Source organism: Urocitellus parryii, chromosome X (assembly GCF_045843805.1).
Source record: "Urocitellus parryii isolate mUroPar1 chromosome X, mUroPar1.hap1, whole genome shotgun sequence".
NCBI classification, from domain to species: Eukaryota; Metazoa; Chordata; class Mammalia; order Rodentia; family Sciuridae; genus Urocitellus; species Urocitellus parryii.
The window spans coordinates 44,828,730-44,900,818 of record NC_135547.1 but is presented as its reverse complement, the minus strand read 5'-3'; the positions used below and the strand labels follow the sequence as shown (position 1 = coordinate 44,900,818).

Sequence of the window (72,089 nt, the reverse complement as noted above, 5' to 3'; positions counted from 1 at the left end):
AAGCACCGGTAATTCATTTGTTAATCTATTCAGTTAGTCATCTAATACTGCATATCTGCTTCCAGGCAAATACTATAAGTGCGAGGGATTCAAATATCTAAAGTGACAATTATAAAATAAGACTAATACAATGATAGTTATAGGCATGGAATTTTTTTTCGAGCACAAGAGGCATATGATATCACTTTTGTTGCCTACTTGCTGGAGGTAAAAAATGGGTGAGGGAAGAGCCAGTGATGACAGGTGGAGGACAGGTGATGAGGTCATTAGTATTTTCACCAAGTGAGACGCTATATATAGATGGAAAGTGACTTCAGGGGAAAGAAGTTTAGTGTTAGACTTATTGCATGTGAACTGTGCAGTTAAGCATGTGACTTTAAAACTCCAGTTCAGAGCCAGAAATGGAAGTTTAATAGTGATTGTTATTTAGCTGGTAGTGGACACTGAAAGTAAGTGAAATCTTTCAGGATTAAGAGAGGCAGAATTTCACATATGGAATACTGGAAAACCTAGGGAAGAAAGATACTTAAGGGGTGAGAGACAACTAATGAAACAAAAATGTTGAGTAGCCACAGAATCAGGAGAATGTTATTTTGGAAGCCAAAGAAATGGAGAATTCCAAGGGAAAGACATCTAAACTGAAAAATTGCAGGAGGGAGAACTAATAAGATAAGGATGGAAACAGTCTCCTACTGTTCGTATGGTGTGACAGATGAAACAATTCCTTTGACTTACACAATCTTCCTTCTTTCCCTTCCAAGAACTCCTAGTGATTTCCCAGATGGAATCTTACAGATCTTCTGGGATGGTCTGGAAGGATGAAGTGGGAGACACAGCCTAGAAAGGAAACAGGTATCTGCAATTAAGATAAACTTTTGTGAAGTCATCTAAGAGAAATACCTTTTATAAACATGGTATTCAATAGAGGTGAAAGAAAATACAAGAGTCAGTTTGTCAGACGGATATTTATTCCAATTAGGTTCCAACACCGAGTTGTGAGACCTTGGACAAGGTAAGTATGCTATCAGCTTCTTCTCATTTATGCCTATAACAAATTATTCCTAGCCTTCACAAGCTTTTAAAAAAATTACATGAATGTGATGTGGCTGAACTGCTTGCACAGTATCTTATAGGGATACCTGCACATGCAAATGTAGATACAAAGATGTCTGCTGTAGTGGGGTTTGTAACATGGAGGAACTGGAAACCTACATATTCTTCAGCTTGTTAAAGTCAGGGAGATTCTGAAAAAGGGATGAAGACTGACCAGCCTTCAGCTAGGTATCTCCAGTAACAAGTTTCATCCAGAGAGGGTCACCAGCCAATCAATAACCCTTAAGACTCCTGTGGGCAGTTAAAGGGTAGGCCCAAGGGGGAAACCAGATATGCTTGAAAATGAGAGCCCTGGATTAGGAAAACTTTAGTATCACTAAGCAAACAGTACCTTCTAACTGCAAGGACACAAAGCTTTGGGCAGGCAGTGAAGGGCAAAACCAACCTTCTAAGTAACAAAATCTGTGAATATGACTTGCCCTGTGGGAATCAGAAACCTGGTTGAGGAGGATAGACACAGCGTGTGAAGATTCAGATAGTGGTGATAGTGGTGTGTGTCATGATGTTATCCCTTTCAAAATGTTTCTTTTTAATAAAAAAATGAATTCGCTATGAAAAGATAAATGGTCATTAGCAATTCCTTACTGAGAAACTTGATAGCTGAACCTACTACATACACTTGCATACACTGCTTCAGGGATCCATGACAGACACTCTGTGTCTGTCTTCACTAAAATGCTGCCATGATTTATCACCTTTTTTAAACTGAGTGAGTTTCATACTGTTAATATAGCTTACTCAGCATACCTACTCATTGTCCACCAGACTTTATCTAAATACCAAGAAAAGTCCCACCTCCTCTCTAAATCTTTCCTATCCTAGACCATTTCCCCAACCTCCAAAACTATATGAAACTGTATTATTCATTTCAATTTGCCACAGGGCTTGTACTATACCTATCCTACTTCTTGCACAGCAGCACTTAAGTCCCTGAATATATACCAAATCAAAGAGCAGGTATGATCCAACATGGAGAAAATGGAGATATAAACTAGGGGTAACAATCACTTACTTTCCCATCTGCTTCAGAAATTGAGAAAACATGTTTATATTTGCTATAGTTTTGCTTTAATTTCATAAGTTTATTTGGTCTCTACATTTGAAGAAATTAACGCATACAATTAAACTAAAGATTTCATTTAAAAAACTATGGTAATGAATCATTTTCCCATGTTAAGGTTGTAACACGTATGCTTTCTGAGCTGTTCTGAATGGCATACCTTAACCACTCATTTTCTGGAAATAGTCTGTGTTCTACCAGCTATTCATCCTTTAACAAATTATTTAAACATTGTATAAACACTTTTGGATAATTTCCTTTTGTTCCTATAAGACTACAAGAAGCAGATTTAGGGCTAGGTTGTGGCTCAGTGGTAGAGTGCTTGCCTAACATGTGTGAGGCACTGGGTTTGAGTCTCAGCACCACATATAAATAAATAAAGTCCATCAATAACTAATAGAGAGAAAACACTTTTAAAGCTCTTAATGTTGCCAAAATTTCTTCTTCCTCTATATTGTATCAATTTATAATCCTAAAAATAGCAGGTAAAAATGTCAATCACAGTTTGGTGCACACATCCCCAGCAACTCTGGAGGCTGAGGCAGGACCACCTGTTCAAGGTCAGCCTGGGCAGTTCTGTAAGATCCTGTCTTAAAAATGTCCACTGTCCATTTGTTTTTGTCCTTGAGTTCACCGGAGGGTCCCAGAGATTGAACCCAAAGGCGCTTAACCACTGAGCCACATTCCTGGCTCCCCTCCCCTTTTCTTTAAATTCTAAAGGTCTCACTAAATCGCTCAGAACCTTGCTAAATTGCTGAGGCTCACCTTGAATTTGTGATCCTCCTGTCTCTGCCTCCTGAACAGCTGGGATTACAGGCATGAACCACCATGTATGGCTTCAACACTTGTAGAATTTATTTTGGGGGTGCGGTGGGTGTGTACTGTGATTGATCTCAGGGGTACCTGACCACTGAGCCACATCCCCAGCCTTTATTTTTTTTTTTTTAAGAGACAGGATTCTAACTGAGTTGCTTAGCACCTTGCTTTTGCTGGGGCTGGCTTTGAACTTGTGATCTTCCTGCCTCAGCCTCCGGAGCCACTGGAATTACAGGCATGCACCACTGTGCCTGGCCAGAATTTCTTTTGGCAAATATTTCCTTCCCCCTTGGGTATTCTTTTAGTCTGATTTTAGGATTTTTAAAGTTCTATATTATCAGATGGGTAGTTTTTCCATCTAAGCTTAAAAATTAAGAACAAAAAATGACATTTTATAATTTTAAATATATTCACCTTAAAAATAACTATTTTAATTTTTATTCATAACAGAAATATGTAAGTTCATTTTTCCATATCTTTAGCAACACTAAATGTTTTTTCCTTTCTTTTGTTTATGGTGCCGAGGAACAAATCCAGGGCCCCGTGCATGCTAGGAAAGCTCTCCAGCACTTAACTGCACCCCAATCTAACACTTAGTAAGGTACTTTCATTTGAATTTGTGAGGTATTGAATATCTCTTTTGGGCCATTTTATCTTTTTCTTATATGAGTATTTTCATTACCTTTTCTATGAGGTCTTTTGCTGCTTTTTATTGATTTATAATAATTATGGGTTTTTGTATGTTCAAAATATTTCAAGTGCTTAATGATATCATACTATGAGACTGTGTGAATATGCATTATTTCATTATCACAGACAAAATTGGTCAATATTTTCCTTTGTGACCTTTGGCTTTATGTCATGTTTAAGAAAAGGCTCCAAAACCAATATTGTGAAAGTGATTTCTTATGCCTTCTTATAGTTTCCCTCAAATTTATAACAATCTTTTCCTAATATTCATTACTGAAGAGTCCATCTTTTCTCCAATGATTTGAAATACTATTTCACAACATTTCAAATTCCCAAAGTAATGTGAGTCTTTTAAGGTACCTTCTTCCCAATGATTTTTGATTATTTAATTTAAAGGTATCACTGTGTTGAGTCCATCCACGTCAGTGCTATATTTTAATGTTCTCACACCAATATCATGATGGTTTAATTATCAGCTCAAGACACAAATACTGCCCTAGAATAACACTTGTAAATGGGCACCAAGGATGTTGATGCAGTATTATTTGAAATAGCAGAACACTGGACTAAATCTACAAGGATATCAATAGTGAATTGACAAAATAATGTGTTACAATTATAATATTGAATATCATGCTAGTTAAGGGAATGTCACTACAATTGAAATCACAACTCTTATGAATAGACATGAAGACATTCAAGATAGTACACAAGTCTGGAAGGAAACAAGAGCAAAATGATAAAAATGATCAATTCTAGGGAGAGTAAAAGGTGGTGAGAAAAGTAAAATTGAGTTTACTCTATAATTTGTAGGCATATCATTTGGATTGAATTCCTACCTTCCTTCTAGATTCTGCCTATCCTTAGAGATCCAAGTCAAGGTCTTCCTCTTTGAAGCTTGCTCTTTCAAATCACTTTGGCCCTTGCTTTCTCTGAGCTCCTATTGACCTAGTGGTCCACCCTCCCCCATCAGCTTTTAATCATTTCCTAAATGGCCTCATGGAAAGGGGTTCTGAGCCTACCCACCTAATTTATCTTTTCTACCAAGCAGGGAAGGAACCTCCTATAAAACCTAGCTTTCAAAAGGGAGGAAAATAAAGAAGAAAAAATACTGTGGCTTCATAAGAAAACGGAGCTGTCAAGAGATGGGGAAACCTTCCCTCCCCTCTTCATGTAAGCAACCGGCCATTTGTGAATCAGACTCCAAAGGCTAAAATCTTTTGTGTATGTGTGTACCAGGATGAGTGTAATTATAAACTCCGACAGTCTGGTGGAAAAAAACCTTTAAATTCACATGTGCCATTGTTAGTTACATTTATATCAATTTTCTGTTTTGGATGCTGAACATTTCCTTTGTTTATCAGATTTTTTTTAAGTCTGAATAAAGAGGAATAACATAACAACTATTAGCAGAGTGAATAAGGTATGATTTGCTAGTTAAAATTATGGCTCTTGGAAATATAATATAGTTAAAAACCTTTAGATTGTTAGGATAAGCCAGAAGCCATAATTTCAGAATTCTAGTAGTAACTGCTTTTTCTGGAAAATTAGTGAAATCAAAGATCTTAATTTTCCTTCATTTCAAAAAAGAGGTATCCATTGTTTTATAAGTGTTTATAAGTGTCCACAGGGGAAACAGGATGTGTTACGTACTGTCTTGGTTACTTTACATGTAATCCCCTCAACCTCAACAATCATATGAAGGAACTACTATTATTATTTGTATTTTACACACAAGAAAGCTTAGGTACAAAATAAATATTATTCTCAGGATTCACAAAGTTAAATGGCAGAGCCAGAATTTAAATTTAGCAAGTCAGTTTTAATTTCAACCACAATACTATTCTACATCTGTAGCAAAGAAAAACAATAATGTAATATTTGGATATGTAAAATTACTGCAGGGGATCCTTCTTAGTATCTTTTATTAAAGGATATAAAATTATGCAGCCTTCAGATGCTTATTCACTTTTTGTACTAGAGGCAGCAATAGATTTTCCTCCATTATTCCTTTTTCAGAATTTACTTTCCAGATAGGAGGCTTATCTTCAAAATATTCTTGGACAGTTAGGAAGGTTATGTGGTATTTTCTTAATTGAGCACTGAGGCCAGGAGAAGGAAGGCACTTACCCAAGGCTCTGTAATCAGGGATGGTTCTGCAAACAGGATCAGATCTCCTGATCCTTACTGTAAGGCAAACTTAGCTTTTCTGATGGTGATCTGGAAGGTCAAACAAAGGGACAGGAAAGGACATAAAAATATATGAGATGATGATTTTCTTCTTCATGAGTCAATGCAATTTTATCACACACAAAGGACACCAAAGCTGATAAATAATGTAAAAGTGATTTTCCCCTTTCTTGTGGTTAAATTTTCAAATTTACTTTGTTGAACCTTTATCTAATTTTTGAAAAATGTTTATTCTTTATTAAGGATAATCTCAAATGAATAAAAATGTAGAGGTAACAGTATTACAAACCCACGACGAATCCATCATCTAGCTTCAGTAATTACCAACTGAAGGCCATCTTGTTTCATCTGTAACCCCACCCACTGCTCCCCCCCCCACTTTTTTAGCTCCCGGAATAGCTTATTTCTATATAATGAAAAATTCCAAAAATATACCAAGGAAAACATTAATATAAAGAAACCTATATATCCTTCACTCAGCTTAAATGATTATTAATTTAGAGCCCCATTTTTTCCCTTTATACCCCTCCTCCCCATTTCCTTCTACCGCTGAAATTTTGAAGCAAATCCTAGTCATCCAACATATTTTGAAACCAATCTCAATATATTATTTAATCCTTAAGCATTTATATAAATATATGTCCACAAAATAAAGACAATTTGAAAACATAACTACAATCCCACTGTAATGTCTAAAAAAAACTGACTCAATTCCTTAACAAACATCAAATATCGAATCCGCGTTCAAATTTTCCTGATGCGTCTTAAACGGGTTTTTACAGTTGCCTTGCTCAAATCAGGATCCAAACAAGGCCTACTTACTTATCGCGCATGGTTCATCTCTACCTCGCTCTCGTTCCCGATCTCCCCCCTCCCCCCATCTTTTAACTTTTCAATATGGGAAAATTCCAATCCCCGCGGTTTGAGGCATTTCTCAGGTAGCACATTATTTCATCAGTAAAAATTAATTTATCCCTTTTATCTTTAATTTCTTCTAGGAAAGATGATGCAGAAAAAGCACCATAATGAGAGTATTTACATCAACTATAAATTTTCTCATTCTGTTACGCGAATATTTATCTACATTAACAATAGCTAATTATCTTTAAGAGTCAGGCTTCTTATTAGGTGCCTTCTACGCACTATAATACAGTACACGTCTGAGTACACGTCTCTGATGAGGTAGATACTATTATTATCACCATTTTACAAACATGGAAACCGAGACACAGAAAGAACAGAAGCCTTGCCCAGGCTGGGCGTTGGCGAACAGGAATATGAATCTAGCTCTGCCGATCGTAAAGCCACTTGCTAATCCTGTCTATTTTACACGACAAGAAGAGTAAATCATCGACCCTTTTTCCCCACCCCCACCCCGAAACCTGAAACGAGAATCCAGTTCTTTCCAGCAGCCGACGTGTGATCACTGCCGTCCCTCCAACCGCCATAGTAAAGCCAGGTTTCTCTGGCAACTGATATCCATAGGCAGACACGTCACTCTGGAGGCGGGCCTATGCCCATCAACCAATCGCAATCGTCTTGCCTAAGTTTTAGAATGTTCCATAACCAAATGATTGGACCACGACCCCCACGTCAGCAGTGACACTCAGCCGCAGTAAAGGCGGGTGCTAGCAACCTGCTTCTTCATGGTTAAGGCCTGAAACCAACCAACCATCGTCTTCCTTTAGTGCGGGTTTTGGCCAATGACGTTCTCCCTCTTAGGTTCTTAGCCCGCCCTCCGAAGCGCGACAGCCGTTGGGTCATAAGTCTATAGGGCAGAGTGTTCACGTGGCCTATTTTCACGACCCAGAGTTCCCCTGACCAGAGGGGCTTTTTTTTTTTTTTCTCTCTCTTTTTGGCAGGGAGGCATTATGGGTTTGTGCCCCTCCCCCAGCTGGGAAAGGAAGTGTCTACGTGGCCTGCGGAAATAGGATAGGCGGAAATGAGCTAAGGTTCCCGCGAGTGGGGAAGAGCGAGGTCAAAGTAAAGCCACGCCCCGAGCCTGTTGCGCAATTCTCCGAGCAGGGGGAAAAAAAAGGCGAAATCGAAGTTTTGATGTGTGTGCGCGAATGGGGGTGGTGAGTGCCGCTGGCGTGTGGGCCTGGGTGTACAAGCGCGGGCAAGTTCGCGTGGCCTGGGGGGTTGGGGTGTGATCGCGCGCCAGCCCTCGTGGCGCCGGAGGAGGTGGGTGTGCGCAGGCGTCCGCCCTAGCTTTGGGGCGGGGGTAGAGGAGAGTGAGTGTGTGTACGTGAGCTCCTCTCTGTTGGTTTTCTATCTGTATATGTTTGAACGACAAGAAAAATAATTTAGGCAAGGTGGTCATAAAAAAAAAATAATAAAGGGCTTTTGTTCAAAGTAGCTCGGCTACCCTACCAATTTTATTTTAGATCCTGAAAGTACACTTTCCTTCCACATTTTTCTTTTTGCCAAATCCTATTCTAAACTAGTTCTCCAATAGTTCAGAATCATACCCTCCCATTCCCATATTAGCAACAACAAGGGGCGGCTTCAATTCTCTAGTATCCTCCCCTCTCCTGCTCACCCCCCACCCCGCCCACCAAGTTGCTGGCAGTTCTCTTTGCAAAAATATGTTCCAGTGATACATACAACACACTTCCCTTCCCCTCAGCTGGCGATCCCAAATTCCTGTGAGTGCCGAGTTTCTCTTACCTTTCTGTCCCTGGTCTCCAAGCACTGTGTCCTTCTTCAAATACGCACTCAGCTAATTTTCCAGAAAGTTCTCTGGGTAAGGTTTATACCTCTCAAGCCTGCCGCTAGATGCCGCCAAATCCCAGTAAAGGATTGGCTGTTTGGTCCCTGGAATTATGGGATTTGTCTTCCTCCCCGGCCCCCACCTTCCTGGTTTGCTGAACACGCCAAACAATGGGGGCCTGCAGAGGGTAGGGGGGATTGTTGCGGATATTCTTTTAAGGAAAAATAAAAAAACAGCGTCTGTAAATAACCCTGTTAGCCAGAGGTCTAGGACCCAAGATCCAAATATTTTTGCAAATTTCTTTCCTTAAAAAAATTCCCCCTCTCTTTTATGTCCCTTGTGTCCCCTGCCCCTTTGGTATTGTTGATTGATCCTCGAACCCAGGGGCACTTTACCACTGAGTACATCCCCAGACTCCTTTTGTTTATTTGTTTTTACTTTTAATTTTTTGGTACTAGTGATTGAACCAAGGGGTGCTTAACCACTGAGCCACATCCCCAGCCCTTGTCATTTTTCTATTTTGAGACAGGATCTTGCTAAGTTGCTTAAGGCCTTGTTAAGTTACTGGGGCTGGTTTTGAATTTGGCAATCCTCCTGTTTCAGCCTCCATAGTCGCTGGGATTATAGATGTGTGCCACTGCACCTGGCTTGTTTTTTATTTTGTATCAATTCAGCAGAATTATGATGGTGGGATTATTTCATATCTGTGTAGTCAACAAGTATGGGGACTAGGATTTGAACTTTACTTGCTTCTTGAGCCTAAGCCCTTAACAGTACTTCTTTTGTTCAACCATGATAGCTTATCTTGCAGCTAAGTTACCCAAGCTGTCCTCCAATTTGCAATCCTCCTGCTTCAGTGTCCCTGATTGCTGAAGTCTGGTTCCCTTGGAGTTTTTAGAGAGTTGAGGAATGACCCTAGGTGCTGATGCTGGTGTAAATCCAACTATTTTGCTCAAGTATTCCCAGATGGAAAATAAAGATGACTTTAGTTAGCCAATAAAGATAGGTAATAACTGAGAGGTCAAAGATAGACCCTGGAATTGAAAACCGATTTTTTTTAAAGTTTTTATCAGGTGTGTTTACACTCTTATTTTCAGTAGTGGTAATACTAAATTTTATCGTGTCTTTAGAGCTAGACACTTAATTGTAAATCTTCTTTCACTACTTATTAGCCATATGACCCTGGGAAAATGTGTTTACGTTGTGATCTTCAGTTTTTTTTTTTCATGCTTTCTACATTTTAGATGCTGTTTTATAACCTTCACATAGATATTCTTTTTTCTTTCCCAAATTCTCATTAGATGGGTACTACTACATCAAAATCACAACAAAAATCTTTCCCTTATTAAGCCTGTACACTTGTACACATAGCAGCCAGGGATTTTTAAAGAGCATTAGTTCTCAAAAGTATCTTCTGGACACACCAGAAGTGTCAGCATCATCTAGGGAGTTGTCAGAAATTCAGATTCTCAGGTCCCACCTCAGTCCTAACAAATCAGAAATTCTGGAGGTGGAATTTGACAATCTCTATTGCTATAAACTGCTCCAGTGATTCCAATGCACATTGAAGTTTGAGAACCACTGCTTGGTGGGACAGAAATGCAATGCTTATTTTTGTACACACCACTAGAGGGTGCCACAGAATGTAAAGCAAAAAAAAAAAAAAAATGTATATATTCTGTGACAATGCATATTATCAGTCCTGGCTTACAGATTGAGGACCAATGTGTAGTGCCAGACATACCTCATGCTATGGTAACCTTGGGTAAGTTACTCCTGCATCCTCACCTCACATCATCAATAAAAGTGAACACCCCTAGCTCTGATGCTGAAAGGAATGAGCAGAGGAAATCCCTCTTTTGGGAGCACTTACCATTATGCATTTAGTATAGCAGGCCCTTTTACATACCTTATGTCCTCTAAATCTGTACTGTTCAGAATTGTGATGGTGGGGTTATTTCATATCTGTGTAATCAACAAGCATGGGGACTAGGATTTGAACTTTACCTGCTTCTTGAGCCTAAGCCCTTAACAGTACTTCTTTTGTTCAACCATGATAGCTTATCTTACAGAACCTCAAGACATATTATAGGTATACCCTGCTTTGGCTAATGTTGGAGCGTCAAAAAGAGGGTAAGAAAGCAAATCAAGTAAATGAAATATGCTGATGATTTTTATATTCTTCCTCATTTACATTCTATGATTATCACATAAAAACTCATGAGTGTTTTTCTTCTTGCTTTTTTGTTTCTCAGCAATGTCTCTACTGTACATATATCTTTTTATGTCTTAATTTCTTAGGAGTGATAGAGGAATCAGTGTGGTGTGGAAACAGACATATTGAAAACCTATTATTGGATATACACTTTATATTGCTCTATACCCATTAATCCTAAAAATAGGCCTGTAAGTTATGTGACAATTATCATTATTTTGTAGATACCAAAAATGAGGTCTAGAATCTTTAATTATATTTCTTTGGTCATATAACTTGTAAGTGGTGGTGCTTTTATAATTTCTGGTATATCTGACCCTATGATTCTACTAAACTTTCTTCTCTGCTTTGAATCTGGTTTAGCTACTTACTATTTAAGTTCTTTTAAATAAATTTTGTAACTTTTCTAAGGTTCAGTGTCACTGTATATTAAATAGGAACAAATAACTCTGCTACAAAATCTTGGAGCCACAGTTTTGAATATAGTAGCCACTAGCATATGTGGTTATTTCAATGTAAGATAATTAAAATTAAATAAAAATTTAAAGAAGCAGTTCTTCAGTTTTACAAGCCACATTTCAAGGGTTCTATAGCTATGAATGGCTAGTGACTATCTTATTAGCACAGAAATGAAATAATCCCACCATCACAATTCTGCTGAACAGTACAGATTTAGAGGACATAAGGTATGTAAAAGGGCCTACTATACTAAATGCATAATGGTAGGTGCTCCCAAAAGAGGGATTTCCTCTGCTCATTCCTTTCAGCATCAGAGCTAGGGGTGTTCACTTTTATTGATGGTGTGAGGTGAGGATGCAGGAGTAACTTACCCAAGGTTACCATAACATGAGGTATGTCTGGCACTGGGATCCATGTCTCCTGTGTTGTTCCAACATTCTGTCTCGTAGATCCATCCTTATGCTTTACTGAGTGAGATTTCAAGGTCAAGGACATGAATTAATGTGAATTAACTTTGGAGTCATAGTGGTAGCAGAAAAAGGTCTAGAAACTGAATGCTTCCCATGTGCCAGGCAGCACTGTGGCCAGCAATTTACATCTATTATCTTAGCAAATCCTCACTGAGGCCCAGAGAAGTTAAAACACTCACCCCTAGTTACTCAGCAAGTAAATGGCAGAAAAAGGATTTAAACTTCTCTCATTCTAAAGTGTAGACTTTATCTTACTATGCAATACTACTTCCTCAATATGAATATTCCCCTTCATCTCCACTTATTAGTGGGATAAGGCTTCAGCAGATTCTTGACTCAAAGTGGGTCCTCTGAAAATGCTGGTTGTTATTCTTTAGAATTTACAGCTGAACCGTTGTCTTCACATTTTATTTCAATTGGAAGGGAAAGATAGCTTAGGTTTGTTTGGTTCTAAGGCCCAAGGCCAGACAGAAACTATTTATGTCCCAGCCTTCACAGTACACCCAGTGGCTCCAAGAACCCTGTGTTAATTTGCAAGACCACCATTAGCTCATACAATGCCTTTGTGCTAATTAGAAACGTGTCACCTGGGGGCAGACAAATTGCAGAGACATGTCCACTCAGTGGAACAATAGGAAAAATGTTCCCCCTCCCCCCCCTCGGGACTGCTGCAGCCTCTCTCAGGCAGGTGAAAAATAAATTTCAGCCTAAACTTGTGCTCTCTTAGTTGATTACTTTTGTACAAGGTACAACCTGCCCAACATTATCTGCTGGCCTTACTTGTTTTATCTTGTGGCTAAGAGCCTTCCTATGTCTGAAAGGCAGTAGTCTGTTCTGGAGGGTAGGGAGAGACACCAATGTCCTCCTGTGGATTTTGGGTAGTAGATGAAATTGGTGTATCCTAAGGTTTCGACATTAAAAAAAATTGATTCTTGCTAGCTTATTGGATATTTTTAAAAGAATGTTTATTTGATGTGAAAGTTAAAAACAAAATGTAATAATTCAAGCCTAAGCAAAATGGTATTTCTGTAATGATAATGCTTTTCCATCTATTTATACCTGCCTCATTCCATACAATTTCAGAAAACCGTCCAGAAAATTAGTCTGAATTTCTCTAGTTTATTAGCCTGTGACAAAGCAAAAATTGGAAGTAGTAACGGGAAAATTTTATTGTTTTAGTAATACATATTCTCTCCTCCTGCAGTTAACTTCCACTGCTGATTGACCCATCTGTTTGACAGAAAGAGGTTATTTTAAATGACTGAAAATACTGAGAAGCTGAACCTAATTAATAATGTCCTTGGGTGACCTTGGGATACCAGACTTGCACATTATTTTATTTTTCTCTTCCTGGGTTATTAGTTTAGCATGCAATTTTCTAATTTTTTAAATGAACATTGTGCTTCACTTACAATGATCATATAAAGTTGGCTGTGTTACACATCAACCAAAAAAAGATGAGAACTGATTTCTACCAGTGTTTGCTGATACCTATAATTTGAGCTTTGCCTCAAGAAGATGCTTTGAGCCACTCTTCGAGAGTTAAGTTTGCTTATGCTTTTAACCTCCACCTACAGCTCACTTTTCACTGGAAATGATATAAGTTATGGAATTTGAAAATATTAGCTGTCATATTATTTAAAAAGGACAGGCTACTAGTACTTAAGGTGATACATCTAAATTAATGAAGCTTAATGATGGGTACATGCAGGTTCATACTATTTTTCCTATTTTTATGTTTTTTTTTTTTTTGGTACCAGAGATTGAACCAAGGACACTTAATCCCTGAGCCACATCCCCAGATCTTTTATTTTTTATTTTGAGACAGAGTTTTGCTAAGTTGCTTAGAGTCTTCTTAAGTTGCTGAGGCTACCTTTGAACCTGTGATCCTTCTGCCTCAGCCTCCTAAGCTGCTGGGATTACAGGAGTGTGCCACCGTGCCCAGCCTTTTGTGTAATTTTGAATGTTTCCATAATCAAATGTTTTTAAAAGAGAAAAAAATTAAAAAATTCTCTTCTGGGGAAGAGAACACACATGAGTTTCTCTTTATAAGTCCCCTTATTAACTAAAATATTGGGCAAAATGGATCCTTGTTAATAGAGATGGACCATGTAAGAATTTGGGGAGGGGAGACTTAAATCTAAAGAAGCCTCTTTCCCAGAAATTCTGATAAGGTCTCCTAGGAGGAAATCTCCTCTTGCCTGCAGTTCCCCTCCACCAGATTTCATAAGAAGCATCGATGTAATGAGCCATTGTTAGTGAAAGAAGTGTCTCAGATCCCTCAGGCATTTAGGAGTGGAGGGAGGTTGAAAAGTGCAGAAAGAGGCCTCAGCTAATTGGTGAAAACCATGTCAGCTAGCAGGCAGAGAAATGCAGGCAAAGGAAATCTGGGGGCAAGAGAGAACTGGGAGTGTAATGAGCCTTCATGTTCACCCTAGATGAGTGCTACAGAGGACAAAGCTGCTAAGGAGGGAGGAGACCAGGGAATAGGATATGTGACAGGCTCTCACTCAGGATCTCATGGGTATCCTTTGGAAGGTGCCATGTCCCATCTGGTTTGTGTTTTTTTAACATTTTTTTTTTTGTTGTTGTAGATGAACACAATATCTATCTTTCTTCCTTCCTTCCTTCCTTCCTTCCTTCCTTCCTTCCTTCCTTCCTTCCTTCCTTCCTTCCTTCCTTTCTTTCTTTCTTTCTTTCTTTCTTTCATGTGGTGCTGAGGATCAAGCCCAGTGCCTCACACTTGCTAGGCAAGTGCTGTACCACTGAGCACAGCCCCAGCTCCCTGGTTTGTGGTTTATCTGGAAAGACAGATCTTGTGTTTGAGTGTGCACACATGCTCACTTTTTTTTTTTTTTTTGGCACCGGGGATTGAACCTAGGGGCACTTTACCACTAAGCTATATCTTCAGCCCTTTTTATTTTTTATTTTGAGAAAGGGTCTCACTAAGTTGCCCAAGATGGCCTTGAATTTGTGATCCTCCTGCCTCAGCCTCCTAAGTAGCTGGGATTATAGACATGAAGTACTGCATTTAGCAACACACTTTTGAAGACATGAAAACTGCTCAGCTTGGAAGGACAGGTTCTGCAACATACACATTGAAACTGGTTTCATTCTAATTTTTTGTTGTATTTTTAGCATGTAATTAAGCAAATGAAGGTGTTCACACACTGCTAGGAGTGAAAAGATATGGTTGGAGATGTGGGGTACTCTTTAGGGTATGTGGACATCAGAGAACATCTTCTTTCAAGGCCCTGAGGTTGAGATAAAGTGATTGAAATCGAGGACAGAGAAGAGAGCAAGAGCAGTTCCTAAAAGGTACAAAGCTGAGATTCACCCAGCTGCTCCCAGACCAGAGTTGTGGGTGGGATGTCAGTGGGATCCAGGCGGGTACAGCCAGCTTTCAATAGAGCTGGTCTGTGAAACTTGGCTGAGAGGACAGAGGAAGATTGATGTTTGCTCCAGTGTGGGGCTGTCAGCTGTGCTCACTGCCTCACCAGGCTCCCAGCTGTAAACAAAAGTCCCAGCCCTTCATGGCACTGCAGAGCAGTCCAGGCTGGTGTAAGTCTCTGAGGATAGCTAGACCATTTTCTCATCCTGGCTGACACCCAGGAGACAGAGGAAACAATAGAAGATCCGGGGAGATTGCAAGGGATTGAGAAGCAGTGACCACTGAGAAGGAGATGTCAATTTTAGATTTTAGGTCTTTGGATGCAAGTACTAGAAATCTTTTAGAGAAAGCAGCCCCCATTCTTGTATCAACTTCACAGATATTAGCGAATTACTAATGGAGGCCTACAGAGACTCTAGTATATCATTCATTCATTCACTCATTCAATAAGTATCTTATATGCCCATCACTGTACTAAGTATCCTGTGTGATGCCGAAGTAATAGAAGACAGTACATACATTGAAGGATCTTACAAGGAGTTTGGGAATGTGGGTGAAGTTAAGTAACAATACCAATAGTAGCTCCTTAAATGCTAAGTGAAAAACATGAAACACAAGGTTAGAAGCAACAGTAGTCCTCTCTGGTCATTATTAGAGAAGGTAGAATTTGAGAGGGTTGTAGAAAGATAGACATGATTTGACTAGGAAAAAAAGGTGCATGGCATTCCAAGATATGACCAAGTAATTAGTAAAAATAGGACAGCTTTGGCTTAAGCAGAAAATTAGTGTGCCATAGATTCTGTTCACTTCTCATTCTCTCACCCTTCTCACCATGGCTTACCAAGCTTTTAAGTAAGTTTTTCTTTAAATGTCACTTCTTCAACAATGTCTTCCCTGATATCCAGGACTAAATTATCTTGCTGAATGTTTCTGTAGCACTTACTACTTTCTTCTTCCCAAGACACCACCATTTTCACCTGATGACTTCCTCTTCTCTCCCTACAATTTCTTCTCCACACTGTAATCAGTATTTTTTTTTTTTTTGCAAAATACAAATCCTTTCCTTTACTTCTGTCTTTAAAACTCTCCTATCTCTCACTCCTTCCTTCTTCTTCCCTTCTCCTTTCTGCTCTTTTCCCTTTATCTTTCCCTTCAGATAACATCTTAAACTGTCTATCTCTTAGGGAAGCCTTCCATGACATCCTCTTCTCCAACTTCAACCACAATAATTGAAGTCCTCCTCTTATATACTTCTGTAATTCCTGCACATTTTCTCCATATTGCTGTTCTCCAACAACTTAATTCAAGTTTGTTTCTCTAGCCAGAATATAAACCCTCTGAAAGCAGGAGGTGTTTCTTTTTCACTATGTGTCCTTGGTATTTAGTACAGTGCCTGATGTATTGTGGTGGGTACTGCACAGACATTTTTGAATGAATCCAAAGGAGATGAAGCAATATTGGTAGGTGAAAGCCAGCCTAAAGGATTGATCTTATACCTATGTGCAAAGAGAAACCTTTAAAAGTTTTCAATTATGGGAGAAAGAAATCATGAGAGAACACTGACTTATTTTGTTAGCTTGCTTTTGGGGGTGCTAGGCATTAAGCCCAGGGTCTAAAACATGCTAGGTAAGTGTTTTACCACTGAGCTATACCCTAGCCTCTGAGAGAACACTAACTTCTGAAATAACAAAACCCAGAGAACTCCAACCTTAACTTAGCCCAAAACTTTGCATCCTAGTTTTCTGTGGGCCCATGTTACCTCCTTTGCCCACCCCCCATTTCCTCCCATTCCTCCTCCAGAAGCACAAGAATACTTACTCTCATTGGGGCTCCTATCCAGAGAGCTTTGACAGTATGGTCAAATACATTTATTTCTTCATGGACAGTTGTTCATTCAGCTGGCATTCATTCTACCTCTATTGTTTCAAGCATGGCACTCATAGCTGCAGATGATGGAAACTTTCTCCTTTCCTTAATCGGGCTCACAATTGAGTGAATCCCTTACAATGCTCACTCACCTGATAGGTTCAAATTTCTGGGCTTTGTCTTACCTGGGCTCAATTTGGGAGACTTTTCAGGGTACTGTAGCTGAAAAAGGACCTCAATCTTGGGTAGACTCTTTGCAAAACTGGGGACTCCATGAGATTCCAAAAACAAATGCACATGCCAATTTACATCAGACTTTCCCCCTTCCTAAATGGCAGTATAGAGAATGTCTGGAAGGATGTTCGGGCAGTAGTCATCCTTTAACCTTATTAGACTCATCTTACTAATGCAAATAGGCCACCAAGGCACATCCTTTTAAGTGAAGCTAGGTTGAGGAACTCAAGGAATGGAAAAGGAATGGGATTTCTGAATTAAAAAAAAAATAGAAAAGCTGCCCAATATCCTGAGGGGGATGAAGCAATGATATATTTCCAAGAAGATTTCCAGAGACATTTGGAGAAAAACCATCCTTACACTGGGGTAGCCATGAATGCCAGGGGATTGGCTTCTGTTCATCTCTGATTCAGGTCCCAGGTGGTTAGGAGGATAGCAAATGAAGATATCAGAGAAGCAGTGCATACACACCCCATTCACTCCCTGATTCCTGCACCAAGGAAGGTTAAAAGGAAGAAGCATACTATTTTGTAGCTGTATTCCTAATTGGATATCTCTAGGTTTAATAATAATATCAGGCATAGTTATCAGTGACACTTTGAAATTAAATTTATTAGATTTGACCCTCACTCTCTGCCTTGAATCCTTTACACTGAACATGACTCCACTATCAGGATATTATGGAAGGAGACTGTGTAAGTAACAGATAGAAATGAATGAGATTAATTCCTATGATTTCTTCTCTGTTAGGTGTCTTTAGGTGAAAAGGGTTCATAATAATACTGGAATTTGAAATCCTAATGAGATGGGACAGGATGGGTTAATTTCAAATCAGTGGAGTAAAAAAAAATCAATGGAATGCATTTCAGAGAAGGTTAATGCTATATTAATCAGAAACTACATTATCTCCTTCCTTAAAGGACCATCCTGAAGTTTAGGTCAATCAAATGATGATAACATCATATTTCTACTAAGGAAGAGCCAAAAGAAGCGTAAATCTATGAGATTCATAAATTCACAAAGAAACTCTTGAGAAGGAACCACAAGTTTCTAGAATCGTAGTTTAGCATGACCTTTCTACCCCTGTAATATTATCCTAATCATTGTCAATATTTGAGATATCCCCTTTTTATGAGGACTGTGAACATCTAATTTTTTTTTTTAAAGTCAGTGTTCTCTCATGATTTCTTCCTCCTCAAAATGAAAAGTTTTTAAGATGTGGTGGGGAGAAAGTTTGAAGGAGATCATAAATTGACTCTAGACATGTGGAGTTTGAAGTACTTGTGGGATGGAGGAAATAGTCGAGAACAACCAAGCAGTAGGCATTTGGTGAGGAGAGATGACTTTTCCACTACCACCTCATACCCACCCCCCGCCGCCTTTCTTTCTTCTTCTTTGTTCTCTCTCAGAAAGCTAAGGCTTATAGAAATTAAGCAATTTTCCATGGTAACATAATTTGTAAGCATGCTATATACCAGCAGGAAGAACACAGTGCAGGTAAAGAGACTGAAAATATAAAAGGTGATTTTAGCTTGAATTTTTTTTTGTAACTGTGGGCTCATAAAGATAATTCATAAAATGGAAATTGAATTTCCAAATAGGCAAATGTATTAGAAATTTGGCAGGTATAGAAGAGAGACTATGATGATGTAGTTTGCTCATGTAATATTAATAATTTTTGTTGAACACTTACTATGTGGCAAGTTTTTAAAATTTTTTTTTAGATGTTGATGGACCTTGTTTTATTCATTTGTTTATATGCGGTGCTGAGAATCAAACCCAGTGCCTCACCCATGCTAGGCAAGCTCTCTACCACTGAGCCACAACCCCAGCCTCTGTGTGCCAGGTTCTGAGTTAAGCACTTTATCCACATTACCTAATTTAATTCCCACATTAACCCTCTCAAATAGGTAGTATTATTACCACTGAAGCACAGAATGGTTCAATAATTTACACAAGACCACATAGTTACTGTGTGCAGAATCTTTCCAAGATTTCAAATGATCCTTTAGAGGAAGAAATTTAGACTGAAGGAGGTGAAGTAATTTTTCCAAGAACCTATATCTATTGCTGGAATTGTAATTCAAACCCAGGGTCTTTCTGGTACCAAAGCCAGCACATCATCCTAATCACCACAGTCATGAATGGAAACTGTTAAAATAGAGAATATGTGTATATTTTTTCAATTCAGCTCAGTAAGGCAAAAGTGCACCCTAAATTTTGGAGATGGTAAGAATTTGCCCTTACTCCAGGAAATTGATTATGAAAAAAGGTACACTTCCTTTGTAATGCACCACGTGGTATAATGTGACAGGATACTTGTAGAAAGACTCATGGTGAAAACAGAGGCTGCAAAAAGCTACTTATGATGGGTGGCAATAGTTGGGTTCTCATGAGACTTCTTCAGGTGGCCCTGTGATGGCAGACATTCTTTGTCATTATTCTACAGGGAGACTGCTCTGTGAGGGTGCATTGGCTCAGTTGTCCTTCTTCCTCCTAATCCTAAGATTTGCTAACAGGGTTGTTCTGATGTCATCAACCCATATCTGTAGACATTATCATAGTTGTGAATTATGATGTAGCATAGTGTGAGGCTAGGAAGAGCAACTTCGGAAATGATTGTCTCCCCAGCAAGAACAATGGGTGGAGTAGGGTGAAGGGATACAGATGCAAATGCCCAAATCCCCACTACTGTACTTGCTTGCCACCACCAGGGTCCTCTGATGATTGGTTTTTGAAATATAGCTTGATATTAGTCTTCATATATGGAGTATTATTACTATTATCATTTTTGTAGCACTGGGGATTGAACCCAGGGTGATTTATCTCTGAGCTACGTCCCCAGACCTTTTATTTTATTTTATTTTTACTTTTGAGACAGGATCTTGCTAAGGTGCTGAGGCTGACCTTGGGACTTGTGATCCTCGTGTCTCAGCCTCTTGAGTACTTGGGATTACAGGTGTGCACCCCATGGCTGGCTATATGGAGTATTATTGATGTTTAATAAGAACATTATGGGGCTGGGGTTGTGGCTCAGTGGTGATATGCTTGCCTCGCACGTGTGAGACCCTGGGTTTGATCCTCAGCACCAAATAAAAATAAATAAGTTAAATAAGGGTATTGTGTCTAACTACAACTAAAAAATAATTAAAAAAGAACATTATGGTTCTTTTTTTTTAGGTATAGGAGCTTGAACCCAGGGACACTTAACCACTGAGCCACATCTCCAACCCTTTTTAATATTTTAATTAGAGACAGGGTCTTGCTGAGTTGCTTAGGGCCTCACTAAGTTGCTGAATCTGGCTTTGGACTTGCAATCCTCCTGCCTCAGCCTCCCAAGCCACTGGGATTTCAGATATGTGCAACTGTGCCTGGCAACATTATGATTCTTAATTCATTATCATTCTTAATTCAGTAATGCAATTTATAAGGTTTTGCTGTCTTCTTAACTTTAACTTAACCAAAAATTAGCCTGTGTGCACATGCATGTGTGTGTGAACTCTATGTGATTTTATAAGATCTCTTTCAGGTCTGGTTTTCTGTGATTAATACATTCATGGAGAGGGAATGAACTGAATTATGGTATATGATAAGGAAAGTGGGAAGTCTTGCTTTTATTTTGTACGCATATGGAGTACTGCTAGATAGCAGGAGCAGAGTGGGCTAACAAGTTGTATAAGATGCAGTCTCTCTCCTCAAAGAGCATATTCTACATTTCTTCCACTGAACCAATGGTAATACTCCCTGACTTCCCAATCCCTGGGTGGTTCCCATGCTTGTTTGATTTGTCTGAATGAACAGAGAAGCCTAAAGTCATTAATACTAATATAGTGAAGTCAAATTTAAGATTTTGGTAGCCAGAAATGATGAGATAAGAGCTACAGTATTGATAATAGTAGAATGAGAGTGGAGAGAGGCAAATGAGGATACATATAAAGATTCCCAGGATGTGATATGTTCTGCACAACATTGGGATATTTGTGTAACTTAATGAAAAGAGAAAATAACTTTAAGCCAGCTTAAAATTTTAAATAGAAGAGCACCTATTCTTTGGTGATAGGTAGGGGAAAATGCTTATGGGAGAAAGTTAAAGAAATAAATTTTATCCACTATCCTTCTTCCATTTAGAAAGTTCTTTTGGCTTTGCCTGTGAATTCTGGGAGAGCAAGAAGCTCTGCTAGTGGATTAAGTGGAAAAGGGAGGACAGACTGCTGGTTTTCCAAAGAGCAGAGCATGCTCAAGGGGAGATGATAGTCTTAACAACAACTGAATAAATAAAGCCTTTTCTCTGGAAAAATATATGTATAAAATATTTAACTGACATTAAATATTAACAATGAATTAATGAAAACACCCAAAACACTTTTTTATGTAGGAAGTTTTTCCCCTTTTAAAAAATGCAATTTTAAATTTCAAAATCACTTCAGATGTGATTCAGGCAGAAAGTAGTGTGGGTCTCTGGAGGGGTGAGTACTACGTAAATGACTACATAAGTGGAAGTGACCTCCAAGTGAGTCTTTCATATCACCTCTTGCCAATGCACTCTGGCTAGAAGGGTCTAAGTTTAAGAATTCCATGATTGAATGGATTGCTAGGCATCTGATGCTCTCCGTGAGACCTAGCATTTCCCCAGCCCCTGTACATATGTGGGAAGGGTGTACCTGATTCTGACACAATGCATCACCCTTCTTCTTTTAGGGACTCCAATGGAAGGGGTAATATCTTCCACCTGATGCTGCCTCTGAGTAGCTCTGTGAGCTCCTTTGGGCTATTATGTTGGTTGGTACTTTGACTTCTTTGGCTCCCAGCACCAGCTGATGCCCTGATCTGGATCCCAGTTGGGCAGGCTCTATTGCTCAGTGCTGTAGCTGTCTCCAGGGCATTGTTCTTGAGACTTCCAACAGGGCAGATTTGTGCAGTTGGCCCATCTGGACAAGATCTACAACAAGCAGAGCTCTGTGCAATAAGCTCATCTCCATAGTCCACCCCCCTCTACCCCCGCCTTCGGGCTGCGGCAGCCTGACACCCCAGCCCCACCATGGAGAGTATCAAAGAGATACTCTCTGCTCCTTTCAAAGGGGTATTGCTTGTGGCCTCTCATTCATTGGCACTACCTGAGCAGAAATGGGAAAACAGGGGCTCTCTGCTATTCTCCATTCTATCTCTTCCTTTAAACCAGTTTTTAAATCTTGAGTCTTCTTGTCACCAGAGTGATAATATCGCAAACAAAAATAACTTCTAGAAAAGCTACCTTGGTCACCCCAGAATATTCTCTTCACGATGAAGAGACCAGAATATTCTCTTCACGAAAAGAGCATTTGTGTGAACAGGAAAGAACAGACAACCTCAACGAAGAAAGAAAGCAAGAGTTTTTTGTTTGACTATAGGATTTACTTTGATCATTGGATTTATTGACTTTCAATTGGATATCATGTGGAGTGAGTGAGTTGGGAGAGAGTGAGACATGGGGAGAGAAGATTGGACTTATATAGTTAATTATTCTAGCTCCAGAGAAAAGGTCAAGATGTCTGAGAGATTATTTGATCACTTGGTCCAGCTGTTATCCCCACCCTTTAATCTCTCATATCTTGTTTCTGTTCCTCCATAGTTAGGGTAATTCAAAGAATTTAGTGTACCAGGCCCATGCTGCCCCACATTGCAGTGGTATGTTAGGCCTGAAACATACCACACCAACCTCTCTATTCTGACATTTCTAGTAGCTTTAACTGACTGCTAAATCTTTCACTGTTCCTTACTATAGAAGGAAAAAGGGAAACAAGAGAAGCATGAACAAACAACACTTATTATGGCTCTCTAACTTCTAAAGCTACTACTCTGAGGTTGGTTGAGTCAATGTTTGTCCAGGATAGCTATCCTTTATATGCCTAGTTCCTTCCCAGGAGTTTTGAAGCTCACTCTGATCTGAACAGGATTGCATGGCACCATTACTTGCTCATTAAAAGGAAATGAAGGAGCAAGTTTTAAATGAGGGTCCTGGAAAATAAAGACTTGGGAGAAAAAAGAAGAAACAAATGAAAATCTAGTCAACAACAGACTCTCTGAGGATGGTTCCTATATTTATACTCTTCCTGGGTTCTACTACTTTTGATCTCACTTTTATTGAGTTTCCTAGCATCATACATTTCATAAAGAATTTTTTTCTTTGAGAAGATTTTCTTTTCTCTCTTTATACTATCCAGCATAAAGAACCCTGCCACCATGTTAACTATGGAATAGAATAGATATTTCTGAGATGAGGAAATTCAGGTGTATATGGAGGGGTGATCTTTCTGAGGTCCCAAGGGTTTCTTCCCCAATTCTGATAGTGTTAAATTTCTCAGAAAACTTGAACAGTCCTTTGTTGGGTCATATTCCCAATGTTCACATGCCTTCCTAGCCCTGTTCAGCCTATGACTCTTCCATTCTTTTTAAGAGGAAGAAAACCTATATCTTTGTCTTCCTCTCACTGTAAGGAAACCTGACTGGGTCACACAGGCAGCACTTGAGTATGGGAAAGACTTCCTATTTGAGGTTGTGATAGGAGGGATAGAGGGTCAAGTAAGAGCTAGGATCTGGTGGGGGGAGGTGGTAGGGAGAGGACTGGTATAGATTAAGATGACAAACATCAGAAACTAGTAGCAATGGTCTGAATATTCTCCACTGGAGTAGAGGAAAGGAGGGGGCCCAGCAAGAACAGAAAGTCATCTTGGCACCTTAGTCTCATGAGAAATGGGAGAATATAGAGAAAATATGGACTAGGGTAGATGAGCCGTCTTTATAAGTACAGCCACAATTGGCACCATGCAGTATTGGCTCACATAGCTTTGGGACAGGTAGTTGGAAATTCTGAATGGGAGATTGGGAAGGAACTGTCTTCCCCAGTGGAGTCTAATGGGGAGGGAAAGCCCACCCAGGAAGAAGCAGAAAGCCATAAGCTGTACTCTATAACCTCCACCTTATTCACAGTGCCTGGTGGATGTCTTCTGACTGTAGCACTTTATAGACAACCCAGTAGAAAATATTGAAAATGAGGAAAGTAAAAGGGAAGACAGCCCGGGAGATGGTGTCAATTCTCTTGGCCCGGTCCACATAGAGTTTCCGAGTGGTTTCTCCTTCTTTTAGAAGAGGGGCGGGAGTTTGGGGGCTATAAATACTAGAACCTTCCATTGGGCCTCCATCCCTTCCCTGCAGGCAGTGGCCCAGGCCATAGCCACGGAAATAGAAGCGACTTTCTCTTATGATGTCTTCCTCCTGGATTACAAGGAAGAAAAGGTAAAAGTTGAGGTCAAACCTGTAAAGTAGAGGGATAAAGACCAGGCCTCACATAACTATCTCACATATAGCTTAATGCAGAGAAGGTGGCTGTATACACAAGCCAAGCTTTTTTTTTAATTGATTATTTTTAATCATGCAGATGGTAGAATCCATTTTGATAAAAATTATGCAAGCATAGGTTATATCTTATTCTAATTAGGACCCCATTCTTGTGGATCCACATGATGGTGGGATTTACTGAGGTATTTTCATATATATATATATATATATATACATAGGAAAATTATATCAGATTAATTCCACTGTCTTTCCTTTTCCTATCATCCCCCTCTTCTTTTTTCCCCCTTGGTCTAATCTTCTGAATTTCTTTTCTTCCCTATTACCCCTCTTTATTGTGGTTTAGCTCCCACAAATCAGAGAAAACATTTGACCTTTTGGTATTTGGGGATTGGCTTATTTCACTTAGCATGATAGTCTCCAGATTCACCAGGCACATGCTTTTTGATGGCCACAAAACTCTTCATGAGGTAGATGAAGGCTAAGCAGCTATATATGCTACATATGATATGTTATAATTTCTGTATTTACAATTAGGCCCTGAGCTGCCTTTTAAAAATGTATAACATAATTTAAAGTCATTTAAAGTCCAGTGAAATGCCAACTGTAAGGGACATCTCAATATTAAGTCATCTTTGGTAGTAAACAAAAGAACAAAACCAGCTGCACATGGTGGCACATGCCTGTAATCCCAGTGGCTTGGGAGGCTGAGGTAGGACATTTATTACCCAATGCACATTCCATTCAAGGCCTCCTCAGCAACTTACTGAGGCCCTAAGCAACTTAGTAAGACCCTGTCTTAAAATTTAAAAATTTAAAAAAAGCTATGTTAAGATGACAAACATCAGAAACTAGTAGCAATGGTCTGAATATTCTCCACTGGAGCAGTGGAAAAGAGGGTGCCCCAGCAAGGGCAGAAAGTCATCCTGGCTCCAGAAACAAGGCCAGACCTCAGTATCATGAGAAATGGGAGAATATAGAGAAAATATGGACTAGAGTAGTTGAGCCATCTTTATAAGTACAGCCATGATTAGCACCATAAATTATTGGCTCACATAACCAATATAACTATATAGTTTATATAGTTATATATGTATATATATATATTTATATATAAATATAGTTTGTCAATTTGATATAGCTCAATTGGTAGAGTGCTTACCTCACATGCACAAGGCTCTGGGTTCAATCCCTGGCACTACAAAAAAATAAAAATATTTTTAAAAAGTCCTGGGGATGTGACTCAGTGGTTGAGTGCCCCTGGGTTTAATTTCTGGTTCCAAAAAATAAATAAAACATCAAATAGTGGAGCTGAGATATTTAGACTTGGTGAAATTGACTTTAATGAATTTCAAAAGCTTCAGAAATAGTATTTCTTGAATGTAGTATCTTTTGAAAGTTCAATTATCTTGATTCAAAGCTGAGAATTCCAAAAGTTTTAAATCACTTAATGGGTTATCCAAAGCAGAGTAAAGCTAATGACTCTGTTACAGATATGTGTATGTCTAAGCAGAGCAACAGATTTGACACAAGGGTCAATATATCCAGAGTGACAGTTATTACCCAATGCACTTTCCATTCATATATAATATGTGCATAATGATAAACTCATTAAGATTGAGGGGGTAAATTCTATATAAGCACTAAGTAATATGGCAAACTACAAAACGTCCATTGATCCAGTAGTCAGATGGGAGCCAGGAAGTAAGCACAGAAAGATAGATATAGGAAAGAGAAAAGACAAAAGCCCCTGAGTGATCAATAGAGTGTTAGTAATATAAGAGGGTGTCAGGCACCCATTTAGAACCTATTTACTTTTATTTTATATAAGACCCAAACAAGCCTGATTTTTTCTTCCTCTAAAAGGAAGTGTTGAGAAATATATCCTTGAAAGATGTTTATAATTTTAGAAAGTATTGAAGGTTTGGGGGCTAAATCTTCAGCTATCTAAAAGAAATCACCTGAAATGCCAATTGCTATCTCAGTTTGCCCCAAACTGAGGGGATTCCTGAGACTTGAGTCTTTAGTGCTAAAACTAGGGAAGACCAAGGAAAACCAGAAAGAGTTAATCACCATATAGCTACCTAAGGTAGTTAGTATAATTATAAGAACAAGATACAGGTATGTTATATGGGTATGACGTAGATATTTTTAAAATGTGGATCAAATAGATTTTAAACATTTTGTGCAGTTAGAGGGACATCATAGGATCTTCATAATGGGACCTCTGCAGCTATAGTAGCACATTGAAATGCCAATTGGACATTGGTGTGGTAAGTCCTAGTAACCCTTGATTATTGTATCACCAGAAGCTGACCTGTCACGAGGGCAAGCCTGTCAAGTAGGCATTGTGTTGGTCTTGTTCACTGCTGTATTTCCAGTGTCTACTTCTGTGCCTGAAACATATCAGGAACTCAGTAGACTTTGGTGGAGTGAACGAATGGACTGGTGAGCCACATGCTTCAGAATATAGGAAGAGAAGAGCTTTTTGTTCTTATGCAGCCAGCATCCTTTCAAGATCTCAAACCCAAAGTTTACTCAGAAGTGAAACTCCCTGGGTTATAAAATACTTTGCAGGAAAAATAATTACTCCTTGCCCACCCTGCACAATGGCCTGATGCTCTTTGACTTCCAGAAAGGGATTAGCATTTTGGCATAGGAAAGAATCTGTCTGCCCACCCTAGAGCTTTGCTGCCCTATCCTTGATTTGTCAGGGTCTTTGTGGAAAGAGTTGTATGTGGGTAGACCAGAGACAATTTGCTGTTGTGGTGTACCTTAACCCCAAGTGGTTGTAATAGGGAAGTCTTAGCTTTATGTTCAAGATAATTCCAATTGTCTTTCACCACAGGACTTGGCTCATCTCACATGAATTCTCTAATTCATTTTTACAGGGGAGGTTAGATTACAACTGCTATTTCTGTTTCTATATCCAATTATTTCTTCTTTCTCCAATCACAGTAAATCCAAAAGGAATTATTTGGAAATATTTCCCAGGCCATAAAAAAACATTTCATACAGTAGAAAAAATATGGCTTATAAATGAGTCTAGGTCTTTTTGATTTTAACAGGTATTTCTTGTAGCTGGAGGAATAAAGATGAGTAACCTGAAAGAGGGAGTCCTGGATTTGTGTCTTATCCATTTAGGCCAAATTCTGAGGTGTGTGAATGTGTGTGTATATGTGTGTGTGTGTGTGTGTGTGTGTGTGTGTGTGTTGGGGAGGGAAAATGGAGCTATAAATACCACTTTGTGACTTCTATTGCTGTTGACACAGAACTCCATTTTTCCCAGATATCTGTAAGGGAGGAGGACTGAGAAACTAGAGAGAGAAGATATTCCAAATCAAGCTGGGGAGTGAAGGCACAGTGTGGGAGGTGAAGTAATCTGTATTGACGTGTGAGAGAGGCAGGAAAAAGAGACTGGAGGTTGGGGAGGGTGCTGGATGGAGGATGGCAGAGATAAGCAGAGTTCTGGGACTAAGTTCCTGAGAGAACTTGGCAGTACTTTGGAAATTCTTTCCATTTTCAAGTTATTCTGTTGATAATGGCAAGGTTTTCTTTCTGTCCAATTTGACAGAGTACCCTTACCAAACAGCCTGCAAAAGTTGGTGGGCTGCGTTATATGGTTGCTATTTTTAAAGATTGGTGCTAGGGCCTGCAGAGGTGACAAAAAATAGAGCTTCATCCTTCCCTATAAATCTTGTAGACTAACTGGGAAGATAAAGCAGAAACACATGGGGAAAAAACCTCAAATATTTTAGTAAGTGACATGGAAGGAGATCACCATGTAGTGGAAATGGGTGGTTGAGGAGAGATTAGAAAAGAAAAGGATTAAGCCTGAAGACCCTGGGATGACTGGCTCCTATTTTCCTATCTCTTTTTTTCTTTCTTTCTTTTTTTTTTTTTTTTTTTTTTTTTGGTGGTGCAGGGGATTGAACCCAGGGCCTTTGCATGTGAGGCAAGCACTCTACCAACTGAGCTATACCATAGCCCCTCCTATCTTTTTTTTTGGCTAAGGATTTCCTTCTGCTGAAATGGTAGGACCCAGAGAGGTTCTAGTAATGGGTGAACTCTCCATCAACTTGTTCAGCCTGCCTGTTGCCTCCAGTATTCCCTTTACAGTTCTACTGGAATGACAGTAGCTTTAGGAGACTTGAAAAGGAACATGATTTGTGGCACAGATTTATTCACCTTAATAGTAAACCCCAGACCACTTCCAGGAAGGCTTCAGGGTCCTAAGCAGGCCCCAAGATGCTGTTATAACTTTGTAATAATTGAGCACTGGTTATGACAGACACCATTATGAACTCAGGGTCAACCTATATATGAGCAGGAGGGGACAGCTTGTGGCCAGTTGGGGGTTGGGTGAATGCAGAGAAAGAGGTGGGACTAGTGTCAACATGGAATAGGTCTATGGTAACTTTAGCAATATTTTGGTGCTGAGACGTAAACACACACAATGTAACTGGGAAAAGGACTCTGGACTGGTTGGTGACCTACTTTTCTTTTCCAAAGAAAACATTCAGAAGTTGTCAAGGTCAGACCCCCTGTAAGAATAAGATTTTGGTACCTGCAAGTAGGTTTGAACCAACAAAAGAAGGGGTGGAGACAGTTAGCTTAGAAGAAAGAGAATCCTCTTTCCTTTCCCTGTCAAGTCTATATTTCTGCCCTAACCCTCGGTATGGGACAGGAAAGTCTTCAAAAAAGTCCTACCCAAGGACATGCAGTTATGGATCAATCCACTAGAGGGCATGCTGCCCAGGACCCAGTTAAAGGGATGAAGTGAGGCAAGAGTGCATAAATTTGGACAAACCCCTATATGATCCAGGAACCCCACCCTCTGCAGAGAAGGACCTTAGCAAGGGGCATGAAACCATAGATAGTTTGTGGTTCAGACTGGCTAGAGCCAGGATTCTGTATGCATATGTGTGATGCTGGGAGTCGAATCCAGGGCGCAATACACCCTAGGCAACTGTAATTGTTTCCTATCCCCTAGAAGTCATTCTGCACTTGCCCCTTTAGTTTTCAAGTATTGAAATTAGGCAGAAAACATAGGGTCACAGTTGAAGACAGACCAGAACTCTGTGTCCCTGGAGATTAAGCAACTAGCATGTAGCTTAGCAAAGACTTTTAGCTTTGCTCATAATTGGAAGCTTGCTTCTTTGAGGATAGCCCAGGTATCTCTGTTGTCATGACAACTTACTTAGCACCTATTGTCTGGGCAACTGAGGGTAAACTGCCTGTGTTGTCATGACAACAAGCTTCCTCTTATATTTCCCTAGGTGATCATTCTACTGTAGAAGAAATGGGGTTAACAAACAAGAGTGAGGGAGAACAACAGTCCAAGCCCAACAACTCTGATGTGTCCAGTGAAGATCAAGAAGAAATCCAACAATCAGAAGAGGCAAGTAGTGTTCTTTCAATTCTAACTTAATTATAAGAACCCTCTTATAATGCTCCCTAGAAAGGCACCAATGTCTGACTCTTGAATTCTTTACCACTGATTAGTGTGGAAAACCTGGGGTCCTTCTTGGTGCAGAGAGAGCCAGGAGCAACCATTGTTATTTCTCAAAGCAATGTCATATGAACGAAGTTGGTAAGGTTCTAATACTAACTGACACATTTTCAGTGCATAGTGTATGCTAGGCACTATGCCCATGGTCTTAAATCATTCTACTATACTGCCTTATAGGGGTTAATGTCCCATTGAATACATAGGAAACAAAACCAAAGAGATATTGTACTTAGCTTAACTGTGCCCAGCCTGGGACTAAAATCCAGGGTTCCTGACTGCTTGTTCAGTTCTTGCAGCTTAGGTTGGGTCTTGGTTTGTGGGAGTAGTAGTAGGGAAGAAGGAGTCCAAAGGAAAAAGAAAGCGGGCACCTCCTTAGTTGTACTCACCATGCGTTGGCGCCTCTGTCTTCTTCGAAGTCGCATGAATTCCTTATGCTGACGGGAGACAAAATTGACAGCAGCATACTCCAGCAGGGCAGCAAACACAAAGAGCAGACACACGGCCATCCAGATGTCAATTGCCTTCACGTAGGATACCTATAACATCCACCAACAGGGCAGTCAGCCATCTTGACATCCTTCCATGGTCCATCCAGTGGATTTCTAGCCTGTATCAACTGCCTGATGTTCAGTTTTATCCTGAATTTCTTTTGTTTTTTAAAGAAGCTTTCCATGATATGTCCCATTGTCTGAAAGCTCATGTCAAAGAGATTGGGTTACTTATCATCTTTTTTTAAAGATAAAAAGCAGATGTTGATGAACCTTTATTTTATTCATTTATTTATATGCGGTGCTGAGAATCGAACCCAGTGCCTCACATATGCTAGTCTAGCACTTTGCCACTGAGCCACAACCCAGCCCCTACTTATCATCTTTCACCTCTCTGCACTCTCCACCTTCTATTTCCATCTGCATTTCCTCCCTGTACTTATTTTCCTTTCTTCCTTTATATTCTTCTTGCATTTCTACTTCTGCTTCTGCTTTTTTTTTTTTTTTTTGATACCAGGGATTGAACTCAGGGGTACTCAACTACTGAGCCACATCCCCAGCCCTGTTTTGTATTTTATTTAGAGACAGGGTCTCATTGAGTTGCTTAGTGCCTTGCTTTTGCTGAGGCTGGCTTTGAACTCGCAATCCTCCTACATCAGCCTCCCAAGCCAGTGGGGTTGTAGGCATGCACCACCGTGCCCGACTTCCTTCTGCTTTTTATTATTCTTTTCATTCGTCTTCTGATTCTTTTATTTCAATAAACAGCAGTAATCACGAGTAATGCATTTGTTTGCCGGTGTTATCTCCTCAAGTTCTTACAACCCTCGTGGTAACTGGGCAGGGTTCACCATGCCCATGTAAGAGACATGAGGACACTTAAAGCTCAGAGAGAAGGGTTTAGCAAAGATTACCCAATATGAAGGTGTGTATTGGGAGTTCTGTTTTTTCCTGCTCTTTTTTAAGAGTGCCTATTTAGGAATGGGGCTCACCCTGGAGAGGAAAATAGGCCAGTATCATGAGGATGCACTGTTGGCATGCAATTATTCACTCTAGTACTCTCCTCTCACTACCTTCCTTGGCAGTCTTTAAGTACTTTTCTCTCCTACTACCCTTGTGGAGGTTGAACATGGACCTCTCCTGGAACAAGGCTAGAGCTGGGTGGGGCCAGGAGGAGAGTAGAGCTCAGATTTCTGAAATCCTTTCACCTCCGTAACCAGATATAATTCTACCTAGTTTTGAGCTCATGGCATAAGGCTCCTCAGCAGGGGTAGAATTCAGGACATATGACTTCTTTCATCAGCTTCTGTTTTGTTGGGCAGCAAGGATGCTGTGGATCCCAGGTAAGGAGAAGGTCTCATGGAATAATTCTTTACCTTAGTTTTTGTTTTGTTTTCGTACTGGGGATCAAACCCAGGGCATGCTAGGCAAGCATTCTACCACTGAGGTATACCTCCAACCCCTGACCTTAGCATTTCTTAACTGAAAAAAAAAAAAAAAAACTTTGTTCAGTTTCTGAGGATCAATTGGCAATGTTTGGTGACATTTTTGGTTGTAAAATTTTAGGGTGGCAGTAAATATCCTACAATGCACAGCCTTCCCTCAGTATACACACACACACACACACACACACACCCCCACACCCACACCAAAAAATCTTCCTCAAATGGCAGTAATGCTATGAGGCTGAGAAATCCTATTCTAGTTGTTTTAGGGTGATACCACAAAGGGTGGTAATGGGTTGCTAGGCAACTACGATTAGACATCCCTTGGTGTCTCTACTTTGCCACTTATTTCATTCTCCATCTCCCAGTCCCACTGTGCCCCCAGGGATGGCAAATGTGTGTTGTGAAGATCAATGATGAGTCAGTGACAAAGGAGCATAATGAAGGGCTTTGAACCATCAAAGGAAAGGACACATTAAGCACCAGGAATAATGTCTTGTTAATGATGAATGATGTATCAATGTATTTTTTTTTAAATCTCAGGAGTCCATCCCCTACTATTATAGCTCATCTGAAGGACTACAACAGTTTCTAAATGGTCTCCCAGCTTCTACATTTGCCACCTCCAATATGTTTTCGAAATGATAGTGAGTTTTGTTTATGAAATGTAAATCTGATCATATTATCCCTCACCTTATACCCCTTTGTGGTTCTTTATTACCCTTATGCTACAGTCCACACTCCACTTAATCATGACATGGAGCCTCTGCCTACCTCTCCAGCCTCATCATGCCCCTTGCAATCTATGATCCACTATGGTGAACTATTTTAGTAGTTTTCTAAGAAGCAAATCTCTGCTTTTCTGTCTGTCTTTTACTTAGATAATTTTATATATCCTCCAGCTTCCACTTTAGATACATACATCTTCTAGGAAGCCTTCCCTGATCTTTCTAGTCTGTGTTGGTTGTCCTGGTATATGTGCCCAGGTTACCTATACCTTCTTAGCATCCATCACATACCTGACTATTCCCTCCACTAGACTGTGAGCTCTTCCATGACAGGGATTATTTATATGCTGTTCTAGTCCCAGTGCCCAGGTGAGTTCTTGGCACATAGTTAATTTTTTAAAATCAATGAATGGATAGATGGTTTGGTAATGAGTTTTTCTCTACTGGCTTCTACTTGCTCTCTATGCTCTCCTTTCCACTGCTTGCCCCGAGAGCTAAAGGCTAGTTAGATAACAAGATCTAGAGAGAATTGGGTCCTTCCTTTATTCTACAACTTTAGGTCTAACCTGGAAAAATCTTTCATTTAGCCCTTCTACTCTTTTCTGAGGCATCTGCATTTGTGGAGATCAAGGGCCTTGGAAAGAGATAGTGGTGAGTGTCTTTGGAGGTCCCCCATAAGAGCAAAGGAGTGGTTTCATGGGATCATGGAGAATGGACACCCCAGCTGAGTTCTCTTACAAAGCAAGTCTCTGAGAATTTCATCCTAGACACTTAAGTTGTGTTGTAGAGTGGAATTCAGAGTCCCCTGGCTTGGCTCCATCCCTTTTCTCAGGGCTTCCACTGAACTTAATGCTATACAAACTCAAGAGTGAGCAGATGCTTCCTAGGTTACTGAGTTTCTTGCTCTGTGGGGCTGACTAATGAGGCTGTTTCATTTGGGGTGCATGCCTGGGTATTTTGCTTACTGGCCAGTGAGGTAAAAGAAGGCACAAAATGTTGTAAACAAACAACCTCCCAATAAAGTCTACTTTTTCCAAATGAGGAAACTAAGTGATTCCTGGGAGCAGATGGATTGTGCTCACTCACAGGAGGGGACCAGAAAAGGAAGTTCTCTTGGCAAAAGGAAGGCATAAATTACAATAGCTCCCAGAGTTAGAGAAGAATCTCCTTGATATGGCAGAAGCAATAAACTAGGGCAGAGTTCTTAGGGCTGAATTACTTTACTGCCTCTGGTTTCCATATAGGCCACTATCAAAACATAGCTACCACAGCCCAGCCTGGGCCCTGTGGTCCTTGTCTAAATCCATCCTGCCTCTCAGAGCCTCATAAATATCCCTGTCCATGTAGGAAACATATTTGCAGGAAGTGACCCCAATAACTTTTCCTTGGATACTTGATCCTGATCTTAATTATTTCTCTCTCTAGAACTTTGGACTACCTCAATGGTTTCTCAGCAGATCAAAAATAATTGGGGTCAATATTAGCTGCTGCTTTCTCATATCCATCACGTTTCTTTTCAAATCTGACACATGGTAAATATAATAATAATTAACATTTATTGAGTAGTTATTATTGTCAAACATTGCCTTGTATATTGATATATATATATATTTGCATTCTTTTTTATTTTTTAGTATTAGGGATTGAACCCAAGGGTGCTTAACCACTGAGCCACATTCCTAGCCTGTTTTATATTTTATTTAGAGATAGGTTCTTGGTAAGTTGCTTAGAGCCTTGCTAAAGTGCTGAGGCTGGCTTTGAACTCACAGTCCACTAGCCTCAACCTCCCAAGCTGCTGGGATTACAGATGTGAGCCACCATATCCAGCTGCAATAGCATTCTTATTCCCATGTTTCGAGTAAGACAGAGAGGTTAAGGAATTTACCTAAGGTCACACTATTAGTAAATGATGAATCTGGGATTTAAACCCAAATTTGCTTGACTCTAATTTCATACACTTAACCACTATTCCCCCATATAGCAAATTCATAAATTTGCCATGAATGTCCCAGATTACTCCCTGCCCTAAGTAAAAAGTCTTATTATGAACAAACACTGAGAGAAGGGAGATCAAAGGTTCTGGTTCCTAATGAATCAGAGCAAGAAGGAACATGTTCACGGAAAGATCCAGGAGAAACTGTGTTGTTTTTCCTTTCCATTATTTTTCCATGATCAAGTACAGTGTCTGGTATATAGTAAATGCTCAATAGATATTTATTGAATAAATGAGTGTTCTAACTCCCCAATGTGCTCAGAGCCTTGCTGACTGTAAGGACTTTGAGGTGACCTCTAAATTGCCTACAGGAAGACATGAGACAGGGAGAGCTGTTCCTAGTCCCATCAGCACAAATCTTTCTGCGTAATCAAAACATAACTAGGCCCCAGATGATCAGAGTCTACTGCCTTTAATTTCTATTTGCTACCTCAAATTTTTTTTCATCTCAAAAACTAGACACTATATCTAGAGCTCTTTGTAATAGTATCTTGGTTCTCCCATAGTAAGAAGACAGAAGTTGGTTCAGAATCCTGATACTGCTTTGGTCGTTTCTGGTGGGACATGACCTTGAGAAGGTCATTTTACCCATCTGAGGTGTTTCCTCATCTGTACCATGAGGGAGTATGACTTTTTACTTGATGAGGGTCTTTTGATCTTAGACATGCTAGTATGTCCTGAAGAAAGTACTCACTTCCTAACCAGACAGAATCCCTAACCTCAGCCTCCACGTTGTTATCTATATTATTGGTATATGTTGTGGGGGAAGAGAGTATGTTGGATGCCTGTTCCCACTCAGTGGCTCCTCTCAACCTTAAATCCAAGGTCAGTAGTGATCAGGAGGGAGCATGTTATGAATGAGAAATGGGAAACTTGATGACAAGCAGGTTCCCTTGCATGTCTCTTCACCTTAGGCAAAGAGGCCCGGGAACCAGAGCTCTGGGTTGTCATGGTGAGCACAGTAGTGATACCGAGGCCTACACGGGCAGGGGCAGCATCCATGTTGATCCAGAAGGAGACCCAGGACAGGATGACGATGAGTAGACTGGGGATATACATCTGAATCAGATAATATCCCATTTGCCGTTCCAGGTGAAACTTTACCTCGATGCAGGTGAATTTCCCTGCAAGGAAAGAGGTGAAGTATCAGGCCCTGGGTCCTCAGCCTTCTGCTGATCCTAAGTGGCAGAACTAGGATATCCCTGTCTCTGTTGAACAATTTGGGGCACCTCAGCTGGGCCAATAAATGAACCTTTGAAAATGGCCACAGTTAGTGCCTGACATCTACTAAGAAAGTTCCCAGAGCAGCCATAAAGGACATGCCCTCTTGCTCCTAGCACTTTGGCTTCCAGCAGGAGGTCTTTTGAGTGACAGCACAGCAAGAGGATAAAAGCAAGAAGGCTCCAGAGTCAGACTGACTGGGTTTGAATCCTGAACTTTTCACTTACTAGTTGTGTGACCCTGGGCAAAACACCCAAGCTTTTTGAACTTCAGACTCTTTGCCTATAAAACAGAGTAGTCGCAATATCAGTGCCATCACTGGGCTGTTGGAAAAATTGAATAAAATTATGTATTTGAGGTGTTCAACTCATAAGTAGCTATTACTATTGCTGTATGATTATTAACAAGACAATTAGTTCAGACTCTACTCAGATATAAGCAGCCTTGCTTGCAACTGCTAGTATCCCAGAAGCTGTCTAGCAACAGTACTGGGATAAAGACTGCCTGTGTCTTAAGCAAGTGAGAAAAGCCATTTAACAAACATCTATAAACAATGCCCATCAGAGACTGGCTCTGGACAGTGGGCAGTAGTTTCCCATAGAGCGTTAGGCAACAGCATTATATTCTAACAACAAAAGGTACATTAGCCCTAGGTACATGTACCAGTGCTCAGCCATCTTCACTTTACCCTGCTTCCCATGACCCTGAAGCTAAGAAAACAGTTGCTTATAGATTCTCCAGAAGAAGAAGCCTAAGACAACCCAAACAAAAATGAGAGGATATATATATAGTCATCTTTTGATTTCCATGGGGGATTTGTTCCAAGACCCCTCTGCAAAAACCCAAACCTGTGGATGCTCAAGTCCCTTATTTAAAATGTCACAGGATTTGTGTGTAACCTGTGTACATCCCCCTATATACCTTAAATAAACTCTAGGTTACTTATAATACCTAACACAGTATAAGCAACATGTAAATAGTTGTTGCACTGTATTACTTAGAGAATAATGACAAAGAAAATAAGTCTAGGGCTGGGGTTGTAGCTTAGTGGTAGAGTGCTTGCCTAGCACATGTGAGGCAATGGGTTCAATCCTCAGCACCACATAAAATAATAAATAAAATAAAGGTATTATGTCAATCTACAACTAAAAAAATATTAAAAGTAAATAAGTCTGTACATGTTTGGAATAAATGCAATTTCTTCTTGAATATTTTTTATCTGCAGTTGGTTGAATCCTTGGATTTAGAACCTGTGGACATGGTATTGTTATTTTATCCTGATCCAGGCTTACTCTTACCAGGCCTACCAGATTTCTCAAGCCCAGTGATTTCATCAATGACTGATGAAGGTTTTGAGAACCTGTGTAACACTATGACTACCTACTGTTCCCTGATCCTACCCTACCTCATGCTACTCTGAGCTTCTTGCCATGATATGTTTTTACTAAGTACCTATATATTTTCTTTCCCTTTGTTCATTCCTTCCTTTTCCTGTAATAGCAGTTGTTTTTCATTATGAAATTAATACTTGTTTAGAAGGCGGCTGGCAGGAGAGGCAGAGCACTGGTACAGATGCCTGGGGCCAATGCACTAGAAAAAAAATAAGAAGGGGAAAATAATAATATTCATAAGCTCACATTTATGAAGCCCTTATTAAGTACCCTGACATTATCTCATTTAAAACTATAGTAAATCTTTGAGGCAGGTACTATTATTATTTCCCATATTACAGATAGGGACACTGAGGCATGAAGGGATTGTTATGTTTCTCAAGGACACTCAACTCGTGAATAATATAGCCAGAATCCAAACTCAGGACTATCCGACTCCAAAGTTCTTGCTCATATCTGTTGTATTACACTACTTTACATTTAGTGCTCATATTTCCTTCTAGGATTTTAAATGCATGTTTTTTGTTTGTTTCTTTTATCACAATACAATTTTTCTATGTATTCAACTTTGAATCTTACTTTTTAAAATTTGTACATTTCCATGTAAATACAAGAACCTTGCAAGCATCTTTCTTTCTTTCTTTCTTTCTTTCTTTCTTTCTTTCTTTCTTTCTTTCTTTCTTTCTTTCTTTCTTGTACTGGGGATTGAGGGATTGACCCCAGGGGTGCTTTACCCCTGAGCCACATCCCCAGCCCTTTTTGTTTATTTATTTTTTTAAAATTTTGAGACAGGGCCTCACTAAGTTGCTGAGGCTGGCTTTGAACTTGCAGTTCTCCTACTTCAGCCTCCCGAGTCACTGTGATTACAGGTGTGCACCACCACACCCAGCACAAGCATCCTTTTTAATGTCTGCATACTATTGCTCCAAGCAGGCATACTTAACCTTGCCCTACTGGTGGATAGTTAGAACAATTCCAAGGTTTGGGCAGTATAAACAGTGACCCAGGAGCCATCTTGGGGTCTAAAGTCAATGTGATATGTTGGAACATTTCCTTATAATACATTCCAAGGAGTGGAATTCCTGATAAACAAGTACAAAAAAAAATTTAACTTGTAGATTAAAAAGTTTCTCAAAGTACCATTTTTTTTTCTTGGATTACCTGCATTAGAATCCTCAGGATGCTTGTTAAAATGCAAATTTCCAGACATCATTCCTGGCATGCGTAATTAGAATGCCTGAGAGGTAGAGTCCAGGAATCAACATTTTAGCAGACTCCCCAGGGAAATATATATTACATACCAAAGTTTGAAAACCACTGACCTACATAAAAATTGCCAATTTTTTAGCCCCAAAATGTTATATCAATGTCTACTTCCACTGGCCTTTTCTGAATTCAATGAACTGTTTCTCTACCCATTCCCCACACCCATGCATCTCACATATGTGCACACACATGTTGATAAGGAGCACCCAAAATATATCAGAACACCTTAGGAGGGACCCAGGATCTCCCTCCCTTCAATTTGCTACCTCTATCTTAAAATCTGAGCTCCTCACAAATTGTCAGGGGAAATGAGGAATCAGCAACTCTTAGGGAAGCTGCAAAGAGTAGACACTCAGGCTAGAATAGCAGCCTCTCTCCACTTCTAGACCTATATTTCACACCTGAGAGGAATGGATGCTAAGCTGGCTGCTACTCTCAGGCCTGTTCCCTGTTCAGCACAGCCATTGACTACTTTGAAATGTGGATTTCCTAGCTTTCACACAAAGTTGGCCCCAGGAAAAGTGGAAAATTCCTGCTACTCACTGTCACAGCTCTATTTCATGTGACAGGGACAAGAATATGGGCTTTGGATTTAGATTTGGATTTGAATTCTGAATCTGCTACTTAAAAGCTGTGTGACTTGGACAATCAATGTAACCTCATAGAACTTCAGTGTTCTCTTACTGAAAAATGTGTTGATAATCATGACCACAATGAGATAAAGTTTATGAAGCACATAGCATCATTTCTCACCTAGACTGGAACTTCTGTAGAGGCTAGCTGCCTTGTTCCCTTGCTTCCCATCTGGAGGCCCTTGTGTTCCTCCTAGCAAGTAAAAAGCCTGGTTCTTACCTGTGTTGTAGTGTTTGGTACAATAACCTAGATCCTTCTCATCCCGCAAGATAAATTGGGGCAAAGTCAGCCCCTCAGCCACTTGGACAGCGGGAGCATCTTCTAGCCACTCAAACACAAGGTCATTCATGGTGTAGCCAACTGCAAGGGACAGAGATGGCAGAGAGCTGCAGAATGGGTGTTGGGTAGGGTTAGAGGTAGTGTTGAAACAAGCAGGCAAGAACAGATGAAAAACATGTCCTGGGGTTTAGGAACTGCAGCTCATCTTGGAAAGGGAAACTTTTCCTAAAAGGATATTTGTTCATTTGTCTCATGGGCCTGTCCTAAGTGGGTAAGTCAAGAAGATTCCAGACTCCTCTCCTACCCTCCTACCAAGTTCAAAAGCATGAGAAAGGCCCAAAGAAGAATTATTCTGGCAGATCTAGAATGAAGGCCAGGAGGGTTGGAATGATATCAAGGGCCCCAGCTGGGAACATCCTGCTATATATTAAGCCCAGAGGAGCAAGCATGTGTACTGACCACATGTCTTGAGCTGAGCCAGCCTCAGAGCCAGGGCTTCTGCCACTTCACCTCAGGGAAGAGAGAGCTATTTATATCTTGCCAGTCATGCATGGGACAATGTGCATACCACAGACTCCTAGCCAGAGCCTTGAATTGGGACAAATTTAGGGTTACTATCTGAACATGCAAATCTCTCACAGAGAGCAGTTCATGAAAGTTCATGCCATTTATAGTACCAATTCTTGTATGTCAGTCAAGAAGGGAACAAAAACACTAAGGCTCACAGAATCCAGTGTAGGGCTTTGACCCAGAGTAGCTGTGTGACTTTGGGTGAGTCACTTCCCCTTCTGTTTAATGAGAACAGCAGCTGCTCTGTTTATTTTTCTGCCTGCCTGCCTGCCTGCCTGCCTGCCTGCCTGCCTGCCTGCCTTCCTTCCTTCCTTCCTTCCTCCCTCCCTCCCTCCCTCCCTCCCTCCCTCCCTCCCTCCCTCCCTTCCTCCCTCCCTCCCTCCCTTTCTTCCATAATTCTTTCCTTCCTTCCATACCAGGGATTGAACACAGAGATACTTAACCACCAAACCACATCCCAGTTCCTTTTTTATTTTTTATTGTGAGATATGCTCTCACTAAGTTGCTTAGGGCCTCCCTAAATTGCTGAGGCTGGCATTGAACTCATGATCCTCCTGTATCAGCTTCCTGAGCTGCTGGGATTGTTAATTATGCACAATCATGCCCAGCTCTGCTCAGTATTCAAAGTTGTTGTGAATGGATTATGGGAACCTGGATGTGATTGTGGTTTAAAAATTCTTAAAGAGCTGACCACAGGAAACATTCTATGTGTCACTGTTATTATGTACTAGAAATAGCCTTATGAGATGACTTCTCTGAGGACCTTGTGGATGTCTTCTGATTTTGTCTCAACTCACCCAGGAGATGGGGAAGGAATGGAAACAGGTGACAGACCAGCCTTGCCATCCTTTGGCTCCTCTGTACTTAGGACAGCCCTTATAGACTGGTATCTCTGCCAAAGAGGAACCCTTGGGTGACTTCTCCTTTCTAGTCACTTTTCTATGTTTGAAACTATCCTCTCCTACTTCTCTATAATGATTTTCTCTGTTCATGGGAATCAGAGTTCAGAGAATACCCTACCCTGCCCAACAATGGCATTTTATAGACATCTTTAAGGTCTTAACTCAGGGAAATACTAAGGGAACATATCTTTAGGCAGATGACACCCTTTCAAATCCCCCTCTATAGTCATTACAAGCATATTTGTGTATCAGGCTTGTGCTGTCCCATGTCCTAGTCTTTGGAATATCTAGACCAGAAAATGGAAAAATGTACTGGACTGAGTGTCAGAAAACCCTAGATTCTAGTCTCATCTATGCTAAGAATTGTCTGTGTGTTCTTGTGTAGACCCCGCCTGACTCTGAGTAGCCCTTTTAATACCTGGGATGTCATGAGATGGGGTTTACTAGCTGCTGTTTCAGGCCTTGCTCCATGACTTTCTAGAGACACTTACAGCTTTCTAGCTGCATCGTGCAGGTCTGGATGTCCATAGGGAAGTTCTTGAGATCCATCGGGCAGGACAAAATGAGGGTCAATCTGGTGGTGACAGTAAGAAAGAAGTGACATCAGCTTACTGGGATCTAACACTGCAAAGGGGACACTTCTTCCACCCTCAGCCTCCATCTGTCTTCTTCCCCTTGATGCAAATTCTCCTGGCCATTCACCGGGTGTACCTGATGCTGTAGAGCACATTTCCATTCTTGAAGATGCGCAGCAATTTGTTGTCTGTGGTCACTTCATGGAAGTTGGCCCCTTTCTCATTGGCAAAGAAAAGGTCTGGCTTCCAAATAGAGTCCAGCATGGAGGGGTCGAGGTCTAGAGAGTCATCAGGATATTCTCGGTAGGCCAGGCGTGGGTCATTCCACTGCTGCCGCAAGAAGACATTGACTCTGTAGTCCTGGGAGGGTGCAGATATGGGTCCATCAGAGGCAGTGCTATTTCCAGGGGCTCAGCAACCCTACATGAGCAGGAGAGTCATGAGGAGGAAATGCTGGGGCATATTGGGGACAGTAGGCATTTTCCACTGGAGGAGCTTGTTTGGGGCTAATAAAACAAAGATGGGAAGGAAAAAGGTATTTATTTAAGCATCTACTATGTGCCAGGCTCTCTGCTATGTGCTTTATTTATATGTATCATCTCATCTAATTTTTACACCAATCTTTTGAGGAGAGTGCTATCATGATCTCTATTTTACAGATGAGAAACTGAGACCAAGAAAGATTTAAGTAGACATACCTTAACACCACTGTTAGTTAGTAGAGCCAGCATTTGAACCCAGGGTTGTCTAATTCCAAAGCTTGTTGTCTGCATGGAGCTACTTCACATATTTGGCCATGTATTTGTTGCTTAGCTAGTTCATCTTTAACTATAGAAATCTAAGGCTAGGGAAAAATATCCTCCCAGTGGCCAAATTCAGACCCCTATGGCTTTAGCCATGACAATGAAACAGGAAGTGGACAACAGAGGTATGAAATGTGTGTGGCCTGGTTGGCTTCTCCATTCACATTGGGGTGGAAAGGGGAACAGGAAGACTCCTTACCATGGTGGTCTCGGTGACGGAGCCAAAACTGTTGATGAAGATGTTGCAGGTCACATTCACAGGTGGGCCTAAAGGTACAAAGCACAGCCCATTGGCAGGGCATTCCAGAAGGCAGGGACTAGGTTTGAGGTCTCTCTCCCTGAGCTTCAGGCTGGGAGAAGATAGTGCCAGCTACACAGGCCCTTGGACTACAAGGAGGGGAGGCTGTTTCTGAGCTATAAAAACTAGCCCTGGAATACCAGCCTTCTTCCTTAAGGCAATTTACAGGGGCTGACTGGGTAGTGTGTCACAAAAAGTGGTAAGGAGGGAATAGTTTTATAGAATGACTTTTCTTACCTTTAAAATTGGGCCGAATTCTGGCGTCATATCCAGATGTTCGCCCCATAAGCTTGTCCAGGAAATCAGAGGGGGACATGGGCTGAGACCCCTTGTTTCCAGATTTGACATCCTCCTTTGCCAAAGCCACCCTGGACACGAGAGGTAAAGAAGTCTGAGGCCAGTTGCATTTGTCAGAGACTCTCCATTCTCATCCTCATCTACCTCTGACTGGCCTCCTCATCAAGCAGGAAGATAAGAGAGAATGGGTCTCTGAGTAACAGTGTACAAAATGAGGAGAACAATAATAGTCATAAGCCAACATGACAGCTCAGCCACTAGTCCTAGGAAATGGTTTTCACATAGATTAGATTGTTTTGAGAGAGAGAGAGAGAGAGAGAGAGAGAGAGAGAGAATTTTTAATATTTATTTTTTAGTTTTCAGTGGACACAACATCTTTTATTTTTATGTGGTGCTGAGGATCGAACCCAACACCCCGCACATGCCAGGCGAGCACGCTACTACTTGAGCCACATTCCCAGCCCCAAGTTTAGATTTTTTTAACCCTATAATTTTCATTGAGTTGTGGGGTGAGGATTGTTATTTCCATTTTACAGATGAGAAAATGGAGGTTTGAAAAGGAGTGACTTGTTCAAAGTCTCAGGGCTGGTCAGATACAGGGTTAGAATTTGAACATCATACTGTGGTCTTGTACAGTGTTCTTTTTGTGAAGGTGCTTTGAAAGTACTCAAAGAAGAGTGATATCTCACTGCAGTGTTTTGATTATGATAGGGCCATTGGGATGTTCAGCTAATCTGGTTTGGCCAAGGATGGGAGGGGTTTAGGGACAAATTACATCCCTGAGTATTGGTGTCAGTTGCTTGGGCTTCAGTGAGAATGAACAGGATGTAAGGCCCTGCTTCTGAAGAGGGAGGTGTGGCTTTTAGCATTTGTTGTAGCAAGAAGCTAGGTTTTGAGTTCTTTTGGTTCAGGGCCATGGCCGCTGCTAGCAGGTGTACTCAACTATTGTGAGGAAGCAGGTCCCTGTTCATGGGAAAACCCCCCAGTAGGGTGATCATGCAAAGAAGCTTAACTCCCATCTTTCCCCCTGAACAGCCTGATTTTGAGGAAGGGGCCAGTATTCTTTGGCCTGGCCTAGAAGCCAGCTTCCTTTTCCCTTGAGAAGTTTTCTTTCAAGTACAGCAAAGTCTCTTTGGCATGCCTGCTTACCAGCTTACCAGCCAATATATAGACTAGGGACCAGAAACTCAGCAAAACCTTGGGGGCAGGGGCAGAGCTCAGGCTGGACTCCTAGCTAGGCCAGGTGTCTCCTACTTCATCTTGGTATCATCCTTGTGCCAGGTATGACAATCAGCTCCACTGCTAACATGGCTGCTCCTACTGTGGAACTGGGCAGCAGGGTGGCTGCTGTCCTTCTGAGTCTCAGTCTTCTTTGAGCCAGTGGGCCTCTCTTTCCCATGCACCAGCCAGTGATCAATAGAATAATAAAAATAGCTAAAACACCATATTAAACTCTTCACATACAGTATCTCATTTAGTTCTCATATCAGTCCCTTCTGATCATCCCTAATATACTCATGCTTTGTTATCCATGGGGGATTGATTCTAGGACCCCCTTTCAGATACCAAAATCCATAGATGCTCAAATCCCTTATATAAAATGATGTAATATTTGCATATAACCCATGCACATTCTCATGTGTGCTTTAAATCATCTTTGGATTACTTATAAGACCCAAAACGTTGTAACTGTTAAGCAAATACTTGTTATACTAGTACGTTTAGGCAATAATGGTAGAAAAAAGTCTGTACATGTTCAGTACAGGTGATATTATTTAAACATATTTTTGACCTATGGTTGCTTGAATCCATGCATGTGGAACCTATGAATATGAAGGGCCAACTATATATACATGTGGAGGCTGAGGACTCATGAGGTGAAGTGATATCCTCACAATCATCTAGCTAGCAAATAATAAAGCCAAGATTTGAACCCAGAGCTATTGACTTCAGACCAAATCTACCACAGTACTATGAGGCAAGTGTGGCAGGGTGAGCTGCCAAGGAACCAGAGTTGGGGAAGTTCAGTGGCAGCTCTTCCATGACCTCCTAGAGTCTTATCTCCTTGAATTCCCCCAAGCAGGGGAAAACCCTTACCCTGGAGACAGAGGCTATCCTGGCCCCCAGCAGGAACAGCCAGAGCAGGTGGCCTAAGCAGGCCGTGGAAATCCGAGGAGGCTGGTGGTGGTGCTGGAGCAAGCAGAAGTCTGCAACTTCACCACAGGATGTCCATGCTAGCCAGGTGCTGCTGCTGCTGCTGGCCACCTGCCACCTGCCTTCTGGGAGGCCACATGGCCCTGCACATGGAACAACCAGACCCTCTACTGTCCTCATCCCCACTCTCAGGTTGCTTCTCCCACTAGTATCAGCCCTAGGAACCCGACACACACTGTGGGATAAGCTGTCTTCAGCCCCAGTTCCTCTTTTGGCCCCCACTTCTGGGGCTACTTTGTCTGAGGACCTGAGAGGAAAGTTACTGTGTACAGCCACTCCTTCCTCCCTTTCATTCCTGCAAAAGTCCCAAACACCGACAGGACCTAGGAGGTTCCAGAACTGACAGGCTTTCTCATACAAGGCCCTGGGGTGGGGTAAGAGGAGAACTCTGAATCAGTTACTAAATACCAGAACAACATCGGTCGGTCATTCCCCCTCTTTAGGCCTCAGTTTCCATATTGTTCATATGGGCATATCAAATTGCCCATCTTGCTCTAATCGCCTTCAGTCTCCAAACCCAAGTAGAAAAGCTGCCACTGGAGCTTGGGTCGTTGAGGCAGCCTCTCTTCCAAGAGGGCCAGCAAGTCGCAGCTTCATGCCCTCCTTTTTTTCTATATCCTCCTGTCAACTCCAGGTGAACTGTCATTCCACTCTGAGCTACTTTTTAGCCTAAAGTTTATTGTTGTGCTCTGCATCCTTGTTTGCCTGCCAGCCAATGTATCTGCAAGCAGTAGGATAGGAGACTCGTCAGAAACAAGCAGCTCTGGGGTGTTCCTTGGATTAAGAGGGGGAGGAGGATACTGCAGTGACACTCGCTCCTTCTGCTTTGGGGTACACTGCTCTTGGGATGCACTTCAGTCCAAGCCATACTATCTTTCCTGCTCAGCTCATCCTGTCAACCTAGACTGGCTCCTGACCTAACAAGAAACGGGCAGTTGGTTGGGAGACATTTATAAGGAGCCCAAGCATGCCTTGCATGCAAGCCGAGGAAATGATTGCTACTTGGTGCCCCTCAAGGGACAGTGAGCAGCCATGTATGCACAGTCAGGGTGATAGGGTGATTGCAGAAGGCCAAAGTTTGGGCAGCCCATCTCCAACTTCATGTGGTCTTAGGGAAAACCTGTGTTACTTGAAGACTCTTGTGCAGGCAACTGCCAGATATTGCTGTTGTATTTAGGGAACTGAGCAGGATGTGGCCCAGCTGGTAGGGAGACAGGATTAGGTGGCAAGTTAGATGGCCTCCATTTGGGGGCTCAGCTACCTAGCCCCTACCCCAGGCCCAGGAAACTTGCCCATGCAGAAGATTTCCTACCAGCTTTGACATCTCTAATGGAAAGCTCCTGAGCCCTGTTTGGGGGAGTGTGTGCCCTCCCCTGGAACCCTCCAGACTGTGGGCTTTTTGTAAACTTAGAGGAAACTGTGCCCGCTGCCCAGGTTGCCCCCAACCTCCTGCTAGTGTTTGCATGCACCTTCTTCTCACCCCACTCAGCTCACCTGAGGAGGACCTGCCCTGGCAGAGTCCACAGAAGAAGGAAGGAGAGGGTTGCAGGAACAAGAGTTGTCATTCCGTGGGGACCTTGGAGCCCTTTCTCAGCCTGGCTGCCAAGGTGAGGGGAATATCCCTGTGGGAACGCCGAAAGTATAGAACCTTCCTCCAACTTGGGCTGCTCCAAGGAGCCCGTGGGGCTGGGCTAGGAGTTGCGCTCTCTTTCCTCTTCTGCCTCTTCTCCTCTGCCCTGTCTTTATCAGTCAGGGGCCAGAACTATTCCCCTGGAAATGATCCTGACACAGATAACCCTACCGGTTCCTGCTTGGGCTTGCCTTGGGCTGCGGAGGGCCTCAGGTTGCCAGCCAGGGAACCAAAAAAGATTCTCTTTGGGCAGCAATCACCCTCTAAACCCTGGAGAGTCTTGGAGGGGAGGGAGGAGGGAGACCAGTAGAAAGATGTTTCCCTCCCTCCCACCTCCCCCTAGATGCACCCTCTGAAAGCAGCAATTTAAAGGCACAGTCACCAGCAGCTGGAGTGGGGTTCAGAGTGTGTCCCTGTGCTGGGGAGGAGCTTGGGCTGCCGCTACTGCTTGAGAAGAGCCAGAGGTGTTCTGTCCAGCCTCCAACTCTCCAGCTGGAGGAGGGCACATAAGTGGCCCTGCTGCCCCCCCCACTCAACCACTTTCCTTTTAGCCTGGAGCCAAACTGGGGCTCAGCAGTAAAGTTCCAATGATTTTTGTAAAAAAGACCTCAGAAGGGCTAGGCAACAGCCACTGGGTATCCTCAAGGTAATAGCTTTAGGTCAGAAAGGAGGGAAGGAGGAGGCTAAAGGGCAGGGGCAATGCTTTTTTTTTTTTTTCACTCTCTGGATGGAGGCACAGTGAATGGATGATAGAGGAACTTCAGAGCCCTTCTATGTAGTCTGCCTGCCTGAGAGTCTGTCTGTCTGCCTGCCTGCCTGCCTGCCTGCCTGCCTGCCTGCCTGCCTGCCCAATCCCTCTTTATGTTTATAGATTTATTTTCTTTTCCCTGCCTTCCTCCATTAGGCCATCCCTGGGGGGCTTGGGGTCCTCTATGGCTCTCAGAATCCTTCCTCCTTGACAATCCTTCCTTAATGCTGCTCAAGGGAAGGGACAACTGTCCTAGGTAGGGGCAGGACAGAGCAAGGTTGGGACACTGCAGGTTTTGCAAATATCAGAGGAATCCCAGTGGGGGCAGGGCACAGAGACCTAACTGCCTCTAGCACTGGATGGAGAAGAGGCGAGAGGGTGGGCTTGCCTCCTCCCTTGCCTTTTACACATTTGCTTATTGGCATCCAGGTGCTTCAGCAGCTCCATTTTCTCCTGTCTGACCCTTGCCCAAACTTTCCTGTGCATCATCTAAACAGCTCTGGGACTTCCCCCTCCCAGTGCCTCTTCCTCCCTCCTTTTCTTTTTCTCTCTTTTTCCCCTCTCTCACTGAAGTTTTCTTTCATCTGTCCTCTCTCCATTCCAGTCTCCCTCCCTGCTTCTTCTCTGCGTCTCACCTTCTGTGTCTTTCTCTTTTTTCTCTCTCACAATTTGCTCCCTTTCTCTTTTCTCTCTAGCTCCCTTGTACCTTCAGTCTCAGATTCTTTCTTCCTAAATTACATCAGTGAGAATCCAAGACTTTTCAGTGGAAACTCAGCCACCAGGTCTGCTGGGTTTTTTTTTTTTTGGGGGGGGGGAAGTACTGGGGATTGAACCCAGGGGCACTTAACCACTGAGCCATATCCCCAGCCCCTTTTGTATTTTATTTTGAGACAGGGGGTCTCATTGAGTTGCTTAGGGCCTTGCTAAATTGCTGAGGCTAGCTTTGAACTCTCAATCCTCCTGCCTCAGCCTCCCAAGCCACTGGGACTACAGACATGTACCACTGCATCCTGCAGGTCTGCTGAATTTGAGTATGTATTGGGGAAACGGTCCACGCCACTTTACATGGGTCAGTCCTAATGCTGATTGCAGCCTTCCCAACCTGGTCAGAGAGGAGTTTATGAGAATTGGAAGCTGTTCTCAGGTGGCCCATTGGCTATGTAGAAGGATTAATAACAAAATATGCATGCATGGAACTTGTACAGCATCTCTCTTTGCCTGTCTTATTATTAAGGAAGAGGAATTTTGAAACCACAAGTGAAAGGGAAGAAGATAATTTTCAAGAATATATGCTGAAATATTGATGAGTGAGCTGAGCTTTTGGGATTGAAACTGAAAACATTATAAGCCTCAAATAGTGCCAATATGGTCGCAAAGCAAAATGTTAATTATCCTAGAAACATCTTTAGCCACCCTATTGTCTGCCCACCCTTCCTCCTTGTTTCTCCCAAGTATAACAATTCCACTACATGGCCCTGAACTGAGCCTTACAGAACCTCTCAGAGCAGCACTCCAGGATGGGGAATGAAGGGGTGGGGGAGACTTGTCTCCTTTGTGTAACTTCCTACCTCTGACAACCCTGATCAATCATTTCACTTCCCCTGCCTCAACAGTTCCCCATTGCTATCAGGCTGCAATCCAAGACTGTGTGATCTGGTTACTCCTCTTCTTGCATTGATGTGTCCAGAGTTGTCCATTTTGTCTTTCTGGTTCTGAGTGTTTTCTTTTTTCTCCCAGAACAGGGGAATCAAACCCAGGGCCTTGCAAATGCTAGACAAGTACTATACCATTAAGCTATATCCCCAGCCTTTTTTTCTGTTTTATTTTGAGACAGGGTCTCATTAAATTGCCTAGGCTGGACTTGAACTTATGGTCCTCTTGCCTCAGCCTTCTGAGTGGCTGGGAGTACAGGTATGCACCACCATGCCTGGCCAGTTCTGAGTATTTTCGTTTGCTGTTCCCTACAAAGTACTCTTCCTTACACTCTTTCCCTTCTGAACTGAATTTTGTTGTCACTTTGTCAAAGATGATTTCTTGAACTTCCCCCAGTACCCTCAGGTCTGAGTCAGGAGATCCTCCCTTATGTTCCCTCAGGACTCTTCATCCTTCTCAGCATGGTCATACTCTACCACACTTTCCCTTACTCGTCTCTCTCCCTCCTATTATATTGAGAGTTCCCTGACAGCAAAGACACATTACCTGCCAAATCCCCAGTATACTATAGCAATTAGGGATCATTTATTAAAAGATGCATCCTGGGCATCCAGGGGTACTTTCTCAAGCTCACTGCCTCTTCATCTCTCTGTGTCAAAGCAGAATGATAAGTTTGACACACAGAGAGAGGGGGCAAGTATGAGCTAATGGTAATAAGGAGAAACAAGGAAGCAGTTTTTATTCTCTTGCCCCTTGGGCCTGTGGCCTCACACTCGGGAGTTCTTGCCTAATGGAAGGCATGGGCTTCTGGGGATGTATTCATTGTCTATAGTGTTGCCTCCCATATGTCCCATGGGATCCCGGAGAGCTGACAGCATGACGGGGTCAGTTTCCTGGGAGGACATATCCCTTCCTGTGTGAGGCTACAGCAATGAGCACATGATGAAGATGTATAGTTTTCTTAAGATTCTAGAAACAAATTCTTGGTAAAGATGGGAGGAAATGAGACAAAGAACTGGGTAAACTTCTGCTAGGAGTTGAATAAGCCAGTTCCAAGAATTCCCTGTACCAAAAGGAAGTTACACTCTCTGAAGTTGAATTCAGCATCTTCTGGTGTGTAAAGGCTACAAAGTTGTGTCTATCCTTACCCCATAACCTTTTCCTTCTTGTTACAAACTATGATGTGTGGTTGCCTTGCTGGTATGAGAAGTGGGTTTGTTGCAGTGCTGAGGTGGTGTGGAAGCTACAATAGTCAACATGTTTTCAGGATGAAATACATTATTTTGTCATGAAAAAAACTACTGAGCTGCTAAAAATGGATTAAGCACATTTTCATAAATCTTTCATTGCAGGAAAGATTCCATCACATTTTAGTCCTATGCAGGAAAAATTGCATTTGCACCCTGCTGACATGCAGTCTTCCTGAACCCTCCATCTGAGGGGCAGCATGTCCATATTGGGATGGGTATTGTTTATAAATTTGGTGACTTCTAGGGCTATATTTTGAGGGTCAAAGCTGGATAATCATTTAGTATAGCTTCCTAAATACAACTACAATTACTTACATGGTGTGCCACCCCCCCCTCCATTTCTTATCTCATTGAAGTAGAAAGTGGCCTGTGGGGTACTCAGAAGTCAGACTGTATTCCAAATCCAAGGACCCTCCCAGAGCATTTTAGAAGCATTGGGGTAGGAAGTTAGAGGGGGTTTGAAATAAAAGACAGATGCCTTTTTAAAAATCTGCTGACGATGACTGGGGCATTTCAGTTGGATCTCTAAGGAACAAGTCTACATCTTTTTGCTGTGTGTGAATTTTTCTTTTCAGGGTCATTTTCAACTTCCAAGGATGTGACAGTGTACTCAAGTGGGAGTTTTTCTACCAATGCTTAGAAACATTGGTGGTAGAGGCTGGAAATAACTTAGCCCTCCAGACTTCAGGAGACAGGCCAAGTGTGTTCGTGGGCAGTAGTGGCTGTGGGGGTTTCAGTTCTAGACTCAACTGGAGCAAGGTTGAACCAAATTGAAGGTATGTTAGACATGTTCAATTTTCTCTTGACTTTTGGAGAATGGTACAAGTCTGACACTTCAAAGATTTAACCTCCTTTTAATGAAAAAAATATTTTTTTGATACCAGAGATTGAACCCAGGGTCACTTAACCACTGAGCCACATCTCCAGCCTTATTAAAATATTTTATTTAGAGACAGGGTCTCACTGAGTTACTTAGGGCCTTGCTAAGTTGCTGAGGTTGGCTTTGAACTCATGATCCTCCTGCCTCAGCCTCCTGAGCTGCTGGGATTACAGGTTGCACCACTGTGCCCAGCTTAATGAAATATTTAAGTTTTCTTTCTTTTTTTCTTTTTTTTTTTTTTTTTTTTTTTTTTTGTGTGTGTAGTGCTGGGGATTGAACCCAGGGCCTTGTACTGACTGAGCTATATCCCCAGCCCCTTAAGTATGTGTTTTGTAGACAAAACCTGGGGTGTCTGAATTTGGAGGAGTCTGCTGGAGAGGTTAACCAAGTTCCTTCCCATCTTCAAAGATACATCAGGTATCAGCACCAGCATGGCACCAAGTAATCGAATGGCCCTGCCTTTGTGCTGACTTCTCTGTTCAGCATCCAGGACACAACAGAGTGGTAAAGCTCCTGCTAGGGAAGACATATTGACAAACATCCCAGTATGCATCATTTCTCTGTTGATGGACCCTCAGAATCATCACTCATCCAATTAGCCACTTGAGAGCAATTCACTACCCATGCAGAAGAGTTTCATTAAGGTTTCCATAGCACTTACATTGACTCTCCTTGTCTCTTGGCTCTCATAACTCTGCAACCTTCTTGTTAGGGGATGATAGGACCATGTCACACCTCTCCTCAAAGGTAAATTGGGTTATACTTGTGATCATGCACATGAATATCTTATTTTACTCATTTGGGGGATTGTTTTAATCCGTGCTGTGTAAGATGTGTGTCTTTACATAACAAAAACAACAGAACTTGGAGAGTGAATAAATATTTACTGTGTGGAATGGGTTTAACTTCCATTAATTTGTGCATACATTCAACAAATATGTATTGAAGGCAAATCATCTGCCATATGTTCTAGGTGACCGAGATACAATAATGAACACAGTAGTAATACATACCCTCATGTAGTTTATATTTTAGTGGGTTTGTAATGTAAATCCTTCCCAAAGAAGGCTTCTGTATGGGTCATCAGCTGCCAGGCCTGAGTGCTTCTCTTAGCATTTGAGTAGATCATTTAGTACATGGCCTAGAAAACAGACTAATTTCCAGCAGGCAGTAATGAGTGTCATATCCATCTATCTCAGAATCTATCTGCTAGTCACATCACACAAGACATCACCTGCCAGACACCCTCCCAAGAAGCTTATCCTGTAATAATCCAACCCTACAGAATACACATGTCTATATCTCATAATTGTCTTTCGTGGTGCATACATATTTGTCTTCAACTGCTAATACGCACCTTCCTCACTAGAAGAATTATGTGACATTAATAGCACTCTTAACTGTGGGGCTTCTCTAAGTAGTCTCCAATTATTTAGGATTCTCTCCTTCCTCCTTTCTTTCTACCTTTCTTTTAATCTGTTTTCCTGTCTGTCCATCCTCCTGTATTTTCTTTTTTGCTTTTACCATGGGTAAATTTAATGTTTTCTGCAATAAGATCCCGAACACCGAAGTAAGGAAAAGATTGTTGGATGATTATATAGAATTACACAGAAAACTAAAATTGCATTAATTATGTCAGTAATATAGGTATCATTAAGTCTGCAAATTTTATATGCCAAGAATTGTAAATTTAACATTATGAACAATGCATTATGCCCTCCTATAGGGTTCATCATTTGGGTATCTATACAAATGTGCATGCAAACACACACATAGAACTCTTTGTCATAACATGAGGGTCATGTCCCTGCTGCTAGCAATTATTTTTCAAGAGTGTGACTATGGCCAAAGAAGTTTGGGTGTGAAGAGCAGTCCTTTTAATTTGTGGCTGTGGCCTCTGCTTGCACTATACTAATGAAGTCCTTCTTGCCAGTCACTTACCCAGAATAATTGGAAATACTAGGTACGGTGCCAAATTAAACTACTTCTTTTTGTACAGGGGGGACATTATTTATTTTGTAAAATTATGCTGCATATGTCCCAAAGTGGCAAGTTATAATCAATGACAGGCACTCCTAAAAGGTTACCAGAGATACTCGTCAGACAACAGGCTACTTCAAATCCCAGCAGGTCACACAGATCATTTTTTGCTGCCATCCACTTCTGCACTGTCAGCAACATCATCGTCAAATGCGAGTGTTGCTTTGAGAACTCTGACTTTTCTTTTCTGCCCATTGTCAGTTTCTTTCTGTAACCTTCACATTGCCTTTGTACCATGCATTACCTCCCACGTGTTCTATAATCCCCTCACTTTCCACAGCGGTGTGCCCACTGCTGAGTCAAAGGCAGGTGCTGTTTCACAACTGCAAACATAGTACAACTAGCCTCAATTATGGTCCAGTTTCAGGAAAGACAAATAGGATGCTGAGGTCTTGACATTTTCAGGCAAGCAATAATGCATAGACAGGAAATTTGCTCAGTTGCATCATCTTAAGCAAAAGCACTTGGGGAACCATGTCTTCTCTGTGTATAGAACCAGGTCTATGAAATGATAAAGGAGAAGGATATGGTTTAGAAGGTTCACTGAGTAGGGATAACCATTTTAGCACTGTACAGAAGCACCCAGGAAGAAACTGGAAATGAGAGTAGGGTAGCTTAACTCATTCTCAGCTACTAGAGGGAAAGAATTTGAAGTGGTTTTCTTCTGTTTCCCTCCTTCTCCTCTCCTCCTTCTCTTCCATCTTCTCTTTGATGATTTGGCAGAAAGTTTGCTGGGATCCCACTCACGATAAAGCAGCAACAAACTGCTCTTCTAATCCCTTTGCCCTGAGGGGATTATCTCATCCCTGTACATACTAGAAACAAGACATAGTTATTATGAGAGAGAAGCTTCTGGCATCCAAGGGTAATGTCAGAGGTATGGAAGACTCTTTGTTCCAACTTGGTGGGATACAGAACGATTATTTGATATCTTTCAGAATCTTTACCTTCTAAGTTTAATTTTATCTGCTTTTATGGGCCCTTCTTAGACTATTTTACAGATGTGAAAATGAAGACCCTCAATACCATACATCTGTCTTTTCTCCCTCTCATCTTGTACTTTCACTCTCATCCTACCTCCACTTTCTCAAATATAACTGTATCATGATTACAAGTTGGTGAAAATGGAGGTAGACAAGCAGTAATGATTAAAATGACATTAACAACACTCTTTTTTGTATTTAGTGGCCAAGAAATACTTAGGTGTCTGTCTAATGTCCAATTCCATACTCAGTTTTTGGCCTCTCCATTGTCCTGTACCTACTTGAACCTCTACTAACCAGCATGTTTAGAGTGTCATCTTCTAGAGATGAATTGAAATCTCCTGATGCTCATCAAGGGTGAAGATTGATTTCTTCATTTAAACAAGTGGGATGATAGGAGAAGAATGATTTATTCATTTATTTATCATAGCACTTGATTCTGCTATGTAGCTTCCCTGATCTCAGGAAGAGAGTAGAAAGTGATGAAAGGACAGGTATTCTGCTTTTTTGAGAGTCAAAGGCCAGCTAGGCATGGTGGTGCATGCCTGTAATCCTAGTGGCTTGGGAAGCTGAGGCAGGAGGATTGTGAGTTCAAAGCCAGCTTTAGCAACTTAGCAAGGCCCTGAGCAACTTAGCAAGACCCTGTCTCAAACACTAAAAAGGACTGGGGATGTGACTCAGTGGTTAAGTGACCCTGAGTTCAATCCCTATTACTCCCACCCCAAAATGAATCAAAGCTCACCCTGGACAAATACATTCTCCAACCTGTGTTCCACAGAGGTTGGTCATGATATAGGTCTTTTCCCCAAAGGTCAAACAAGTTGGCCATCAAATTAGGGGACAAAGCCAGGTAGGTTCCAACTGACTGTTCTAGTCAAATGAAAACAAACTAGATCCTTAAAATTTCCTTAAAATATTATGGAAAAAAAAGGTTATGGAACAGTGGCTAGTTCCATCAATACCACCTTCCAAGACAGTTGTGGTGGCACATTCCTATAATCCTAGTGACTCTAGAGGCTGAGACCGGAGGATCATGAGTTCGAGGCCAGCCTCAGTGATTCAGCAAGGCCCTAAGCAACTCAGTGAGACCCTGTCTCAAAAATAAAAAGGGCTGGAGATGTATCTCAGTGGTAAAGCACCCCTGGGTTTAATCTCTAGTACCAAAAAAAAAAAAAAAAAAAAAAAAAAAAAAAAAAAAAAAAACCTCCTTCCAAATCAGACTTTGCTGTGGTTAGTAGTGAAGTTGTCTCCATCCCAGTAAGGAGGTCCTTTCAGCCACCAGATGAATCGTGGATGAAATGAACACACATTTTTTTCTAAAGGCTTTGATTCTTCTTTGTTCCATAGCCTCCTGCCCCCTGCCACCAATTCTCTTTAATCCTGCTCTGTAGTTTGGCCTACCTCTACCATGAACAGAGATGGTAGGAGCCTTAATTGTCCTCTCAGGTGATTTAGAAGTGCCTTGTGGATGAGAAATGGGGAGAAAGACTGAAATTTGAGAGGAAAGGCTTGCATAGGACAAAGGAAGAAGAGCTAGCATTACCCATACCTCTCAAAAATCTTATAGAAAATCATCAACATAGAAATAGCTAGATCATAGAGATCAAATAAAAACCTCTCATTATAAAAGCCACAGAAGAGAACAGAAAGGTACAATGAAAGGCTCAACGTGATCTAATGATTTGGTACAGAACTAGGATTAGATCTTAGAAATGTTGGCTCAGAAGCCAACATTTGCTGCCACACTGTTGTCTGACACCAAAAACCCAAACTGGTCTTCTGCTTTGTGTTCTGTGGCATTTCTCCTATTCCCTCTCCCCACAAGACATGTGTGTGCACACCTATACTCTGTTCTGCACCTTGTAGTCATGAGATCTTCTTGGAAGAGCACAGGCACAGGCAATCTTGTCCTCCTGAATAGACACTTTTCAGTAAAGATTCAGCACTAAGGCCAAAGGAGTCCCTTTATATTAAGCCACAAGTCAGCAATTTATGCACATGTAATCTCCTTCCACTGTTTACTCAGTAACTATTCTCCAAAAAACAGAGCCAAAGAAAGAAAGAAGAGGATAAGAGAGGAGAAAGCAACAAAGAGAAACAGAAATGGCTAGATTTCCTGAGAATTTCCTGGCATTCTCCCATCTACCCAAACCATTTCTTTAAACTCTGTCCTGTGGGACCACCTTCCCTTGCAATCTTGGGCATGTCTTGTCACAATATGATGACGATAATTATGTTGTCTTGGCATCATCTTCCTTTATGCAGAGTCCTCATCAGGATGGAAGATTGGTTTTAGAACCAAGTGTTGTACTTTCTGTAGGGCTGGGTCTCTGATCACAAGAAGTGAAAGGAGAAAGCTGCCCCTTTCCAGGAGGTAAAAAGGCAGATGCTGGGATTGGTTGTAGCTCAGTGGTAGAGTGCTTGCCTAGCATGTATGAGGAATTGGGTTCAATCCTTAGCACCACATAAAAATAAATACATAAAATGAAGGTATTGTGTCCATCTTCAACTAAAAATATTTTTTAAAAAGAAGGTAGATTCTGTAGGCAGCCTCTGCTTTGAGAGAGCCCAACCTGAGAGAGGCACCCTGTACCCAAGATCCATCCCATTTCTGGAAAAGTTCAGCCTGACCCTTTGTCTTGGGTGGAATTTCACATGTAGAAATGATTCTGTCTCTACAAAGTTAACCCTTTTCTGTCAAGCACTGTGTTCGGTACTTTCATAGCCATGCTTTTGGTCAACTAGTAAGTATCATTACCCCTAGAAACAAGTCAAAAATGGCAACTAGAGATCCAGGCCTCACAGACAGGGCTTTTGGTACCTAATGGTCTCCCCCAAACAATACAGAGGCCTCTAGATAGGCTGAACAGAGCCTTGTGGAAAATATTGGCTAAATATGTGTTAGATGAATGCCTGAAAAAGAGAAGAGATTCACAATGAGGGACACCTGCATTCCCTTACTCACTTTTCTGCTTTATTGTCCCTGTGGACCAGAGCAAGCACGTGTGTGTGTGTGTGTGTGTGTGTGTGTGTGTGTGTGTGTGTTGTTCAGGGCCTCTTTATTAACCAGACACATTTTAGAGAATGCCAGTTAAAGGCTTTACCTAGACCCTATTCTTCTCACTTAATGAGAAAGGGAAGGTCTTCTTCCTGAAACTTCTTTTGAAAGTAGTAATAAAGAGCAGACTTTGATGTTACACTGCCTAGGTTTAAATTCTTGCTCTGCCACTTATTAGCTATGTGACCTTTTATAAGCATCATAACTGGTCTCCATTTCCCCTTTTGTTAAGTGAGAAAATAAACCATATCTATGTCATTAGGGTCATCATGAAGATTAAGTGTGATAACAGATATAAAGTTCTAGAGTAGCATCAGGCACATAGTCAGCACTTAACAAAAATTATTATTACTATTATTATTATTATTTTACCTTGGAGCCCTTCTTTCCCTTTATTTGCTCTGTGGGCTGACATGGTTTTACTGTACTGTGTCTCCCAGCTTTAGAGTAGGGGGAATACCAGAACAGAGGATGGAGACATTGGAACATACCCAGAACAAAGACCAATGCTTACTAGGCCATTAGAACTACAGCTGATGAAACATCCTGGATGAAGATTTAGCTCTGGGAAAAGGGGTAGTTAGAAATATTGCTCTGGGGGAGAGGGGCAGGAAATTGCAGGAACAGAGAAAAAACAGAGGAGACATAGTGGGGAAAGGAAAAGATGGGGATTCAGGGGAAGAAAAGGTTTGGGAGAGACAGGGAGAGGTAGCTAAATTGCTCTTGGAACATTAAGTACAAATGAGGGGAAATAAAATTAACATCTTTATTGAAAGAGAAACAAGGAAGTAAGAAATATCCTTGTTTGGAGAAATCTCATGTAAAAAGGAGCAGGTGCTGGCGGCCTTTGGAGGCTGGTTGCCATAGTGATGCTATATGTCTTATTTTCTATTACCCTGTGAATCTGTCAGTTGATGGTTTCTTTCTGCTTTAGTTTTTAATACTAGGGCGTAGCCTTTGGTGAAGCATTGGTGTTCTCATCTTTAGTACTTTGGTTTTGCTGTGGGACCTACTGGCTAGTTGTCACAGTTCCATTTTCATGACACCTGTCTAGAAAGAAAAGAAAGAGTGCATGCCAGGGAGCTAGAGGAAGACATTCTGCTCACCTCTTGCCAGATGGATAAGAAGGCAAATTTAGCACCTTGGCCATAGAGAGATTGGAGAGACCTTTAATGATTTCTCCATTTTAAGGTGAATCCAGGTGGGCATTTCTCTAGGAATTTGGGTGATCAATATCCTGATTTGCCCAGGACTGAAGGATTTCCTGGGACACAGAACTTTTTTTAATATATTTTTTTAGTTGTAGATGGACACAATACCTTTATTTACTTATTGATTTATTTTTATGTGATGCTGAGGATCCAACTCAGTGCCTTACACATGCTAGGCAAGCGCTCTACCACTAAGCCACAACCCTAGCCCAATAAAGAACTTTTGATGCTAAAGTTGGGTGGGTACAAAGCAAACCAGCATGGTTGGTCAGCCTAAGAAAAAACACTTAGAAATTTTTCACAGGCCTCTAAACATGGGCCATGATTTATTAGCTTGGATTTTGCCGCTAACTTGCCTTCTTCATCCTGTATCCAAAAGATTCTCCAAATTCCAGCAACTTTAGAATCACTTTCCTAGGGGCCTGGTTAAAATGGAAATTCTTAGACTTAACCCTAACCTGATTATTCATAGTCTCTGGAGGAGGTACAGCCCAATCATTACCTTTACACAGTCTTCCTAGTGGTGGAAGCTTGTGGTCTGATGGGGAGGGGTTGAAAAAGCCCATAATGTTTGTTACACTAAGTGAAAGCCAGCAGATATCCAGACCTCAGAGACACTGACTCTACCAAGAAAAAGGGTTCAGGAATACTCTTGCTCAGGGGCAGGGACAGAGCTAGCTGGTGTCTTCTTTCTTTCTCTGGGTGGAGGCTTAAATATCACCTCCTCTTAATTCTTTCCTGGCCTTTTACTTTATCTTATAGGCTCTTGCATCCCGTTTCTTGATTCTGTTGTGTTTATCAAAATTTGTAATCTCAAATCCACATGAATGGTTCTTCATGGGTTCCTCTCTCTACTAGTATTTAGACTCCAAGAGATTGAGGCCTAGGTCTATTCATCTCATTGCTATGCATTTTACAGCATGTAGCAGAGGGTCAAGCATAGGATACATGCCAAATAAATCTTGTTGGATGAATGCATGAATGAAAGAATGGATGGGGAGACACTGGTGCCTATCCCATTCTGGTTGACAATGCTGGTAACAGTACTTCCATGTGGTCTGTCCTGGGAGTGCAGTTTGTAGCAATGACATTGACTTAGTCAGTGGGGCCACCATAAAAATATCACAGACTGGGTACCTAAAAACAACAGAAACCAGTTGTCTACAGTTCTGGAATCTAGAAGTCTGAGACGAGGGTGCCTGTGTTTTTTGGTTCTGGTGAGGTTCCACTTCCTAGCTAGAATATGGTTACCAGTTCACTGTGTACTCACATAGGGAGGTGGGAGGGGGGGGGATATGAGTATAAGCATTCTGGTCTCTTTATCTTCTTATACTGATAATCCCACTGTGTAGGGCCTACTCTCATGATTTCATTTGAACCTAAACATCTCCCAAAGGCCCCATCTGTAATCATATTAGGGGTTAGTTAGCATTTCATCATATGAATTTCACAAACATTCAGTCTGTAACAACTATTAATATCTTCAAAGGTGACAAAGCAAGGGACTAAACCCTCTCTCCATAGGTTCCTATCCTAGGCAGAATCTTAAGTCACTCCCAAAATGTACTGTAGTGAAGCCAAGGCAGCCAGACTTTGTGCGAGAAGGAGAGCGCCTGGTTCTTGCTGTCCCTCTTGTCCTGGATTTTCAGCTTCCCTGCCTCTCTGAGGGGGTCCTCGATGTTTGTGTACCCCTATTGCATGCAGAGTCTGGATGAGTGGTGGGATCATTATTCTCTATGTCAGTGTGTTTTCAAGGGTGTCTAGGAAATGAGTGGGTCATGTTTACATTTGCATAAACTTCCATGTGATAGATCTGTCTGTATTCTGAAGGAGTGACTCAGACAGCCTACAAACCTGCAAAAATAGGATCTTCCCTCTGGAAAGAAAGACCTGAAAGTGCATCAAGTTCTAGAGAATGAGAGACTCGTGAAATGCAAGAAGCCAATGATTATTGAGTGTTTATTAGGGCTGAGTGTTGGTTGCTTTACATACGTTTGTAGCAATTTTTCAAGGTAGCACTATTGTATCCCAGAGCTGAGATGTGAACCCTACAGTCTGTCCCCAGATCCCATACTCTGAATCCCTGCTGCACATAGTACTGTCCACCTATACAGCTGAGGACTCAGAGGAAAGGAAGACCAGCAATGCCCCTGGGTTCACACAGCCCATGAATGTCTGAGCTGGAGCTAGCAATTACATCTCCTCTCCCCGCACCTTGTCCTTCCCACCACATGGCTTACATCTCTCTAGCTACAATAGAGATCACTTGTCCCTGCTTCCAGCCAGAGTCCTAACAGTCAGGCCCAGGTCTCTTGAGTCCCATGATTGCATTTTCTCTGACTGCTCAGCCTGGGAAGGCTTGGTGGGAGCAGGCCTTCTGGATTGGAAACAAGCTTTGGAGAAGGATGACAGCCCCGACTAGCACTGGGCTCATCTCATGGCCACAAGCCTCCAGAGGTTCCATTCATCCTCCCGAGGCTCTGTGTGTCAGGGTCTCTGCCTCACAGCCCCTTTGGGGGCAGCTCCCATCCTGCCACTGCCTGTCTTCTGCCCTTGACTTTCTCTCTGGTTTAGCTCTGGGGGCTGGGCCCAGTAGGTCCCTCCCACCCAGGGCTCTTAATGAGAAGTTTTGTCATGCCCAGGCAGCAAAGATGAATAATTCAGAGAAGGAAACCCAGGGAATGTTATTCTTTCAGAGAAGAGTCCCTTGACAGTGGGAGAGTCAGAGAACCACTGCATCTTATTATGGGAGTAATGGGGGATGGTCGGGAGCAGGAGAAAGACCACACAAGAATCGCTGGCAGAATTCTAAGGGATCCTTGTCAAATCCTCTTTGCCATTTAGGAGTTAATCCTACTTTAGCTGGTGCAAAATCCCTAGTAATCTAGTGACTTTTTCCCAGTGAATCACTGATCTCTTTATAATCATTGCCTAACTCCAAAGAGTAGTGTTGTCATATCTAGGGGTGGGCCTGTCCCTTTATTCATTGAACTTTCAAATGATTAAGAGTACTCAGAGAGGAAAGAGTACTGATGAGTAGCCAGGCACAGTGCAACACACCTATAATCCCAGCAGCTCTGGAGGCGAAGGCAGGAGGATCATGAGTTCAAAGCCAGCCTCAGCAATTTAGCAAGGCCCTAAGAAACTCAGAGAGACCCTGTCTCTAAATAAAAATGTAAAAATGGGACTCAGGATGTGGCTCAGTGCTTAAGGGCTCCTGAGCTTAATCCCTGGTACCAAAAAAAAAAAAAAAAGTACTGATAGAGGGAAGGAGTGACATGCATTCTTAGTCCTTATTTAGATGCTAGGGGGAAAAAAAAAAAACAAACACAGAAGCAACTTGCCAGCTCGCACTGCATCTGAGCACATATTCCTATTGTGGGGCAGCCACAGGGGTCATTCTTAGCACCTTTGAGAAGAAGACAGGTTTTTCCTACAAGGTGATTTGTACCTAAATCTGACAGAGCATGGAGGATACAGGTCTTCCCCGCAACTGGGACACAGCACTGGGGCCCTAGCTTATCCTTGTCTGAAGAAGAGGCAACAATGTCTTAATACATGGCACAAAACAAGGTTTCCAATGTTTTATGTGCCAAGGGGACCTAGCTTTTCAGGCTCTGATGTTCTCTGATCAGGAAAGAGTGGATTTGAGCATCAGCTCTACTACTCCTTGAATGAGTGACCCTAGGCAATTGTCATAACCTTCCTGAGTCTCAGTGTCCTTAATTGTAAAATGAGTGCCAGCTAACATAACTCCCTCATGTGATTGCTGTTAAGATGATAGGATATATAAATAAATGTTTTATAAAATATTAAACTGTGCTTGTGTCAGATATATTTATAATGAAAGATGTACTCAGCAACCCACAAGCTCTTACCTGGGCCCCTTTGAGAAAATCCATTTACTAAAGTTGGTAAGAAAGAATGTGGTCAAGGAACTGTGTCTGTACAAAGCTAAATGACATTTCAGGGAGACAAATAGTGACCTTAGTCTCAAGGCATTTCCCTATCTCCAGAGGTGTGGGAGAGGCCAGGTTTGGAGTCCAATGATCTGAGTTTGGCATCAAGATCTGCCATTTATTAACCGTGTGAGTTTGGAAAATTTAATAAACATCATCATACCTCATTAGTCTCATCTGTAGAATGGAGTCAATAATAGTTTCTACCATTCAGGGTTGTACTCAGTTTTATGTGCATGTGAACTACTTAACACAGGTCTTGGCACATAGTAGTTGTTAAATGAAAGATGACTTTACATGCTATTGTTATTTTAAGTGATCAACAGACTCTGAGATTATATACATAGTAGGTTTCATTTCAAAAACAATCTTCACTGAATAATGTCTGCCAAGAAGCACTGGAGACACAGTGGTGAGCACCTGCCCTCATGGAATTTAGTCTAGTAACCCTCCATAAATGTTTGGTGAGTGGGTGAGCAAAAGCAAGATTCTACCTCAGCTCATAAATTATTATCTCTAAGTTATTAAGGTCTTGGAAGTTTAGGATGAAGGGGAAATGATTATTTTTTCAGATTCTGGGACTTGGCTACTCACTAAGGGAATGGGGAATATTGTGCACATTGTATCAGGCACCAGAGATCATACTGTTTTTAAGGAATAATGGATGCCTATTTTCCTTCTCAAAGGCAGACACCAAGACCACTAGGAAAACCAAATCAGCAGTAACCTTTTACTAGCTATTGACATGAACAAAACACCCAGGGCCTCCTCTGAGTTCTCTCCCACACCCCAAATTATTGACTTGCCTTTCCTTGTCAAAGCATGAATTTAGGAAAGGTTTTAAGGATTCACCCATACTTCTGTGGTGCAGGACCAATGTGAGCTACCTGGGGACTAACCTCATGTTTGATTTCTAAGTCAATGCTAAGGTCATTCTATAGGAAAGCAAATCTGGCTCCTCCCCATATCCAGCTCCAGCCTCAGGCTTTTAGGAAAAACATTACCAAGGTAATAGCCAGTAGGAATTACACAGTCTGTGATGTGACGCGAAGGACTGCCTACAGTGAAAGATGATTGTCTGTCCATAAGGGTCAATGTCCTGTAGTGGTCAGACAGAAGCAAATTAGGGCTGTAGCAATAGTGCTTTGGGGAAGCTTGAGGAGGCAGAGTTGGAGGTCGGAGATGCTGAGTTGCCAGGGATCTTTCCTAAGGAGTGAGTGTACTTCCTGTTTCTTTGGCGAGTTATACTTTCACCATTGACCTGGTACCTTGGCAAGGTGAAAGTGGATACCCTGCTGACTCTTACTTACTGTCTTTTCTTACTTTTGGTCAAGGAAGAAGCAAATTCCTTTGTACTGCAAAGAGCTGACTAGTATCCACACATGCTGCAGCTTTCCTTACATTGCAGAGTCTTGCCTGAGGGGACTGGGGAAGAGAAGGGCAGGGTTGGTTGTCACCAAGACTGTTCAGGGGTTAATACAAGTTGGCGTTAGAGATACCATTCCCAAGAGAGTTCCTGAGAGATGCTGCCTAATGGAAACTTGCCAGTTATCACCTAAGTCTTCCCTTGCTTCTCTCTGTCATTTTCCTCCTTTAGCTTCCCATCTCCCCAGGACCAGTTTAATTTATCCAGTATTGAAATCATCCCAGACAAAGCAGTCAGCCTCCGCTTTCCACTAACAACTGGGTTGAGGACTGAGGAGGCCTGGAGGCTTACTGGTTGCCATGGTGAGGGGTAGGCCCTGGGAGGATTAAGGAGCTGGGAGTTTGAGATTTTTGTTTGTTGGTTTTGGTGAGTTCTGTTTGCTTTTCTTCCCCCACATTCCCTTCCCCTCACTTCCCCTCCTGCCTGCCCCTCCAGAGTCTCAAACCACTAAAGCAGAAGATTACTAGGAGCAAAATCAGCTCCTGATGCAGGCTACACTAAATGCAGGCTGCCCTACTGAGGATAATTGGTGTGTACTTTACAATGCAGACACCTGGGAGGGCCAAGTTTGGAACACAAGATGTTATACCTTTGTGGCATGGAGAAACATCCTGAGGCTGGGAAGGACTGCAGTGGGTGGGGTTCTGAGGCTCTCTAAAATCTTCATAGTTTTTCCTTTCCAACCAAAGAATAGGCGAGGCATAGGAAAACTAAAAGACAAAAGTTTAGGCTGAAGAGAGGCAGCTCAGTCTTGAAACTTTGTCCTGTGTCTCCCACACTCAGAGTTTGTTTTTGATTGGGGTCCAGGCTTCCAGTCCACAAATTCTCTCAATCAGCTTCCTTTCTTTCCACTGGTGACAAGGTAAAGCAGATTTGTCAAGGAAATTGGGCTCCAGAAAGGTTGTGAAGTTTTTGTATTATAATAATTGTTATAATTATTACTTGTTATAATTACTATTAATGATATGATAATAATTAGTAATATTGTTACTAATAATAATGATAGTAATTACTATTTTTATTATCATTATTTTATAAATAGTTCAATCCATGCCTCTGAGAAGGGAGACAGCTGATTCAGGGAGATTGTGTAGCCTGGGTACCTGGATTGCAGTCAGAACTGATTTTGCTTCCTTCTTAATTGGTACCCTGGGGCTGAGGAGCAATAGGAAGGGAAGGAAACCCTTAGTGCACTAGCAGGGCCAGAACATGGCATATATTGAAGTCTCAGTGTCTTTTCTCTCTTTTTTCATCCTGTGGCAATTGCATAAAGCTAGCTTGATTGAATGAGCATTTCAGAGTGAAGATATCAAATGTCGTTCCTATACTCCTAGTCTAAACTTTTTATCTACCCTAGCCTAGAGTAGATATCCTGCTCCCTTTTAACTTCCCAAATTTGTATTCTCGGCTTCCAAGGACTTTTAAAAAATTTATTTGTAGCTTTATGTAGACTCTCAAATTCTTTTCTATGTCCACGCTTTGTTTACCCAGCTAGATGGGCATGTTTCCTGAAGGCAAGTTCTGCGTCATAAACTCCACTAGTATCCCTCTTCAGGGCTCTGAACACAGTAGGAGCTCAGTGAATGTATCTTAACTTATTGTTCATGAACTGAGAGCCACAGGAAAGGCCCGTGCTGTGTATAACAGGCATAATATGGTAATAGTGGGAAAACTGACTTATTAAATAGAAAAAAAGATTAAATTCTTATGTTACATCAGATACAAAATGAACTCTGGAACTCTGAAGACTTAAACATAAAAGGCAAAATTATACAATTATTAGCAGAAAATATAGGAGGATATCTTTGTAGTATTTGGGGTAGAAAGGTTCTATTAAAGTGTGGAGAGCACAAATCATAAAGGGAAAAGTGGGTGGATTTGATTTTCATTGGAAATAAAGATCTCTGCTCTACCAAGGACAAAATGAGCATATTAAACAGAAAAATGACAAATTGGAAGAAAATATTTGTGATATATATGAGCAAAAAAATAAATATCCAGAAAATGTGAGGCAAAAAAAGAGACAGGAAATCCAATAGAAAAAAAACAACAAATGGGCAAGGCAGCTTACAAAAGGGGAAGCCCAAATAAACAGATAATAATCATCTGAACAACTGATAAACCTCATTTTAATCGGTGAAAAACAAAATAGCAGCAAGATACTGATTTTTTTGGAGGGGGGGGGGAGTTCCAGGCTTGCTTAAACACAGAGCCACATCCCCAGCCCTTTTTAAATTTTTTATTTAGAGACAGGGTCTTGCTGAGTTGCTTAGGGTCTCACTAAGTTGCAGAGGCTGGCTTTGAATCATGGTCCTCTTGCCTCAGCCTCCCAAGCCATGGGATCCCAGGCATGTGCCACCACACCCAGCCAGCAAGATATTATTTTGTACACACCATACTGGCAAAATATTTAAAAAGAAGAAGCTAATAAACATTAGTAACAAAATAGGGAGACAGGAATCCTCACATACTGCTAAGGATATGTACATAGATATGACCATTTTGGAGAGGAATTTGGAAGTATTTAGAGAATTTGAATTTGTATATGTACTCTGACAGAACAATTTTATTTCTCAATATAAATCCCCCAAGAATTACTCTCATAGGTACACAAAATGGCTTGCATGAAAGTTTTTATTGCAGTGTTGTAATAAGGAGGAATTGAAAACAACCTACATATTCATTTACAGAAGAATGAATTAAAAAACATGCAACATATGGGAATCACAAAATACTATGCAGTAGTTAAAATGAACATATTAGATCCATAGGTATTAATAGAATTAGCTGTCTATTGTAATCTTATATTACATGAAACAAAGAAGCATAAAAGGTGTATGGAATAATACTATTTATGTAAATCAAATACACAAGAATGTCCGTCAGGAAAGGAGTTGGAACTAAAAAGTGTGATGAAGAGGGAAAGAAAAAAATACAAAATAGAATATAAAAGGAAGTGCATTATTCATGAACTGATGGTGATATATGACTAACAAAATTCCATTCAATGCAGTTCTTTGTACTTGGGGCACATTCCCCAATCCTAGGGGAAGAAAATAGAATGAAGGGATGAGATACAGTATAAGAACATGCTCAGGACAGTGTATGACAACCAATTTTTGTTCAGCAAATGTAATTTTCCTTTTTTTTTCTGCTTAACCATGTTTCTTCTTATAATGGGAAATGATAGTGAGCAGGGAATACTAAGAGCCCAGGAGCCAAACACTTGCTCTTATAGCCCATTTTGTGTTTCTGTAACAGAATACCACAGACTAGATGATTTGTAAAAATCAGAAATTTATTTCTCACAGTTTTAGAGGCTGGTAAATTCAAGATTAAGGGGCAGCAGATTCAGTTTCTGATTCTGAGACGGCACCTTGTTGCAGCATCCTCCATAAAAGATGAATGCTATGTCTTCACATGGCAGAAAATGGAAGGGCAACAGAGAATGAAACCATGTTCACAAGCCTTTTTATACAGGCATTAATTCATTCATGAAGGTGGTGCCCTCGCACTTCTAAACACGTACCCAAATGGCCCATCTCCCAACAATGTTCCTTTGGGGATTAAATTTTCAACACATGAATGTTGGGGGACACATTCAGGCCATAGAACCTGGACATTTGGATTGGTCTCTGTCATTGGATGCCAATTAGTCTACCTGGAGGAGATGCCCCTACAAGAAGGCACTGGAAATGAAACAAGGTTAGCTGGTTAGAGACCTTCAAGGGCCCTCCATATTTTGAATGTGTCTCATTGGAATGTGAGCTCCCTTCGCTCATTTTCCAAATCTTTCCATTTTTGTGCTGAGTACTTGACCCAGGATACCCAGTCAGTAAGGCTGCCAACCTGCCAGTCTTAGATCAGTGAGATAAGCCTCCTCATTTGCTCAGGAGTTGGGAGAAGCTTTACTTTTTCTACTCACAGAGCCAATACTACACTTGCCCAGAGATTCCCCTGGGCCATCTGGGAGATAGGCTAGATATATAGCTTAGGAACCTGAAAGCCAAGACATCTGGGAACTGGGGGAACTGCTTTCCTTGAGTAGAGATATAGTAAATGAACCCAAAGGCAGGGATACTGTTTAGTTAAAGACAGCCCGAACACTATGCTGAAGAATCCCTAGCAGGGAAGTGCCTGGAAAGTCTGCTTTTCACCTGCTTCAGCCTTGAGTGCTGTAGGCCTATCAGTTTTGCCCAGCTGGGCTCAGCCCCAAGAGGGCTAGTTCTGGAGAGAGCAGACTTTAGGGATTTGCTGCCAGTAAAGAGACGAAAAGGGCCAGCATGGTAGCGCACACTTGTAATCACAGTAGCTCAGGAGACTGAGGCAGGAGGATCAGGAGTTCAAAATCAGCTTCAGGAACTTAGCAAGGCCCTAAGCAACTCAGGGAGACCGTGTCTCTGAATAAAATGTAAAAAAAAAAAAAAAAAAAAAAAAAAAGGACTAGAGATATGGCTCAGTGGTTAAGTGACCCTGAGTTCAATCCCCATACCAAATAAATAAATAAATAAAAAACCAACAATGAAAACGAAACAATGGGAAAAGCCCTGCTCCCAAGGGCATAAAAAGCAAGAGCAATCTCTGAGACTTGAGTCATGACAAAGGAGATATCCAGACAGGAATGCAAGTCTCCAGTCTGGCTCTGGCATATTTTATAACTGAGGGATAACACTTCCTTGTAGTGGTCTCTAGGTAGAACCAAGTCAAAAGGAGCACACAGGTATACATGGGGACACAAAAGGGGGAGGGCTCTAGAAAGTGTGATTGCTTATCATTTCTTTTTCACTTCTTCTGAGCCAGTCTCCTGCTAGCTAGGATTCTCATTGAGCTGGTGTTACTGACCTTGATTTTAGTGGTATTGAGAGAAATGGAGTCCTGGTCCTACCAGGCGACAAAGCTGCTTGGCTGTCTGTCTGGAGAAAAAGGGACTTGATCATGTGGTGAGCATCCATATTTGTGCATATTTATTTCCTTTCCTTAGTTTTTGCCTCCACCTCCTCCCCCACTCTCAAGCTGTGGGGCCTTCAGTCCTTCTGGGTCATGCTTCTACATCTGTTGTCTGTCTATCTGTCTCTTTGCCTCCAAGGTCAGACAATTGGGTTTTGCTGATTAAAAAAAAAATGTATTTAAAGATTTTGCAAGCTGCCTGCCCAGGAACACAAATGGCATGGGAAATGCCAGTCCACTCCAGATACTCTTTTGTCCAATGTCCTTGGTGAAATGAGGGAGGGAGGAAGGGGGTTGGTCCAAGTGATAAGGGAACACTGGTAGTTATGTGTTCCAAAGTTCAGTTTCTCAGCTTCTGTTATCAACTTCCCTCCCTCCTCCTCCTACTGGACACTAAGTTCAGAGGGTCAAAAGAAAAAGACAATCTTAGTGAGCTATGGAGCGTTTACTCTGTGCTTCCAACTATGCCAGGAACTCTACATACTTTGCTTCACTTAACACTCACAACAGCCTGGGGAGGTCAGTAGTATTATCATTCACTAGTTTGTAATTAAGAAAACTGAGCCTCAAACAAACAAACACAGACAACTCTCCCAAGATCTCATGGACAGAAATCTGTGGAGCTGAGATTCAAACCCATATTTGTCTGATTTCAGCTGTGTTGCCTTTAGCCACAGAGCTGCTTTGTCAGGAGCATTAGGTTATGCTCCTGGTCATGCCACCCATATATGTGGCTATTAATGCAAAAACCTCCCTGGGCTTCAGTTTCCTCTGGCATAAGTGGGAATGACAAGCTTTGTCCTTTCAAGCTCCTGGGATTTCTGTGGAAATTGAATTGACTATGGGATATGGAATAATAAAAAGACCTTTACCTCAAGTTGGGATGGTGGGGAATAAAATGAACCCTAGTCTGTGAGTTGGGCTGCTTGGATTCAAGTCATGGCTGTATCCTTTCTTAGTTCTGTGACCTTAAATGAATTAATTCAGGTTTCTGGGCCTCAACTATAAAATGAAGGAGGTGGCCTTAAAGGTCCCAAAGTTCTGTGGGTCTTTGATCATTTCCCCTCTCTTGAGTCTTAGGCCATCTGCCTGCTGCTGAAGTGAAATGATCCTACTCAGCCTTCTTCCTTCACTATGTTCACATTGACTGAGTCTAAAAAGATTTGCAGTGAATAAGTATCCAGAAACCAAAGAATCTCCATGTTTCCTACTATCCCTCTATTACACTGTACCTTCACAATGTTGGCCAATATTATCTATTGCCTCATGCTACCTCCTTTTCATTAATATGGGGTGGGGAAGAAACTGTACTTTGACCCAATCTGCTTAGAGCTCAGTGTAGACCTACTCCCACTGAAAAAAAAATAAGTGTTATTAGGTTCATTTGGCATCACCTGACACTGCTCTTAGGAACTATGGGAAGGGCTTAATCTAAGGTTGGGGCTATGAAGCACCTTATGTGACGATTATTTGCAATCCTAAAAAGCTATGCTCCCAGTCATATTTTGAATTCATAAAGCATCATTTTATTGAGAATCTACTGTGTGCAGAGTACTTTGCTGGGCACTAAGAAAGCAACCATCAGGCATAAGAAGTTCATAGACTGGTGGGTGATAGCAACAAGTCCCCTAGCACATACAACATTTTTTGTACTTGACCAGGGCATTCAGAACTTTATTTAATCAGATTCTCATATACTTCTAGGAGGGGCTGGGGATGTAACTCAGTGGTAGAGTACTTGCTTAGCATGCATGAGGCCCTGGGATAGATCTTCAGCACTACAAAAAGCAAAATAAAGCAAAAATTTCTAGGAGATATGCAAGGCAATATCATCTTCATTTTACAAATGATTAAACTGAGTCTCATAGATACATGTGAGACAATGTACCTGTAAATGTGAGAGAAGAGAAAGAAGAATAGGTGCCAGTTGCCAAGATGGATGTCTAATGATGTGATGTAGACAGGTTTTAACCATTCAGGATGGTGAGCCATTGGTAGAGAAGCAGTAAGGAAAGCTTTTGCTTCACTGTCTAGCCAGCTTATTCTTTGGGTACTAAAGGGTCATCAGCATTTGGGGTAAAATTGGGAGTTCATAACCCACTTGAATCTAATGTATGAAATATGATATGTCAAGAACTATGTAATGTTGTGAACAACCAATAAAAAAAGATAAAAAAGAATACATATTTATACAGAGGAGTCAAAGCCTAGAAACTGATGGAGACTCAGCTCTATCCTCAGGTAGCCCACTGGTTGAGAAGAGGGAGGATAAGGAGAGTTGAGAGGGAATGAGGCTTCTTCTGGGTGTCTCTACTGAACCTCAGGAAGGTTCCAGAATGAAAGCCCAGTAGGCTCCCCACAAAGCTATGCTCACTGCTTCTTGAATGATCCAGTCTTACAGAGCAACCAAGTGTCATCCCAGTGACCATGCTTCCTGGAGGTGCTCACTGAGCCCCAGGAGTTCTGCAGGTCACCCAGCCCTCAGTGCTCTTCCTTCTTTCAAAAGCAGAGCTAGACGGCCACATCTGCCAAGCTCCTTCACTAACAAGCAATATCTTCTCTGGCAGGCTGGCTCTGCCCTTCTGCTGAAATAAACACTGAAGTTTGTGCATGTGAGTGTGTACATAAGTATGTTTGTGGGGGAGGCTAGGGTAGCAGTTGTATTGCCTGGGAAAAGGAGGGGATTCTCTCCTGCTTTCTCATTACCATACTAGCTGCTTCAAACAGATATTTGATTTTTCTACCCCACCCCCCCAGCCTTTCCATTTTAAGCCTGCTTCATATTCCTGGGAGGGTCTCCCTGCTCTGTGCCCTAAGGTTACACTGTTCCAAGGTCTTACAAGAGAAAAACACTAGGATTTTCTCTGAGGTGGATGAAGCATCCAGGCATTGGAAACCAGGTCCTGAGTGACTAACGGCTCACTTGGTAGGTGGAGGGCACCATGGGGGTTTGTCTATGCATACTCATGCTAGCCAGTTGGTGCATGGTTAGGAGTATGGTTTCTGGAAGGAAGATTGTCTAGGTTCAAAATTTTTTGCCTTTTTTTTTTTTTTTTTTTGCTGGTTGAACCCGGGTCCTTGTGCATTCAAGGCAAGTAGTCTACCAACTGAATTATATCCCAAGCCTGGTTCAAAATTTTTTT

At 41.5% G+C, this 72,089-nt stretch overlaps 2 protein-coding genes across 5 annotated transcripts in view; both read right to left on the bottom strand.

The window, feature by feature from the left end:
* The window catches only part of Morf4l2 (mortality factor 4 like 2), a 10,410-nt gene extending 1,787 nt beyond the window's left edge, over positions 1–8,623 (bottom strand). Inside the window, exons 1-3 of one of the 2 annotated variants that reach the window (XM_026402875.2) lie at positions 8,540–8,623; positions 5,810–5,899; positions 736–837 (exon numbers count right to left, since the gene is read on the bottom strand). The gene's annotated coding sequence lies outside the window, so the exon portion shown is untranslated. Of the gene's footprint in view, positions 1–735; positions 838–5,809; positions 5,900–7,251; positions 7,391–8,539 lie in introns of those variants that run through there. The other variant, XM_026402874.2, reaches the window with a different exon arrangement.
* A 13,443-nt stretch (positions 8,624–22,066) lies between these two features.
* LOC113192689 (glycine receptor subunit alpha-4) lies at positions 22,067–46,726 on the bottom strand. 3 transcript variants are annotated; one of them, XM_077793577.1, is made up of 9 exons: positions 46,656–46,726; positions 42,888–43,018; positions 42,552–42,619; positions 41,686–41,909; positions 41,466–41,548; positions 39,443–39,583; positions 35,622–35,836; positions 30,448–30,597; positions 22,067–22,156 (listed from the first exon to the last, which is right to left on the bottom strand). In XM_077793577.1, exons 1-9 carry the CDS (start codon positions 46,724–46,726, stop codon positions 22,067–22,069), a joined length of 1,173 nt encoding a protein of 390 aa, XP_077649703.1. The 3 variants fall into 3 exon arrangements, with proteins under 3 accessions (XP_077649703.1, XP_026258658.1, XP_077649702.1); XM_026402873.2 differs by lacking the exon at positions 22,067–22,156 and adding an exon at positions 24,178–24,468; XM_077793576.1 differs by lacking the exons at positions 22,067–22,156; positions 42,552–42,619; positions 46,656–46,726 and adding an exon at positions 24,178–24,468 and having other exon boundaries at positions 42,888–42,998.
* Positions 46,727–72,089: the final 25,363 nt, after the last annotated feature.

What these genes read in the sequence shown, in the direction of transcription:
- LOC113192689 (XM_026402873.2), bottom strand. Translation starts at nt 46,726, where the DNA reads ATGACAACTCTTGTTCCTGCAACCCTCTCCTTCCTTCTTCTGTGGACT. An exon ending in TACCAAACACTACAACACAG is followed by an intron (nt 35,837 to 39,442) that starts GTAAGAACCAGG and finishes CTTTCCTTGCAG; the next exon opens with GGAAATTCACCTGCATCGAG. An exon ending in GACAGAGGCGCCAACGCATG is followed by an intron (nt 24,469 to 30,447) that starts GTGAGTACAACT and finishes CTTGTAATCCAG; the next exon opens with GAGGAAGACATCATAAGAGA.